Raw genomic sequence first — 60,948 nt, forward strand, 5'->3', positions numbered from 1 at the left:
AATAACAAAAATCATTATAGAATCTTCGGAAGAGACAGTTGCTGCTGTGGTTGAACGAGTAAGCAAACTTTCAAAGGAAACGTTGGATCTTATGAAACTGCGTAGGAGTACGAAAAGCGAGCAACAAGTTGCAAATGATCTCGAGTACTCCACGCTGTGCAAAACTCTACGTAAAACGTACGAGAAGATCTTCGTAAGTTCAATATGAACCTTTTAGAATCAATTGTTGCGTCAGGAAGGAGCTTACATAAGAACAAGCAGCATCTGTCAATAGGGAGACGACAAATCACGACACTAAAAGCGCAAGATGGAAGTATCGTGCGTAACTGGGATCATCTACTGGACACTGTTGTAGAGTTTTACAGCGCTCTATACAAAGATGACACTGACATCAATTCAGATCTTCCGGTGAACGGAGAATATGGAGATCCTCTTCCCGAGGTTATTACCACAGAGGTGGAATATGCTATAATGTGCATGAAGAGTGGGAAAGTCCCGGGAGAAGATGGGCTGACTATCGATGTTCTCAAACTGGCCGGGAGGACGGTGAGCGAAGTGCTCGCACGTCTGTTCACGTCTTGTCTGCACGAAGAGAACATCCCAGAGTCATGGAAAAATGCCTCCATTATTATTCTCCATAAGAAAGGAGACACTGAAGATCTGAAAAACTATCGACCTATTAGTCTACTGCCAATTCTGTATAAGGTTTTCACGAAAATACTCTCAAACCGTCTCGAAACAATTCTAGACGAGAACCAACCAAGAGAGCAAGCCGGATTCAGAAGAGGCTACAGTACTATGGATCATATACAGGTCGTCAGGGAAATCATAGAGCGCTACCAGGAATACAAACTGCCATTATATCTTGGTTTTATAGACTATGAAAAGGCGTTTGATTCCATCAAAAAATTCTCAATTATAGACGCCCTTAGCAACCAAGGAATTTCCAGACGCTACATAAATATATTGAACAGTATATACAGTGATGCCACAGCATGCGTGAAACTCCACAAACGGTCGTGTAAATTCCCCATTAACAAAGGTGTCCGGCAAGGTGATACCATTTCACCTAAACTATTCACCGCTACTCTTGAGGACTTATTTAGGAAACTTGATTGGGAGGAAAAAGGTGTTCCAATTAACGGAGAGCACCTCAGTCTCCTGCGCTTTGCAGATGATATTGTTATACTCTCACAAGACCCGAAAGACCTCCAAGGTAGAATGCAAGAACTCGCGGATGTCAGTCAAACGGTCAGTCTAAAGATAAATGTCTCAAAGACAAAAGTGATGAGGAACTGTTTTTCGGACCCTGCGATTATCTGTATTTCTGGGACCCAACTCGAGCAAGTCAGCAGCTACATCTATCTCGGACAGCAGGTGTCCATAGACGGAAGCATGCACGATGAAATTGCTCGAAGAACAAAGCTGGGATGGAGTGCTTTCGGATGTCTGAATAGTATCTTCAAGAGTGACCTACCATTATGTCTTAAGCGTAGGGTGTTCAACCAATGTGTGCTACCCGTGCTCACGTATTGCTGCGAGACGTGGACCCTCAACACGAGAGATGTCCAAAAGTTAAGAGTCACACAGCGAGGCATGGAGAGGTGCATGTTGGGCATCACGCGAAAGGACCGTAAGAGAAACGAATGGGTTAGGAAGCAGACAGAAGTACGCGATGTAATAGACGTAGCCAAACAGCTGAAATGGAGATCGCCGAAAGGACGGCCGCTGGACAAATGCCGTCATCCAATGGTACCCAAGGGGTACGAAACGGCCACAGGGTCGCCCTAAAAGCCGCTGGATTGACGAACTGGTAAAGTTCGGCGGAAATACGTGGCAGCGAACGACACAGGACCGAGAGAGTTGGACAAAGCTTGGGGAGGCCTTCATCCAGCAGTGGATTGACCCCGGCTGATGATGATGATGACTGTCAGATTTGATACTGGATCACAGCCGACTTGAAGTTGGCCATTCCTGGAATATACCAAAAAAAATCTATGTTTTAATATTAATATGACAATATTTGTTTCTGGTGGTTCCCTAAATAAGCAGAACACGATAAAAACAGAACATGAAGAAATAGAACGGTGACAAAACAGAATATTATGAAAAAACAGAACAATGACAAAACAGAACAGCGATAAATAGAGCTATGACCTTTCAAGAAAAATATTGAAATTATCGTATCTTTATTATGTTGTACTTATAGATTTTTAATAACACATTTTTTCAATACGACGTAAAAAATCAAATTATTATATAATTTCTGCGATATGAAAACCTCAATTAAACGGAACTCAACTCGGTGATGCCGGCAAGCTAGGTACCTAATATCTCGTCGTAATCAATCTAATATGTTAAAAATGCTTGGGTAAATAATGATTATCAAAATCAAGCAGATAAATTAAATATTTATATCGTTTATAAACTTTGTAACGTTTAAAAAGTTTACATAGATACGACAAAAATGAATGTTTTATTTTTCCCCTGGCTGTTCTGTTTTGTCACCGTTCTATTATAACATGTTCTGTTTTGTCCGGTTACTGTTTCTATTCTAGTAAATACAATAACATATATTATAATTGTTGGACTACTTGCTGTCAAATCCAAATGTATAATAAGTAATAATTCCAACTAATTAATATTTTATAAATTTACTATTATATGCATTTCGAGCTGTTTAGTTTTACAAGCATGCAAATTGACATGGGAGAATCCCCTATTACGCTGCAACCAGTTCGGTTAGCAAAGCCAACTCGACGCAGGTTGACTGAAGAGATTCAAATAAAAACAAAAACCCCACGAACAATATACAACGATTATGTTTAGCGAGTGGCGAGAGGGAACTCGTTTTGCATTCTGGAGACCGTATTACATGGCATCGAACAGGCTAAAGTTTTTATCAATATCATCATCAGCCGCTGTGCATATATTTCTGGATGAAAATTTCATAACATTTTAATACAGTTGGAATGGACCAAAACCAATTCAAACAAACTCAAAGAACAATTAAAGTCTTCATAGGATTTCAGTTTGTTGAGTGCGACACAAAATATTATGCATGCGAGTGCATCTCCTTGTCTGAGGCCATTAACAATACCACAACATTTATAATTCAAACTAGATTCTGACTTAACATTTAATTGTAAGTTCCATACGCCAACAATGAAGTAAACATATAGTAATTATTGAGAATAATAAAATTAATCGTACAATTAAAATGTATCAGTTATGAAGTATCCTTACTAGTCAATTATTTAGAGCCTACCCTATTAAAAATGATTCGTATATACTCAATACTGCTGATAATATGCGTTCAAAGCCTGTAATAATCCGTACATAAATATACATACATATGTGTTTAATATTAATACTATCCACCGAGGAGGGTACTTGGTGGAATTTTAATTTAAATTCTAATGGATTTAAGTTCTGTACTCCATTTGACTCGTTGAGCCGAACGACCAAACCCTGCTCACAAAAAACGACTCAAATGGAATAGTAATTTGTAGAGGTTTTATCCAACTCTACAACTGATATGTTATTTCTAATGCTCATTTTTAGAGCATACACAATACCGAGACGGAAACGAACACATTCAAAGAGCGCTTCCAAAATGTAGTTATAATACGTCCGTCCTTTCCTTAAAGTATTATTATAAACCTGTAATTGTCAATTTATTCATGGTTTAATAATACTTTTGTCTTATCCGGCTGTTTAATATCACCAGTGTAATTGTGCTTCATACAAAATACAAAACCGTCTGAATATAATATACTAATAGGGGTAAGGTTGACAGCTCCAAACACTTCCTAATAACTCTAATCAATTAAAATATAATGTTTTGTGTAGAATATCGTAACATCCACCAGAAAATTATCGTAATAAATCATCAAATTGTACCAGAGTTTAAGGTTTTTTTTTTTATAATTTAAGCTTCAAGCAAATAATTAAAAATTAAATCACTTCAAAAAAGTTTGTTCAACGCTGTTAAATCTTAAAAATTTTGATTTTATTAAAGAATTTAATTATTAAAATTTAAAACTTACTAAAACCTTATTTTTTTAATTACTTACACAATATTAGAATGTTCAATTCAATTTAATTCAATTCATTTATTTTACATATTGTGGACATTACAAATTATAAGATTAAGACGTTCACAACATGACATTTAGAAACAACGAAATATTAATAAAACAATATTAGGTACATAATAAAAGAGATAGATTCTACAGTATAAATGTGTAAATACAAAAAATTATATAGGTACAAGGAAGTACACCGGATGTGTTAAGCAGACCCTATTTTAAGAATTTATAAAATAACGTCCACCTATACTCATCCTCACGTAGATGGAATATATCAACATCCGAAGCGATTTGGTTGAACAGAGTTATTGCCCTCCCAATTGGCATCACCAATGGCAGGTTAGTTCTGGTCCTCGGGAGAACAAACAACTGATGCTTCCGATTTCTAAGATAGTTATCAGGGATACACAAGTCAATTCTACCAAGAATGGCAGAGTTCTCATTCACACCACGTATAAGTCGAAAAAAATACGTTGCCAAATATTGATATCTTCTAGCACTTAAACTACAATATTTAAGCGTACCTAAGAGAAATTAAGTTGGATAAAGCCACGGATAGTATCCATATAACCTCAAATAAAAGAGTCTCAAAAATTTCTTTTGAACTCGCTCCACCATAAGGTCATATTTCAACTGATGCGGAGCCCAAACAATCGACCCACTCTCAAGCCGGCTTCTCACTAAGGAATTATAAAGAATTTTTAATACAGTAACATCTGAAAAGACCCGTTTCTACCTAATTCATCAGTAGTAATATTATATTTTTATTATTAATACTGACGTCTTAATTATGCCCCATACGAATCACTGACAAGTACCTTCTTAGAATGGTAAGGTGACTCTTCACCACTGATGAACATTTGTTTTTGTCTGTGGAAAATTGTATGTAGCAGTAAATTTTTGGTTAATTGTCTGAAAGGGGAGAATAATGATTTAAAAACCTGAGAAATAAAAGGGAAACAACACAGTAATTTATTATAAACACTGAAGTAGCATTCAAATGAATTCACTTATGTGATACGGACTGGTCTCGATATTCCAGGGAGTTCTCGACCGTTCAGAATTGAACAAAACAACAGGTAAGAGTGTCAGATGGTAGTTTGCAGAATGGAGTGGTGATAAGTGGCCAGAGAATGATCGAGATGGGTTCGTTTCTCTTTGTTACCTTCTGATGTTGGTAAAAATCAAAATGGTATAAACTAGAACAAGATCATATTTTTTGATACATTATGGTACCTACGTAAAAATCAAATTATTCTCAATCCACTAAATGTTTATTTAAATTCTCGTAATACATTTTGGTTAATTGATATTAGGTATATTCACTATTACTATACTCGAAGAGAAAACTCGGAAACAACGTAGTGTTTAAATTAATCATATTTTTGAAGTTTCAAGTGATCCTAGTAGTAAGTACTGATTTAGTACTTTAGTAGTATTTACGGCTTTAAATGTGGGTTTCGTGATATAATAGAATGTACATAATATATAAAAATCAAAGTTTATTCTGTAGATTTATAATATAATTAAAAATAACCGATATATCAAAAGTTGCATGTTGTGCATAACGCGGCGATACAACAAATGAAAACAATTGATCACGAAGTAGACAAGAATACGTGGTGTGATAGATCGCTAAGTAAATTAAATGGCAATGGGCTGGATATGTCGCTCGGCGAGTGGACAATCGCTGGACAATAATAATTAATACTATCATATAGGCAATAAACGACCACAGAGGCAGGTATAACTAGGGACTGAAAAGAGTAGAGGGAGTAAGGGGAGGCCTTCATACAACAATAGATCTATCCCGGCCGATAACGATGGTGATATAAAATGAATAAATTCGATAATACAATTTATTCTCGAGTTTTGACGTTTAAAATATCTGTCCGTTATACAAAAAGAAAATAATGTACCTAAATAAAATGGGAACTACACCGAATGTAACTTGGATCTCTTTAGCAAATTGAAATTTGGGATATTTAGAACTAGTTCCTATTCATAACTCAAAATTCCTAAACAAGTTAATCGGGTCCTTTGTGTTTATCTCAATCCAAATATTATGTAGTATATCCACATTCACCATAGAATACACGCAGTAATCAATGAGGGGAGAATAGAGATGGAAAAGAGTATCAATATATTTCTCTGGATTTTTTTTATACTTTGGTGTCGACATGGTTACCACGAACCAATATTATAAAATTATTATAAATTTTATTTTTGGGAACACTTTTCATTATATTAATACTTTTATGTCAATACGTCGCCTGTATAAGTTATCGGCTAAGTGAGGGCGCCACATACTAACATTTGACATTACTATTAAATACTTTTTATACTGCCATGAGCTTAGTTCTAAATTCGAACACCGAACGATTTATGATGGTACATATTATATTTTTACCTAACCAATACTTGGTGTGAATACTGTGATAACGGAGAAACTTTGAAAATGATTTTGACAAATATGTCGTGTTTTTTGTAGATTTTTTTCAATCAATTAATATCGATTTATGTATATTACAGTGGTGAAAAACCTTGTGTTAATTTCTAATTAAACGATCAACGCTTCTTTCTCAATAAAATCGTCGACACGCTGTGAAAGGAATTAAATAAATAATTAGTTTCGGCCTCACTTTGTGGATCGCGGATTATTTTTTTAACAAGATGCACACCAACACACATACATACACATAAAGGCGGGAGATTGCACTTCGATGCATCAGACTGCGTCGTGTAAATATGCATCGGTCGGTAAATAATGGCACGCGAACGTTAATCCGAAAAAATATTTTTATTTAACCAAAATATCATTAAGACAATTGAGACATTTAATAAATGTTGTATTTGATGAATAGTCGTTGAAATTGAACCGTCTATAAAACCGTGAGTTATCTATGGACTGCAAGATGCCTTGAGTAAGCATCAGGTAGGAATAGATAAGAAACCCCGGTGGTTTTGCCAGTGACGTCTCGTGGGGGTAGGCAGCTTGAGCGTCGCTTGGGGGCGGTAGTCACTCGAAGGGCGGCAAATCGAGGAGAATCATTTGGTACCTATATTTAGAAATAGCTAACTAAACTTAGTAACAACGAGAATATCTTTCCATTAAAAATTTCAGCTCACTGGTTGGAAACAAAATGTATTAATTAGCATAAAAGGTTTAACGGGACTATGAGTTTTTTAACGGATTCGCGATATCTAGTTTACTTCCGTTGCTTTTCGGCGTCCTTGGTGACCGTAACCGACACGTGCATATTTGCGAGTAATTATTAGTCTGACTTATTAACCAGTGCTCACGGCAGTTGCGTTATCGAAGAGTCGCTCCGTCATTATGTCGATTATCGATTTAATATTGCCTAAACTTTTTAGATCTCAGGCTAAAAATATCATTACAAATATTGCCGAGAATGAAGAAAACAGCTACTGTATTACCAACAACGTCAAAAAATCCCTAGATTTGGGAAAAAAAGCATGTATAAATTTAATTTTGTATATTTTAGTGGTATATATTTTGTTAGTAATGTATCCATACAACACATTTCTTAGATATTGGAGTCATGAAAGGATGATTAAAATACTGTATAAAAAATGGGGCGCCATTTTGGCTCAGCCTAGGGGAGGCATTTTGTTTAGGGACGTCACTGGGTTTTGCAAATAATATGTTGATGATCTTATTGGAGAAAAGTCTTCACTCTGCCCTGAGAGAATCATGGGTTTCAGAATGGTCATGATTCTCAGTCAAGGTGGAACGACCGAGAAGAAAGACTTTATGTATTGATACCAAATCTACCTGAAATTATTCTTGACTTCGATATCGGAAAGCTAAGCATAATCAGAACCAAATTCAAAATACGTAGAATATTAAATCGTAATGTATAATATAACATGCCATTTCTCTCAAAGACCATTGCGTAGTTAGAGGGTAACTAACGGTTATTCTTTATCGAAGACGTTTGCGAACTTTCTAGAAATCTGCATCCTTCTGGCTCCGTGGCCCGAAAGCTTCAAGGAGCTGCATCTTATATGCAATAGAATGTGATTTTTTTTATTATGTATGTAGTATTCTTGTCATTAATTATTCTCACACCACACTTTTGACCCCATATGTAGCAGTACCGGACAACTTACTATTAAATTTATGGATACTTCATATGAATATCTTGTTACAATTATTAGGGCATGCACTGCATCCACAGCATCTATTATAGACCTCACGCCACTGGACTTAATACGTATATAAGTATTTTAGTAATCGTTGTAATAGTAACATAACTACCTACTTTGATTTAATAAACAAAAATCAATTGCCGAAGTAACATGATTTCGAAGAGCGCTGAGTGGTAGGTATTTAATAGCCAATAGCTTAAATATTGTCGTCATTAGTATGTCTTCCGTAGCATAATGGCTGAATGCGACGAGTTTGGGGCGTTTACCCGTTGGAGATGCCGGGTTCGATTCCCGACCGGTTGGCTTACTTTTTTAAAAAAAGTTTTTTCTATTGGTTGTGATATACTCTCTCAGTTAGTGTTTTTCTAAATTATATAACGTATACAAGTATTTTTATGTGTTACGGTGTGTCTTTTAAATCTAACATTACTTTGATATATTCTGACATTGGTTTTCTTCTTAGTCACAGCTCTTCTTGTTCAATATTAGGTACTATGGTGCAGAAGACGGTCCCGAATTGAGCTCTTATATATTTTTAGGAACAAATCAGAAATTTAATTTTTTAAATATTTTTTGCTTTCGCGCCTTAAGATATAATAGCATCTTAAATCTCTGATCAATGTAATATAATTCATCTTTCAGCAGTATCAGGGATTGCCAACCACTGTTTCGAGTGCACAAATGCGGCCTTGCGATATGCAGGCGTCGAGATCTCATTAGCAATTGATTTAGATGGCGACCATTGTCCATTGCAGTGATGCACTTTCATACTGCAATTTAAAACTTACCCTTTAAACACTCAAGCAGCGAAGGCCTATCTCGGCAGGTGTATTCAACAAACATGTATCTTCTTTTCAGCCAAAGTATATAAAATTACATTTATGATAAGAAATGTATTATTTAAAATACATACTTACCAGCGTCGGTTTTGTTTAACGCAGATGACGTAGTCAATTTGACGGAAGGTTGAAAAGGGAGACCTCAATAGTTCAAACTAAAATTGTTAAAGTACATAATAATATAATATCATTCTATATGAAATTATGTGAAAATCACTGATACTCTTTCGGTATTTTGTGGTTTATATATAAATGAAAGATACATAATTAGAAAACACCTCAGATACTCACTAGAAAATTAAATTTGAAAAAAATACGACGCCCGACGGGATTTGAACGCGTATATCCACTGGTATCGCGCCAATTTGCTTTAACCAATTAAGCTACGGGCATCCTACTTAATTACGATAATTTTAACTAGTAGGTTTTACATGGAATGCTTATCGGGTTATAACAACGTTTTTCTTAGGTCGTAATCTTATTTGTCCAGTGGTTGTTTTCCCGGTACAAATCTTGCAATCGATTTTTAACTAACTTCCCGACTAGTTAGACATTTGAACTTTTAGAATATATCAGAACACGATGCTAATGCATTTTTTTAAATACTTTTAGGCATCTTTAAGTAGAATTGAATTAATTTTTAGTTAATTCTGTTCTGTATGAAAAGTTATTACGATACCAATATTGTTTGCAAGAGTGCCTAGTAACTAAATTATTAAATACTTTATACGTGCGTTACTATGGAAATCAATATGAAATGACATTTCATTATTAAGTATTTCTATCAAGTATAATTTTTTTTAATCGTTTAAGCTAGTCAAGTCAAGTTTATATGATTCAACAGAAAATTTAAAAACGTTGTATATAAAAAGTTCTTTTTATCTTGTAATTATTTCTGACTATCGGTTCTGTGTTTTTTAATTAAGGTATCACTAATTGCCTTAATTACTAGCCGACGCCCGGCTCCCGCCAAATATTTAGTTATAACGTCTACTTGAACTTGCTAATATTGTTTTTGATACTCACGGATATTGCGTAGCTAATAAATGTCTTCATTATGATTATGTACTACTCATTATGGAAAATATGGCCGAAGTACACGGCTTTTTTGCGGCTTGAAATTAGAGCTTTAAGTTCTCTTGTCTTATTGGTTTGCCTTAAAACCTTATCATCAGTAATTGATCAGCCCACTCCCAGGATGTCTTCATGGTACCTACGTCAATATAGTCAAAACTCGAAAGCTTCCAATCTTCTTACACATACAATGATTTAGTACAGTATTATTAGTTGTAGAAGCTCTTTGTCGAGCTTTGCTTTAGAATTTTCAGATTTTATAGCGGACATTCATTCAATCGTTCAAATACTACCATGTATAAAGAAATATATACAAATAAAAATTGAAGGGTGCATTGTTTAAGCCACCCTGAAGCATATCAATGAATTATAACCACGGAGCTGGTTGGCTAACCTCATGAATAAACGAAGGCTTTAACGCAGTGACACCTGTAAATAACAAACTCGAATGAAAAATATAAATTACTGCTAACAAACAGGTAGAAGGAACGACTGCAAATTACTCACCACTATGAGAATATTGTATTTACATACTATGGATATAATATTTTAAATGCATAGATATTATTTTAAAATATTGTTCTTCATATTAAGTCTACAGTTTTTTTTAAATCTAACAGTGCTTGGCAAACTGTGTGCCGCGAAAGTTTCCAGGTGTGCCGCGAAAAAAAATCTACAAATTTGTCCATGTTGTGTATTACACAATTTATTTAAGAGACTCATCAGACGCATGATTATTATGTGATCTTAAGTATCTGGCCTATGATTGTAACCAGAGAACACAGAATTAATGGGAACTGAATTATCTGACGGGTGTGGAGTAACAGGCAACCGATCTCGAGTGTGGAAGAATATGGGATAAACTTAAACGCATGTCAAGAATAGCTTGTCCTTCGTTCTGGCGACTACTCTCGGCTTATGCACTGACGCCCATCCAATATTGGTTTATTTGAATATACGTCTATAATGTGTGTTTTCGTAGGACACTCACACATTCAAAACCCTGATTCAAAATGTAGTGTATTGAGGTATAGCCTATCTGAATTCCATTTATTAATCTGTTTTGTGCTTGTAACATAATATTATACTAATTTATAAATGATTCTGTGCACAAATGCTCATTTTCTGAGCTACAGTTGTCAGTATATTTGATTTTTGTTTAGAGTCAAAATCCTCGATTACTTGAACCTTTAAATCTTTGTTGCCGAATTAAGTTTCTCAGCGCTGCAATGAAATAAAAACGGGAACGATTAGAAATAGGAGATGAGGAGATAGGTACGTGTTTGTTTATCTAGTTTAGAGCCACGTTTTGATATAATAATTGTTTATCAAAGTCAATTGCATTCTTCTTACCCATCAAATTATTATATGTTTTACCCACATGTGTAAATTAATACCTAAATGTTGACAAAACAATACTATTGTATTGTGACATATACAAAGTTGTTTTTTTTTTATTCAAATTAATAAACTATATTTTTTGGGGGAGATTTGTATTTGGTGTGCCACGAAATAAATTGCCTTCCCGCAATCTGATCTGAGTACTGAGATACTGATCTGAGTACATAATACTAATAATAAGTACTAACCGTACATACATAACTATATTAACAATTACTTAATTTGACTAAAGTGTTCCTAATGCACTCTTAGCTTAGCAAACTTGATAATATGTAGTACTTATTTTTATGTGATTCACCATGCGTTTCTTTTTGACTTGACCACACGTGATTTTTTTAGTGTGAATTTTTAGGACTTTTCCTGAGAATTTTATTATTGACTATAAATTTCTTATTATACGCAGGAATATATTATAATAATATTATATTGAGTGGCGCAGTGCATCATTGGTGGATGAGCGCCCTGGGATACGATGAGTCAGGAGTGAAAAACCTGAGGTCATTGAAATGCGATTGAGCACTGCAAGTAGGGACTCTCACGCTCTTAGCGTCTGGCACTGTGGTTCCCAACCTGGTGATAGACCCTTAATTGAAATATTTTTATACAACTTAAAATTTCCACATCGTTACAATATTATAATATTAAGTCGACACCAATGAATACACAAATCAGTAATAATATTATTATCTTTGACAATTACGTTTTTACACTGAGTTTTCACTTGAATTAATATATCTTAATCTAAATTTTACATATCGTGAGATCGTTGATACGATCAACAAAGATATTATATTATATTAGATATTTGAATATCTGATTTAAGCGTTGATATACATAGATATGAAATATTTTTAATACATTGTCAAGTAAGAAGTTACGATTGGTAATAGCTTAATAAAAAAGACACTGATTTAACCTAAAATACATCATCACTGTTCTATCATGCATAGGTAGGTATATCATAATATATAAAAATAATAGTTATATTATTATGGTCAACTTTAGAATATTCGGTACAGTTCGGTTATGAGGAATACAGCGGCAAACACATTTTGAAAATAGCCGATATACTGGATTATTTGTTAGGTTAATCTAACCAAACCTAACCTAACCAATCCCAACGTAACTTAACCTAAACTAACCCAAACTAACAAATAATCCAGTATATCGGGTATTTTCAAAATGTGTGTTCCGATGTATTCCTCATAACCGAACTGTACCGAATATTCTTCATAACAATGGTTAGAAATGTATGTTATGTTTTATTTGTGTATTATATTATGTTATGTATCTACCAGTGGTGTGCGGACCACAGATTCTGTAAATATGAAGCATCCCCAAGAAAATCAAACAAAAACTATGAAAATGTGTATGTACGTATTTATTGTAGGTACATTACTGTATGGTAAATTTTACTTAACTCTTCGTCAACCAAAGGTTCTATGTTATGTCTACGTAAATAGTTTTGCAGTACCATACCATACTATATACTACACCTGTCAAGATTCATTTTTTGTACTCAAATTCAGAACTAAATAAATTCAAGATAAAAAGAAATTTTTATATACCACGTTTTTAAATTTTCTGTTGAATCATATTATAAACTTGGTAATTCTATGTATTAATAATTTAGGACAAATAAGACAATTGTGAACAAATCATTTTTTTGCTATTTTGCAACAAACAAACAAATATAGAATACAGAAATGTTATTTTGATTTCCATAGTAACGCACGTATATATTAATAATTAAGTTGCCAGGACTACCTTCTTAGCAACCAATAATAGTAGATTGGATTACGGATTTCTTCCGAAATAACTTTTCATACAAAACAGAATTAACTGAAAATGAATTCAATTCTACTTAAAGATGGTTAAAAGTATTAAAAGAATGCATTGGCATCGTGTTCTGATATAATCTAAAAGTTTTAAATATCTAGAGCTAGTTGGGAAGTTAGTTAAAAATTGATTGCAAGATTTGTACTGGATAAACAACCACCGGGCAAACAAGAATACAAGCTGAGAAAAACGTGGTAAAATGCACATAATTTAATAATGTTAGATTCATTAGTTAATTATAGCATCCCTACAAGCAAAAGTTACCGCACGCTACTAGTATCTATATATCAATTATTTATACGAAGAAGAATCCTCGAAGCATGATTTTTTTTAAATTAACGAAGTATTGGTTTTTAAGGCGTATTTTAATAATTAAGTCATTCTTCCAACCTATTAATTGGACAATAGCGTTGGATCAAATTAATAAAACAAACAACGTCTGGTTTCTACCAGAAGTGGGAATCATATCAGCTCCTACCTTAGCTAAAGCATTGCTAAATGAAGCTGCGTGCCGTGCGTTTGGTTTGTGGGCGAGCGAACGCATTCGTACACAAATGTTTGAGACCATAGACCATTTCGCTAGTGCTCGCCCAAAGTGTTCCCACTATACGCTCAGAATTAAAATATAATTTTCTATTTTTTCACGTTATATAATATTTTTAAGCGGTCAAAATGCAACCATTAGGTAAAGATTTCCAATAATTTAAGTTATTTTAAAGAAACACTAGGTCACTGATATTAAAATATATAACAATACACAAATAAATTATCACGAACATATATCAACTTACCTATGAAACGTAATACCATCTTCTTGCTTATCAGTACGGCTACCATATTTTAATACAACACACAGAACCATCTTTTCTACTTAATTAACTAAAAATATTTACCACTGACTATATGTTTAACATAAAAAATAGCAATTTTAGCAACACGGTTATCGACGCTTAGTTATACAATAAGCTAAGATTTGCCGGCTACACCGTAGCAAACCATCTCCCACATCTGTAAACCTTTTATCTTACTCTAGCGCGTGTCGTAGAGATTATAAGGGTGCCGAATACTTTCTCACTCGCACTTATGCATCGTTTTTGTTCAGGCCTTGGGTCCTACGGTTACAGAGAAGAGTGTTCTGCCACTACTCTGCCGTGGAGTTAGTTTGATTATATTATACCTACATTAAAAAAACGTCTCTCGATGGTGCAAAAATAATATCTACTATTATTATATAGGTATTATTATCATTTTATCTGTTACTTACTCAAAATATGATAGCAGCATTTGAAAATGTTTGGGAAGCATCGTATTACTCATTGTCTATCAAATGAAAACGATGACAAGAGCCATAGTGTTATTATTTAAGAATTTATTCAAAGAAGATAATTTCAAGACAGTAATTCCACAAAATATGTGAGATATATTTTTTAAATGTGCCCAAAAATGTAAAATATTCTGATATGGATATGATAAGTAGGTAGTATCTAATATTATATTGTGTTGCATGAATTTCCTTAGGGGGATTAAATATTTGTATTGCGTGTCGTGTGGGTAGAAAATATCTCGATAACCATAGAATAATAAAATCATATCATTAAATTATGTGTGAATGTCACATGTGATATTATAACATGGTTTATATTATATTTGCACATTAAAAAAAAGTATGTACTAAAGATAGTACCTAGCCACTATATTGAAAATCCTTTTTTGAATATTTATTTATTTAAGAAAACAAAACATTATGGACATAACAAATCTAAATTCAAGACGTACACAACAAGAGATTTACCATAGTACAAATATTACCCTCACAAGAGAGAAGAAGAGAATATATAAAATAATAATAATAATAAAAAATAAAAATATACTTAAGTACAATTTTATACAAAAAAAAAATTTTTTGAAAACAAAAAACATACAATTTTATACAGAAAAATAAGATTTCCAATACAAAATACATTGCACGTCACCGAAAATATCTACGTCTTTGGGGAGCGCATTGAATAGTCTTGCACCCCTCGCTAAAAGTGCCTGATAGGCTTAACACAAGGAAACATGTAAATTCAAATTCATTATGACACCAGGATTGGAAACCATCCCTCGCGATATCAGGCAAAAGTGTTTCAAGAGCAGAAGAGACCTACGAGATTCAAGAGAGTGAAAAGTAAGCATGCCTTGCAGAAAGGCAGTCGGAAAATAATCATTTGACACATTATCGAAAGGAAAATAGTTATATGTCTTCAAGGAAAGACATCGAAGAAATTTCTTCTGGACGCGTTCTAAAATAAGCTTATAGGAAACCTTATAAGGACACCAGATAATCGACCCATATTCAAGAATGCTACGCACTAATGAGACGTATAGTATACGTAGACATTTGGATTCTTTAATGGTTTGGATTGTCGCATGATGAATCCTAAAAGCTTGCACGTAGAGCTGTAGAAGTTATATGCGAGTGAAAAGATAATGAAGAATCAAAAATTATCCCAAGATCTTTCGCCTCAGATTGACCCTTTAATGAACATTTTGTCATAATATAATTATATTATATTTAATCGGGGTTCTTGACCTAGAATATGCTAGCGGATCATCCCAACATATTTTATAAGTCGTACATAATATCATTATCAATAAATTTCATGAATAACATACTAATTTCTTATCTAAATGCCACGTTGCTGATTTTTAACACTTTGTCTTAAATTTGACAAACTTAAATAAAGCGTTTCATGTCGTGTTTTCAGATCTACCGAATTTGACGAGTTCGTCTATCTAGCGGGTTTTAGGGCACCCTTGTGGTCGTTAAGTGTCACTTCCAGTCGCCATGCAACATGTCCAGACCATTACCATTTCATCTGCTTAGCGATCGCATACACTTGTCACCCTTGTCAGCTTCCGTATCAATTTGAGGTCTCTCCGCATTATACTTAACATGCACCTTTCCATGCTACGTTGCGCCACTCGTACTTTTTATTTCTATTATTAGGTACGACTATGAGCGTATTGTAACGACTATATTTTGGAAGCTCTGTGTACGTTTCCGTTGCGTCATTGTCTATGCTCTAGAAATGAGCATCGACGATAACATGTCAGTTGTTTGTAGAGTTGCGTAAAACGTCTACCGAACCCATATTTTACACGCATACGTGAGCACTGGTAGCACACATTAATTTAACATTTGTCGTAAAAAAAACTATTATGAATCCTATTTAAAAGCCGGCAAAGATCCACATCGGATTGTTGTGCTAATGAGATTTAGATTTCATAATATGTACATACAATATAAACGTTATAAAAGTCTAATTGAATTAGATACGTACGAATTTATAAATATATATTATATGTATATTATGAAACTCAAGTGAAGTTAATAATAAACTAGATATTAGTAAACACAAACCTACGCGATAGTAAAACAATTTAATAGTATGGTAATTTTCTTGACTGAAAGTTTCCAGACGAAGGAATGGGAAGAATTTGTCTAACTTCTGAGAATGATTTCATTACCTACATATATATATGAAACTATTTATATATCTACTGTTATTAATAATAACATGTTCTAAATAGGTCTTACTAGGTTTAATGTGTTAGGGTTGCCACCCCGTTATTAATTAAGTGTCTATTTACCTTCACATTAAAATTTATTTATTTTACTTATAACGTATGCATGCGAAACATGGACTATTAATATAAGAGTGATTCAAAAATTACGATTAGCGCAACGTGGCATATAAAAGTGCATGTTTGGCAAAACGCATAAAGATCATAAAAGAAACCAACGCAATGTGATAGAGGTCACTGAGCAGATGAAATGGCAATGGGTCGGAGTGGAATACCACTGGGAAAATGACGTCATACAGTGGCAATAAACGCCTACAAGGATGAACTAAGACACGTTGGGTAGATGAGCACATAAACCTAGGTATATCTACGTGGCGGCGAAGAACTAGAGATCGAGAAGAGTGGATAGAGCTAAGGGAGGCCTTAATCCAGCAGTGGATCGATCCCGGCTGATAATGATGATAATGAACATGATAAATTATAAATTAAAAGCGAACACGAAATGACATAAAAGAAATAAAGGAAAATAAATGTAGGTATCAAATAAAAGACAGAGTAATTATTATGAATAGAAATAATTACAAGACAAAAAGAAATTTTTATATACAACGTTTTTAAATTTTCTGTTTATGAATGAAATTGAATTATTATGCTCAATATGCTCAAACTTGTACTTGATAGTAAATAAAAAACAAACAAATAAGTATAGAATACTGAAATGTCATTTTGGCATTACATTTTTATTCCCATAGTAACGCAGATATATATTAATAATTTAGTTGCTAGGACCACCTCCTTATCAACCAATAATAGTCTTTTACTTTTTACGGATTTTTCTGAAATAACTTTCCATACAAAACAGAATTAACTGAAAATTAATTCAATTCTACTTAAAGATGGCTAAAACTATTAAAAATGCATTGGCATCGTGTTCTGATATATTCTAAAAGTTTCAAATGTCTAGCTAGTCGGGAAGTTAGTTAAAAAACGATTGCAAGATTTGTACCGGACAAACAACCACCGGACAAACAACCACCGGACAAATAAGAATATGACCTAAGAAAAACGTTGTAAAATAAAGGAAAATAAATGTATCAAATAAAAGACAGAGTAATTATTATGAATAGTAAAATAGATTGAAGTGTACCGACTGACTGTATTAATTTTAAAAACTTATAAAACACCTAGGTCATAAATTATTCAGAATTTTTTTTTTGTTTTATAAATACATAATATATTATTAATTTATTATTATTTTGTAGAAAGCTACTTTAATGTTCTTTGTGAAGTGGATATACGTAAGTATTCGATAATTGCTTTTGTATTGTCTGTTTTGTTCTCAACTATTGTTATTTTATTTGTTTTCATTATAGACACTGTAGCAAGTAAATAAATACACGAGGGTGGTGTGGTGTGGCGTGGGAACAAACTCAAAACATTACGGAAGGTGTTCGACTGACCATATCACGGTTACCAATATAATCCAAACACAAGCAAAACAAATTAACTCCATAAAGGTTTCGTATTAAATATATTCTTTAAAATATTTTTTGTGCAATCATAATCTTCTGAAGATAACTAATTTGTATTCACTGAAAAATGCAGGCATATTCAGACTTTCACCCACCTAATTTACTCACTCCAGCGCGACGATATTCTTCCTCTACTTTGTATTGCTTAATAGGTATTCGAAACCATCGGTCTCTTCATGACGTGTAATAATATGTAAAAATCAGATATGTACACTGTATTCATTTTGGACATACATTTATAACAATCCACAATCTTTTCATTCCTTAGAGTATCTGAATAACTAATGATGGGTCTTTCTGTATTATTCCCAAGGAATTTGTCTTAGAAACACTGTCAAAAACATAGCTACGAATCGTTTGTTTCCAATATTAAAAAAATGAGTCAAAAAGTAAAGAAAATTAGTCAATAGTCAGTAAACAGACCACCATCTTTGCTCCTATGTGAAGTATATAGGCTTCCAAAGATTGAATGTTGTATTAACATTCTTACAACTATTCGACCAAACCATTGAATCCTTACACTCGATCAAACACACATTGAAAAGACAGGTGCATTTTTGCTAGGCGCAGAATCGGACTGGTCACCTACGGCTTCAGAGATGGCCACTCTACCAACTGGGCTACCCCAATTACATTATATCATACTCGATTATTATTATTATTAATATTGTATTTTGTCTAAATTAAAATAATATTTCGGCTGTACCTATCAGCTATCTTAGAGTCTAGCTAGACTATTGAATAAACTTTTCTACAACACTAACACTGATAATAATACTTACTCTACTTCTCCAAAATTATGAGCCAATTGCAAACTCGTAAATACTAGTTTCAACTAATCTACTAGTAAAACGTGTACTTAATATAATATTTTAGATAATATCTACATTAAATAAATTTACAATACGCATATTGATAAAATATAAATTATTTAAAAAGTGCTATAACCACGGGTATCTTATGAATAGCCACGACGCTTAAAATAATAGTATTTTATGATATAAAAATATAAAATATGTCCATTAAAATATTGATTAGTACAATGAGAAAAGATGGGACATCATAATGATAGTATCATACTATGTATAGACACAGATACATCCTAAATTCTTAATTTTCAGCCTTTCTACAGCACCTGGGACTTCAACAGACTCAACGAAATTGAAGTAAACAAATTACATCATTTGAAAACACCTCTGAGAAGTAGGTATATAAAAAATATTACACCTAGCGGGATAGGAACCTGCGCTCCTCGGAATTCGCGCCATGTGTACTGATACTGATCACTATGCTATACGAGATCTAATTACAACAAAGTTAACTAATTGTGCACTAACTCTGCGAAGCACTTTCAAAATTGTGTGTAATCTACCTATTGACAATCGGTTTTTGTATTTTAAATCAAAGTATTATATTACATTAATTAACCGGTGTCATAATCACTGCATTTTTTTTATAACGTACTTGCACTCGCTAATAATTTAGTAAAGTATTTTATTGTTCAATAAATAGTTTATTTAAATGAAGAAAATATAAACAAGTTACCGTTGTTTTACTCTAAAACACTGAGTTCACATTCCTGGCGCGCTATTTTGGACCCTAATTATTAAGATCCTAAATGATAGATTCATCCGGAACGAACCTGATGAATAGCTTTCTATCAATAAAGATAAAACTACTGAGAAATGTACTAATATCATAGAATGGCCTGAGAAACGTGAAAAGATTAGCTTTTGATATGGATTTTTGGCCACAGCACCTTGTATCAATATGCTCCACTTAGGGATTTACCAAGGTATACACATTACAGGTCCAAATTGGCAAGAGTCACCAGATTTACAAATGGAAACGGTATCTGAAGATAAAATGCCTTATTCCCAGACATCTAGATGTGCTCATACAAATTTAATTCTTTTGTCAACGGGTAAATATCGATGAATGGGTTAAAAAAATTAACTCTAACTATATTATTCACGTCCAAATCTTTACAACTTTGATATTATATTATACTGACGCATTTGTAGTATTCGGTTATTAATTGTGTATGGGGAATAATTATTAACTCTATCTTTATTGCAATACGATGATGTCTTTGACGTTAAGTATTGTGCTAACAAGTCCACTCTATTGAGATTTTTTATATGAGATGTCCTGGTGTAAGTCAACATGCTAAGATACATTGTAATTATAAAATTCCAAATTAACTCTCCTTGCATTACAATAATTAGTGTCCATTTGTCAAATTCTAGCAGATGTCTTTACAGCATTGCCGTTGTACTTTGTTAACGCATCTTCATATTGTACGAATGACCTATAAATCATATTCTATAATCTAGGTAAGTAGGTATATAGTTCAACTTCGAATAACACAATTTAAAAACATCTCAGATAATATTTTATTTTCTTTCTTCTTTTGACTATGTTCGATCCAAATAGGATCATATTATGGGCCTCCTCAGAGTGTAGGTTTTTAACAGATTTTTGTTTTTTTGTGTGTTATATTGTTTTTCAAATTGGGTTTGGAGTCATAACATGGGCCTAATAGGTCAGATATATACATACTGTAAAAAATCTTTGAAAAAAATATGACACCCAGTAGGACTTGAACCCGTATCCACTAGATTCGCGCCAATTTAATGTAGGTATTTTCAAAATAGGTGTATCTATTTTCAATATAAACAATGCTTAAAAATGTTTAAAACATTCTCAAAAATCTTGTGAATTATTCATTAAATAAAAAATAATAAAGTAATACTTCGATTCGAATTAAGATGGTTATTTTATCTACTGAGCTTTTAATTGATATTGGAGTTTTTATACAAGGGTATATGGAGAGCATATAATGCGAAGAGCCCTAGATCATTGGCAAGGCGGAATAACAATTGGTGGCCAGAAAATAAACAACTTAAGAATCGCAGATGATACCATACTAGTCGCTGCTGGTGAAAGAGAACTCACAGAGCTGCTACACCGGGTAGAGGAAGAGAGTCGCAAATACGGCCTCCTTATTAATTGGAATAAGACCAAGTTAATGGTTGTTGATCGGGCCAATCTTCTGCCAACACCAAGTACACTCCAAAACCTCGAAACAGTCGATGAGTTTGTATATCTGGGATCGACTATCAGTGAAAAGGGCGAATGCGAAGCGGAAATAAGAAGGCGCACACAGATTGCAAAAAATGCTATGACACGCATATATATGGAGGGATCGGGGAATTTCTATTGCCACAAAAATGATGCTTATGCTAACATTAGGATTCTCGAAATTTCTATACGGAATCGAGTCGTGGACCCTGAAGGCAAGGGAACGGAAAGCAATTGATGCCTTTGAGATGTGGTGTTGGCGCCGAATGCTTCGCATTTCTTGGACGGAGCACAGGACGAACCAGTCAATCATCCAGAGACTGAAGATAAAGGAACGTCTCTCGACGATATGTCTGAGACCAAGTGAAAGAGCTGACTGGGCGGGGCATCATCCATTCTGCCCTGAGAGACGCGGAAGATCGAGAAGGATGGAAAGTTTTGGTCGCTCAAAGGATGGCGAAATTTAAATGTGGTCACGATCCTCAACCATGAGTGCACGACCAAGAAGAGATACAAGGGTATCTCGCATTAATCAATGGTCCATAAAGATATGGTGTAAATACAAAGATTCCGTAAATAAAACTCAAAGAAATGTAAGAAACTAGAAAATCATCCATCAATCCAGTCTAATGATGATTATGAACGAAATTATTATATTTTTTATTATTTAGTGGTTATACACAATTTTCTCGTGTTATTATTTTTTCATGTAATCACTATTCATAGCATAACGTATTAAAGTACAAATTAAAATGTCTATTCCATTATTCTGAATAATTAATTTACGTGCTTAAGAATTGTACCACAAAGTGGGACAATGAACTTGAAGCATTTTATTTGAAAACTGACATTATTATATTAAAATGAGACTCCACGCGCTGTGGATATTCTTCAAAGGCAATTTAGAATAGCAATACTAAGCCGACCGTCAAATAAACGGTCCAAATCGTGTTCAACCCTGGCATGAGCATGCGTATTCTAAATTTAAATATTTTCAAAAATGGAATTCATAAACATTTGTATGTAGAAAATTAATACTATCGACTAAGGGTACTTGATTAAATTTGAATTTAAATTCTTATTGATTTTTTTTACATTATTTCATTGTATCGGATCATCAATAGTATCGTTCACGAATTTATTAAAGGCAACACCATTTTCATCAGCTTGTAGAAAAATAGGAGCCTCGATTGCGTTCCACTACGGTTTCTCAGTCTATTGAGTGATTTTCATATTCGGTACCCGGTAGTGGGGCATTAGTTAGTATTACACATTTTTGGAGACGTTTTAAGGCTATATTCGCTTCTTATATGGATGGTTAGTCATGGGAAATCAGTCACCGTCTGGCACATGACATGTCTCGTTCTTATTGATTGTGTCATTCGAGTCACGAATAACAAAAGACATGACATCTGAATCAGTCATGAGGCATGCGAGTAAAAGTTGGTGTACGACTGATTTACTGGTATCTTCTGACTAGTATGTCTCAATTCAGTCATCCATGAACGACGCATGTCTAGAGGCAGCCTTTTCTCTTTGAGTATGCGTATCAAATGTATAGTTGTGACTAACAACAGACAAATACATAAACGTAAAGGAGGCTGTCACAAAAAGTACGTTTGTTATCAACATTTACTTTGTAAATGACATGTTTTTGTGCATTTGCAGATTTTGCACAAAAAAAAGTTGCGACCTAATAAATAATCATACACGTATTTTGCAAATGATCTATTTGTATATTAACTATATCTTTATATTTGAACTCATACATAGTTACGTATTAGAATATTTCATAGTGACAGGTGGACTGAAGCAAGGTGACTTATTATCCCCTATTCTTTTCTAGATAAAACTGTAAATTAAGCTCTCAAATCAGAAAGCGGTGTCTTGAGGAGAATCTAGATGGTTTAAATTGAAGAAGATCATGTATTTAATAATGTTGAGGAAGAATAAATAGGTACCTACACCAGCGCTCGAAATGGAAAGTTTTACGAACCGGAGCGCTCGATAATTTTACGAAGATATCAACTATATTATAGATACTATACTACATTAATTGTAAATGTGATTTATAAAAATAAGTGTGTTATTTTATCTCAGACTGTCAAATTAATATTTCCACGAGACGGAGCGATAATTTTGTAGATTTTATGAACTGGAACGGCGCTCCGGTGCGTTCCGGTTCATTTCGAGCCCTGACCTACACTGGAAACAAAACAATGGTAGGTAACCCGACATGCCAAAAATACTGGAGAAACCATCTCCCAAAAGAACGAGATAAACCTAGAACTCACCAGTGACTGACAAGAGAAAATGCAGCGTTCTTCATACTGAATATCATGGCCGAGCTACCTTCCAATAAGACAAACTTACATAAATAAAAAAAAATACTATGAAATCAATAGTTCTATAGGGTCTAGGACGATTCGGGGCTGGGACAAATGGGCGCCACGCAATTGAATGGAATTCGAAAATAAATAGAATTATAGCTACTTTTAAAATAAGTACCTATTTAATATTATTGTTTATATTTAAATTATTATTTGGTGAGAATTTAAACATACACAGGTAAGTTATGATTTAACTGTGCATATGTTTAAGTTGCAATTAGAAGAGAGTTCTTTTATTTTTATATAAAGCCTCAGGCATGATAATTCACAATCCGCAATAAAAAACATTATGTTAAGACCAAAATGAATTAAAAATACTAAATACTAGTTAGAAACTGATTAAAATTCCAAGTCTACTTTCAGTCTACTACAGTTGTCTCATTACCGTTCTATATGAGTATGAAACCTGGGGTCTAATGAGGAAACAAGAGATTGTCTGTACGTATATTAAATAAAAAATAGTTTAATTGAAAAAAAAAATGAATATTCTCAAATGAGTTGTTATAGTTATATGATGGTTAAAACGTTCGGTGTATCAGTTACCGAACCTTATCCGTGACACTAGGCGAGTCGCATTGTATGAAACAAAACGCATACAAGTGAAAAGTAGGAATTACTTGTACTTCCAACTCTTTGTTAGATTATTTTCATAGTTGTAGGTACTGTTACCGTACGTTAAGTAGGGTTTGGCAAGACGCTACCAGTTATAAAATCAAACTTTAAGTAGGCTGTGATCTACTATCTACTACAACAGTGATGAATGGTAGAGGTAGGCTGTTGAGTTTTAACATAAATAGTGCACACTAAACTTTGTCAGTCATACGTTGTTGTTTTCATTGAACGAAGTCTACAATTTACAGATGGAGTTGCTTATTTTTTACAACATTTTTATTAGCTCGTATTCTTATTTGTCTGGTGGTTGTTTATCCAGTACAAATCTTGCAATCGATTTTTAACTATCTTCCCGACTAGATAGACATTTGAAACTCTTAGAATATATCAGAACACGATGCTAATGCATTTTTTAAATACCTTTAACCATCTTTCAGTAGAATTGAATTATTTTTTAGTTAATTCTGTTTTGTATGAAAAGTTATTTCGATACAAGTTTCGGAGCAGGTACCTAGTATAAAATGAAAAAAAGTTTGTTTGTGTGTATGATGTATGTGTGCGTGTGTGTTTATATGTGTGTATGTACTAAAATATTATTTATTGTATATTATCATCTTTTAAAACTAACTTTTTTGAAAATCGATAATTTTTTGGTTATAATTAAATTTTATATTATACTTCTTGAATAAAAATGTCACTCTTCCGATGACCAGAATGCCACAATCGGCTACGTACGCGCTTGCTAATCGAATCGTCCGTGGATCAAAACCACCCGTTGTATTAGATTTTTATTTCCTTTGTCGATTAAATCGTGAAAGATTTTAGTCACAAATCATAAAAAAAAACAACAATAAATAGGTAATGATTTATTATAGAAATAAGTTTTCGTTAAATTACGTTCTTAATATTTCTTTAAAGATTGTTATAAAAAGTTAACAATAATATCGTTATCAATTTCCTTCCACTTTACCATAATATACCTAAGCATATCACTTACAATATTGCTGATAATATTAATTAGATTACTATCAGATAAAGATACCGAGATAGTCAGTTGACTTTGAAATACATGAGTCCACCAACGGCGTGCGGTGACTTTCTCTTGTAGGGGTGCTCTTGTAAAACAAATATATAATATACCAACTAAATAACTGACTGACTAAACTAAAGACATTGTGGTACCGCTGTGATATTCAAAACATATTTTACTTAATAAATTATAATTGTGCAATAAGTACAAACTATTATTACGTGGTATGTTTTCGATTGTTTCTGGTGATGCTCTACGTACATAACACAGCATGTATAGAGCGCACAATACTCATGTGTACCTTCCTAATAATACTATCCAATAAAAAGTCCTATATCTATTATAATGTTATCTACAAATGAGCTTTGGAAAATCGAAAGTCACATAAAAATAAACAATACTTAAATTAATTATAAATAAAAAAATATTAGCAAGTGTTAAAAAGTGATCGCCCACCTTTTATTAATTACAAAAGATTGTCGCATATTTTAACCGAATTCAAAACAACACTTTAATTACATAAAATTAAGGTGACACCTAACTTGTATCATTTCCGTGTTATGTAAAAATGGCCCCACATCATAAAGCGGGCCCCCCTATCCATCGCAAAGGAGTGGGACACTCAACAGAATAATTTTCTAAATGTTGTTTCACGTAATATCAAGGGTGTTCGGGTATTTTTATTTGTTGAATAAATACACATGAATTATGAAGTCGCATTACACTAGATATTTTAAAATGTTAATATTCTCTAAGTAAAATAGCGCAGCAAGCGATTTTTTTTCCCCATCGGAGTAAATCTGTAATGTGTCTTTATCTCACTTATCAGGTCGACCCATCACCCCGAGGCCCCTAGACCCCGGGCCTCCAGGCTAGAGCCCTGTCAGTCCCCCCCTTGTGGGGGCCATGGCCTCTACATTTTAAAGCGACCCCTCGACCAGGATTTTCGGCGGGCCCCTCACCTATCCCTGGTTAAGGTCAGTGTAATGCTCTACAGTAGTGTTATTCTACTGTGAAATGTTCTACAGTGTGTCAAATGGTATTCCGCGTAACCCCATAGCAAAAATTAGGGGTAGAGTACCTATACGTTTTGCAACTTTTCACTTTTTTTTGCACTTTTTACTACATGGTAAGCTTCTTTGCCTGATTACCTCGCATTCAATTAAATCAAATGATATCCACTTGTATTGTAATAATTAGTAAATACTTAAATAGATAATATATGTTAAAAAAATATTTTTAGAATATATTACATCATTTTCATTCTAGAGCCGGAGTGCAAAGTTATGAAGCATATACTATATAGGGCAATAACCATGTTTAATGAAATCGCTTCGGATATTGATATATTCCACTTACGTGACGGTGAATTTAGGTGGACCTTTACTGCATAGTGTCGCAAATTTGCGACATTTGAAACTATTTCGATATAGCCAATGCCATCTGTGTAAATTATCAAATAATATCTTTTTTCAATGCCTAGAAAACTGTTTTACCATAAACATCCTACTTTACCGATTTTGTTTCGACATTTCAAGAAATAAAGCATTTCTGCATTATAGTCTCTGCATTTCTGCTTTGACAGTTGACGAATTCGTATTTACGCAAAAATCCGCATTTGTAAATAAATAAAAAAAAATATACAGAAAATTGAAATTGGTTGAATAAAAATATCTACACATCAAATAAGGTGTGTACATTAGTTTTTTATAATTGTTTTCATTTGGTTTTGTATTTTGACATACTGAAATGTAAGATTTCCAAATGTCGTAAATCTGCGACACCACGCAATAGCATACAAAATTTAATGAAATTTTCGAAAAATATTTTTTTTATTATTTTTCCTTCATTCACAAAGCATTTTGATACCAAGAAAAAATAAAAATTTTCAAAAAAAAAAAATCATGCAGTAAAGGGTTAAGATAGGGTCTATCAAAGTTCACTCTGTGTGCTTCCATCTACTTTTATTTTTTATTTTATTTCTTATTTTATAACTTATTGTATTATTAACTCATATTTCTCTGTATTTTTATTTAAAAAATTGTTAACACTTATTTAATGTCATGTCGTGAACGCTTTAGATTTATAATTTGTAATGTTGATTACATTTGAGTTTGAATTTGAAATACTCTAATCCAATGTTTCTTAACCTCTATACATCCGTTGACCACAAAACAATCTTTTGCGGACCATTAACATTGGAATAAAATAATACACACATGCTGTCTTTTCCTCTTTCTTGTCATATTAGTTGTTATTTGTAATTAAAATATTTTTATATATTTGTATGTATTATGTATTATGGCGCATTGGCCAAAAGCTGTAATGCCGTAATACTCTTTTTTATAAATAAATAAATAAATAAATAAATAAAATAAATGTGTATATTTACTTACACTTTTTTAAAAACAATTGTCGAAATATAATACAACCCCGCTTCAAGTGTTAGGTTTCTGGGTAACTATTTTTGAACTGCAGAAAAATTTTACGGACCATCGGCTAAGAAACTTTTAAGGTAGCCAAGTAACATGCAACACTTAGCCATAAATTGGATAAATAACTATTTTTATTAGTCGGAAAACACACTAAAAATAATTATAAAATAAAATTCTAAATGTGAATTAGTATTAAATTATATCAATCACCATTATCACATCAAACTACAACGTATTGCTATGTATTTTAAAATGTTAATATTTATCACGTAAAATAGCGCCGCAGGCGATTTAAAAAATACTGTCACAACAACAATGCTGTGTGTTTATCCTAATTCACTCCTCGACACGCCAGGCTGGTCCAATGTGGAGACAATTAATGTAGCATTCGCGGCGAGTTTGTTATGTTATATTATCATGGTGCAATTTCACGAATGCTCACTTTGAGCACTGTGTTCGATCGTGCTCCGTTTTCAGTCAAACGTAACGTACTAACATAATAATATAATCTAACATACAAAAGGATTCGCGTAAAAACCTGATGTAATGCTCAAGTTGTATCATGTTACATTACATGGGAATGATACTGGATAAAGTCAGTCACCATTTTAGAGCTAGGATAGCGATGGTTGTGAGCAGTGGCGGCTAGACGACTTTCTAAGTGGTGGGGTTTAGCCATTAAATATTAAATATACTGTCATACTGCCTACTCTCTCATATTACACATTATTCACCAAGCTACTTCATCATCAGCCTGAATCTATCCACTGCTGGATGCAGGCCTCTTCAAGCTGCTTCCACCTCTTTTGGTCCTGTGCATTGCGTTGCCACGTACTTCCGCAGAATTTTATCATTTCATCGATCCAGCGGCCTCTAGGTCTACCTTGCGGACGTTTTGTACTTCTTGGATACCACTGGATGACTAGATTTGTCTAACGATTGTGCCTTCTTCGAGCTATGTGTCCAGCCTATCTCCATTTAAGGCTTTTAATAAACTCCATTATATCGCAAACCCTTGTCTGCTTCCTTATCCACTCATTCCTCTTCTTGTCCTTTCGCGTTATGCCCAGCATGCACCTCTCTATACCACGTTGTGCTACTCTAAGTTTCTGGATCTCTCTTTTACTTAGGGTCCATGTTTCACACGCATATGTGATCACAGGAAGCATACACTGGTTAAACACTTTAAGCTTTAGGCACTTATATTATATAATTATTATAATAATATGATTTTATTAATGAGAAAAAGAGTATTTTTTCAGAATAAATAATATGATAATCCGAGTCGTTACTTAATCCCATATAAAAAGCATGCTTAAAAATATTAACTTAATTAATGATAATTATTATTATAGACTTACCATTATCGGTTTTGAACAACGACATACAGCGAGCGTTTTTACTCACCTAGGGGATATTTGATTCGCTCCCCATTATGCGTATACGAACCCTAATGCATTCACATTCTTTGTAGAACGAGATTTGTACCGCGGCGACGGGATGGGACTGAGCCGCCCCGGTCATCGAAAAATAGATGCCATATTTTTCTTAACTTGTACATATGTGTTACCATGGAATAAAGCGTATTTAATTTTATTAATTATTTTAATACCACGTACTCATTATAAGGTATGGTTTTACATAATTTACAGTCATTACTTTATTTATTTTTATAATAATAATAGATATCTATATAAAATTGCGACAGGTTTAGATGGATAAGATAAATTAAATAGTTCATTTAATTATGTAATTAAGTAGGTATATTATGACAATGATAAAAATATCGGACGTGTATTTTTGACATGATAACGATGTGGGGATAGTTCCAACGAACCCTTAAAGTAGAGCCGCCCCTGGTTGTGAGTGTCTTTAACTCCATAAAATAATAATTAATACTGTTATCAAAGAAATTTAATAAATAATAAATTGCATTTACTTAGTTGACATCGGAAGGAATGATTTTATTGACAGATAACATGTTAAGCCTTGAATAATTATACTTTAATACTCATTCTTATCGAAATTGCCAATTATATTGATTATACATCGATAAAAATCAATAAATACATGCGTTTTGTTGGAAGATAAACAATTCTGTTATAATTATTAGTCGCAATATTTCATCAAAATGGCAGTCTTTCTTTTATTTTGTGTTGTGACAGTTTTAAATCACGGTAAGCTAAACAATTAAAAACATTTTGCGACCCTAGTTCTAAACAACCTAAATGTGTAATACTATTAGTTTTGTATTAATTAATATACTTACGCGGTGTTGGTAAGTATTTACAGCAGTGTAAAATGCTGGATAGCCAAATCTCTAAGTTGATAGATCGAAATATGACAATGCATACGAAACAATGACTTGTGATGACATTAAAACCCCTAACGTCAAGTTAAAAATATAAAAACAAATCGACATAATTTTGTGTATTATGGAAAAGTGATTAAAATAATTTTTGTAGAAAGAAGTAGGTACTTCACATAGTAAGTAACGCACTGACGCAAGAAAATTTACAAGAGAAAGAGTTTGCGTTTTTGTTGCGCGGTCGCATAAATAAAACACCTGCGTTTTGTCCTATCATGCGTGCTGTATTTAATCGCCTAGTCGCATAATATATGAATTTCTCTCGCACGCTTCTTAGCCCATTGCATTCAAATCTGCGCGCTCTTTAGTTATTTTTATAAATAAAAAACTATTTTAAAACAATACCACTGAATCACACTGCAAAACACAGGCTTTATCAAAATAAACCATAAGTTACCTTACGTTAATTTGATTATGAAATAAAAAAAATCGGTGTGTGTACTTATGTACGCGCGTTAGAAGTTATACTTCTTTGGCGTAACAAAACTTGTGATAACCTAAATTCTTCGACTATCTCTTAATTATCTTGTTAAATTACACATGTAAGAAAACGGGCCGCTTATTGAAACGCCGTTGGTTTATTTCTATAAGTAAGTAAGTAACAACTGCCACTATGGCGTTTAATCGTTTGTTTACGTAAGGAATTGCAAATGGCCGACAATAATAAATTCGCTGCCTAGGCAACAGAACAATTCTAAACTATAACATTATACTGTATAATCGTCACGATTGCAGTATCATACTGTGGCGTAAAGGTAGTGCGTTCGGCTGATAACCGAACAATCGGTGGTACGAATCCAACGGAGTGCGTTTTTTTTCGTGTGAAAAAATAAATTATGTGTTACATGTCACACGCCAAAAATACACTCTGATCTGATTTCGCAAACGCGCTAAAAGAAGTAATAACTTCAAAATTACTATTATTGTAGAATAAGTAGGTACTGATAAAATATAACATTTTGAATTGTTTGTTGTGCCACCAAGAATTAACAGTGAACCAGCTCTGGAAGAGGTCCGACGTCATCTCTGCATCTAGCCAAATGACTGTTAACTTAATGTACTATTAGCTATTTTAAATTGTTTTACCATTACTCAGTCGCTCGATTAAATAGTCAGTTGTGCTTATTTCAAATTGGTTATTTTATACCATTAGTTGAAAATATTGTAATAGATACATGCTTAAAATAGAAAGCTTTGTTTACGTTGCGTCATATTTAATTGCATATTTACTACGGAGATACACGAATAGGAAATAAATATAACAGAGGCTCAAGTTAATCTTCGTAAGTCTTCTATGACAGAAAATTTATAATTTTCAATTTGCTTCTTTACCAAGTTGATAAAGAATATTTTCATCTGACAAGTATAGGTTAATCATTCTACAGTGGCACCATAGGCGATTCGCGAGTGTATCGAATTGCTTGCGGCAATGCCAGTTTCAATGCTAGCAAACAATACCACTACAACAGCAAACCGCGTTTGCCGTACCCATGGTGCCACTGTATAATGATTTACCTGTACTCTGTTAGAAACCGTAAACTTATTGACTGGTTCATTCAATTTGTGTTGATTAAAATGTTCAGACGAAAACTATAATTTTACACCTATGTCCCAATTCTAACTACATATTAACATACTGAACTAATCGGAATTACTTTTATATAAAAAAAAATATTAATATAAAAATTGTGTCTTTTCTAGTCTCCGCAATTCACCTGGACGATGTTGAGCCAAGAATCATTGGTGGTAATCAAACATCAATTGAAGATACTCCATACCTGGTATCCTTGCACAAAGATAAGAAGATGGATGGTATATTTTCCCCAGAATGCAGTGGATCCATTATCAATGAAACCGTTATAATTACATCTGCAGATTGTGTTAACAAGTAATAAACATTTTTTTAAATTAATACTCAATGCAGTTAGTAATTATATTCAATAAATATATGATTTTTTCTGTAATAGGTATCGTTCCTAGGAACCACAGAAAAGACTAATAAATATAAATCCGATATTCTATGTTCAATACACTACATTTTGATGCAGGGTTTTGAATGTGTGAATGTCCTATGACAATAAAACACGCATTATGCACGTGTAACAGTGTGTGTAATACACCAATATTAAATGAGCATCAATGCATAAGCCGAGAGCAATTGTCAGTATTCGATGTATGACGTACTCTTGACACGTGTTTAAGTTTATCCCGGATTCTTTCTTACTCGAGATCGGTTGCCTTCTACTCGTTACCCGTTATGTATTTTTTTCCTGCTAGGAACCCTTTTCCAAAGAATGATCTTTCAGATAGCTGCAGATTATCGACATACTGCTCTAGAACGCTTCCATACATTTTGACGATTATTTTGTGTATGGGAAGGGCTAAATGATATTGTGTAAAAATAATTGGTCTGGATCATGGAATCATTAAGCCTGGAGATAGAAGTCAAGACAAATAAGTCAAAATGCAATAATGCAGTCCAATATCAGGAGTAGGAGAAAGAATGCTAATTCACAAATATAAACCCAAAGCTTACAAGGTAAAAGCCAAATGACATTGTGCGAAATACATTATCGATCAACATTGGCGCTTGAAAGGTGGTGCAGAGACATAATCCAAAATACATTATTCAAGAGACAATCGTCAGAAAACATCACACATAGCAATACTAACCCAAAGACAATGACCATAGCTCAGCTCATTAGGCAACGAACAAATATTATTTTGGATTAGATTTCATCCTGAAAAAATATGCAACAGTGATTGAGAAACAAATGATGAAATATATTAACAAATGGATAATGGCCAACAAAATATGATCACAAAACATCGTCCAAGAGACATAACTCATAAAGTAAAAGATATTGTGCAAAAGATATTGTCAATAATAATAATATATGTGCCGTCGTCTCGACTCTTGACTCTAGATATATATAAGTAGAAATACATTTCCAATGGACAATGTCCAAATTACCTAAGTGAAACCATCCGAAATACATTGACCAACAAATATAGCTAATGAGAAAAAGAACTCTGAAAGAAAAAAATATATGACTGGTCAAGAAATAAAAGACGAAATATAGAAACTAAAATGGAAAATGGCCAAGAGGCAATAGTCAGAAAACAACACTTAAGGTACACTAATCAAAATGTCAATGATCATAAGGCATGGTTAAAAATATAATACACACAAGAAATTGTCGAGAAGATATAGGCCTGAGTACAGAGGTTAAGACACATAAACCAAAATACATTAATTAAAGGACGATTGTAAATAAGAGTGAATAATCAGAAGACGTTGACTAAGGGATGCTAAACAAAATATATATGCCATAAAATTGGTAGCAAATAATATTGGGAAAAAGACAGTGGTCAAGGGACGTGTTTAGATTATTATGTTTTGTGTTGTACCTGATTAGGCTTAGGTACAACATACTATCATTTTATTCTGCTTGTTTTTAAAAGTCTGTTAAATTTTGTTTTAGCACAAAACCGTCACAGTGGAAAGTGCGCGCTGGTTCAAAGTTTTCAGAGGTTGGAGGCAAATTAATTAATGTCACTGGGATAATCATGCATCCCAACTTCACAGAAGATTTTGACTACGACGTGGCTTTGGTGGTCCTAGATTCTCCGCTGGAATTGAATGGGAACGACACGGAAATTATTCCACTTCTGGATGAAAGTGTGAAAATTGCTGATGGCGAAGAAATAGCTGTGACAGGCTTCGGAAGAGTTACAGTAATACCCTTTTATTATACTTGTAGTATTATTTAATATTAATATTAGGTATTATAAGTATTGAAATATGCCCAATCATGCTTAATGGACATCAGTAATACATACTCTACGCTGGATGGTGACTGACAAATTATAACAAACGTCAAGAATAATACTATGTACAAAAGAAAGATCACTACTTTTCAGGATAATCAAAATAAGATTGATTTTTGGACCATTTTGTATGGAAACTTCGATATTTCAGTGTGGAGTTTAGTAATTTAGATGCGTTGATTCAACTCATCCCTTTTCCCGTGGTATATATTGCATATTTAACTCACTTTTTGATTTTAAAACTTAACACCTTTTTGCTTTCGCTCACAGAATAATGCATACTGAGACAGTGATATATATCTGATAATACACCTACAGTATAATACACTACAGTGGCGAAAAGTGGAAGTAGGCTGTGGATATTTGACATTAATAGCACACACTAAACTTTATCAGTCATAGTTATTTGTTTTCATAGAACTTAAAATACAAATTGCAGATGGTTTTTTAGAATTCAACCCTGCCTAAACCAAACCATAATAGTGGAGATAGGCTGAGGCTAAAACATTTGCGAACTTTAAAAACAGTTCCTAGTCGTGCTGTTTATTCATTTCATTCATTCATTTATTCTTATTCCGTTTTGACATCTCATAATAGAAGTGATTGAAGTGAAGTTAGTCATAATATAACTGTATGTATTGCTACCAAATGGAAATGTTTACTGGGAATACACAATCATTTCGTACAGTAGAATTATAAAATAAATGTGATAAAATAACTGATAAATTATTTAAAGTTCTTAATAATTATTCATTTATAATTATTAAATATAATTATATGGTACCGTTTGCACACTTTCAGACACATTTACAATTTCAAAATTTAAAATTAATGATCGGGGAATTAAATTTTATAAGTTTGCTATTATATGGACGCCATGCCACATTATGACGTCACATCGTGACGTCGCTATACAACGAATTACATTTGCACTCATGCATACAAATGAGCAGTATTTAGCCTATAAAGTATTTGGGAATCTCATGCATACGGCCCTATAAATATTTGCACACGCCTTCAATTTTTCTCTTTAATATAATTTACTTAAATATGACGATGGTCTAGTTAAAACACATATTATTTATATATTAAAATTTAATTATCAATTTCAAATAGTTACGTGTTGTAAAAATTGGACCATTTATAGAACTGTAGTATAATTATTGTTATTCAGTTGAGTATCTGACGAATATTTTTTACCGTAAATGCTATTCGTAAAAATGCTGTTCTCCCGAAGTACCTACTATGGCTAATACATTAACCATAATCATAATTCACTTTATACTTCCATCCAAGTATTTTTAAGCATAGAATTTTTAATTTAAAAACATACTTATTCTAGGAGACATCAAATACTTATCTGCTGAAAACATTGGTGACAACCGTAATGAATCAAGAAGTCTGCAAGAAGGCGTACTTAACCCTCAGAGCAGTCACAGAACGAATGATCTGCTCAGGAAACATGGATGACACAGGAGTGGGAGTATGCTATCGAGACTTCGGTGGACCTATGATCCTGGATGGCGAACTGGCGGGCATAATATCCTGGAGTTTTCGATGTGGAGTCCATGGGTTTCCACCAGTCTATACCAGAGTGTCAAGCGTTAAGTCATGGATTAATGAGCAACTATTATTATTGAAATAATCGTTTATGATATAAGTATTTTAATAACGACAAGATTGGTGTGAGTAATTCTAAAAAATATAATTAAGTTCTTTATACTTCAACGGTAATAATTATGATAAATATAGTTGTAAATGTTAGTCAATAATTTAATTAGTAATCCTAATAAGTTTTTAATGTCTACTAGTAGTATGTAGATGATAATCTTGAGTTGTCTGTATAGAAAATGAAATAACTTTTTCATGCACTAGAGAAGAAAAAATGAGAAAATTAACTAGTTAAGGCAGGTATCTAGAACCTTTTCCTATAAGGGTGTCAAATAACATCGACTTTGTTTAGAAAAAAGGGCGTAACCCTCCATTTTTCGAAAAGTGCTTTTATTAGATATTAACAATGTATACAACTAAATAAACGTTCTGTAAAAAGGAAGTAAGCCGCAAATGCCAAATTATTATCCAAATTCAGGTTTTAATTGAGCTTTAACTAAGTTTTAATTTAAGGAAAAAAGCATTTATCCTCAATTTTAATGATTTTTCCATAATAACTTCTTTAATTATTGTTAGATCGAAAAGATATTACACCAAATCATCGATTATCATGCACCCAATGTATGTTCCTATTTTTTTTAAATATTGAATCAAAATCATTCAAAAAATGTTTATTCCCCTCCTGTAAAATTTTTCTGTGAGGGTTATGCCATTTTTTCTAAACAAGGTCGACATGCAAAAAATTTAAAAAAAAAATAGTCGCGTTTCGTATAAATGAAATAAAATAAAACATAAAAAACTATACTTGTGCATAATGGTTTATTTTGAGTTTACTTAAAAAATGAATATCATACATTTTCTAAGGTTACTCATTTATACTTACACATTTTTGTCGGATATAATAAGTGTTGTCTTTTTTTCTTATTTATTTATTCGTGGCTTATAATAATTGGAGACTTTTAGAAGATACTTGAAGGTGAAATTAATAAAAACGTTCTCATGTTTCAGCGATGCTACTACCAAGCGAATTAATTGATCGAAAAAATTATATCGAATTCGTCACCCGGTGGCACTAGTGTCGTAGGTTCATAATCCTTGAGCTCGGGTACCTACGATCCTATCACGTTACTTTGTTTTCTGTCAGATTGTTTACGTTAATTTTAAAATCCATCTCATACGATAGGTCATATATTATATTATTGTATCCCATCTATAATTTAAAAGGTCAGATATTTTATAATGCGGGTGTTGTTGTCACGATTTACATGTTGCTAAATATAAATATTTGCGAAATTTCGTCATGCCCGGCTCACATCTTAAAACGACATCGAAAGTGTCAGTACTAAATGCAGCTACTCTATCTACTTACTACGCAGAACGCAAAAAAATAAAAATGTCCAGATAATACGAACCAGCCCAAAATACATCTGGGTTTTCTCGAACCAATTTGATTATTTTTCGAACAGATAAATACAGATAAATATGATTGAGAAATGAACGGTTCGTATAATATAATTAAGGTCATAAATGCAATTTTTTTTCACATACGTACATCATTATTGTCTTATTCTGCCAAATGTAGCTGTATGTGTATATTTAAATATTTCCACAAACATATTTATAATGCTTTTATGTGTAGTTGGAAAATGAACTAGGTCAGCATTGTAATAAGACCAAAAATTGAAAATTCAGCATTCTTATCTCTGAATAATATTATTGTATCTCATAATACAAAGTAAATATAGTATGACAGTTTTTTCAAAGAAATTCCGTCAACAAGTAGTGACACAGAAATACTCGCCTTATTTATTTACTTTTCATTATTTTTTTTTTAAATGTGTATCCATTTATTATTAAGCAAAAAGTATTATTTATTTTTAGTTAAAAATATAACTAAGTATATCATTTTTGTCTATTGGTTGAATTATTGCTATTCATTCATTTTCTTCGTCGAGGCTTCATGTCTGACGATCGTCATCCGGATGATTTGGCCACCCGATCTGATCGGACGAGTCTTCTCCGCCCCACTCGATGGTCAGAAACATTCAGGTCCTATGCAGTAGAATGCATTCTTGATTTGGTCAATATATCGGGAAGGAATTGTGCATCACTATTAATTATAATGAACGTATTTTTAGTGCACCAATTAAAACTATTATTATATTGTTTAGTTTAGAATCATTTGTGATAATTATTAAACATCTTATAACATAATATACTATTGTTTTTATTTAAATCCATTTGGTCATAGTAAAATAACTTAAAATAATTATTTATATATTTAAATAATTAAGCATATTATAAATGTCTTATTATAGGTGGAAGGCTATTTATATGGACATGTCAACTCAATTGACCAATTTTCCCTTTCTAATTGGAAGAGCCCAGTTGAGATCATTGTTAAATTATGGGGATTATTTAAGTTTTTCCATATTAATTTAACATAGCAAGTACCATGAACATTACATTTTTTTAGATACAAATTTTAATGTAAAGAACACAACAATTACAACAGTTAAACATACAAAGAAAACTATGAAGTAGGTATCTACAAGTAGTAGTTTTAAATAGGTAAAATACCAAGTATGAAGGTATTATGCTATGAAAACTAATTCATTTTTAGTGAGTCAGTTTGTGTATTACCTACTACGTTATTAATTCAGTAAAGAGATGGAAAAACATGATATGTCCGGTTTTTTTGGCATATTGAGTTATGTACATCTTCAGACTAATCTCAGTTTGATATACAAGATATCAAAATATAGTATGTCTAGGTTTTATAGGTTGAGAGAAATAAGCTATGTCAATATTATGTGATAGTTTTAAAATTCTCCTGAACAATTTATAAAAACTGACATTATAGTATTCTTATGTAATGCGGATTACTCCATTATAAATTGGAAAAGCACACAGGTGCGAATCCAGAAGATACAGGTTAGTCTCGTCTTGTGTCGTATTTTTTTCTACAAGATGATTTTTTCTAGTGTGTATATATAATTCTGGCATGAGATGTTTTCAAATTATGAATATTATTGAAATTAAAAATGTATTATTGATTGTAGAAAATTCTCGAAAATATTGTAAAACAATCAAACGACCCAATTATTGGAAATGAATAACAAAAAGATGATAATTTAATAATATTATCTCCTTTCGTGGAAATCACTTAATTAAGTAATTATCTACATGTTTTACTTATAATAATATTGACTAGGAAAATTTATCAGTTATACAATTCTTTAGAAATCAGTGGATCTTTTAAAAAACATATTTTTATGATTACAGAATTATAATTAAAGAAATACAACATACGTATTATTAGAAACTGTCAGTATAATATTATTATATACGCTTTTAAAGGTGGCGTAGAGTGGAGATCGGCTGTAAAGTCCGACATAAATAGTGCTCACTAAAATTTGTCAGTCAAACGTATTGGTTTTTATTGAACTAATACTATAATGGGTAGATAGTGTTTGTTAGATTTTAAATTTCACAGCAGATAATAATAGTCTAAAATATTCATTTATCTATAAAATATTTATAAAAATATGTTATTATCTTTACATATTTTAATATATTTTATAGACAGATGAATATTGTTTTATATCGATTATGGTTTGGCTAGGCACTATGTATGAGTTTTAAAAAACTAACCAACACCATCTGTAATAATATGTATTTTCAATTCAACGAAAACAAATAAGTATGACTGAAAAATGTGCACTATTTTTGTCGGATCGCCCATTGCATACCAAAACTATTATGATTTGGTTTAGACAGGGTTTAATATAATTTTAAAAATTAACCAGCACCATCTGAAAAATATATTCATAGTTCAGTGAAAACAAGTAAGGCTCACAAAGTTTAGTGTGCACTTTTTTATGTCGAATCTTAACAGCTTACCTCCACTCCTCACCACTGGTAGATAATTAGGTTAAGTTATATATTATGTAGATATTTATTATCATTAATTAAAAGATTGATTTTGATAATAATAATATTTAAGATAGTTTACACCTATGAACTGTATGATTTATAGCTACTTTCATGTTATAATAATAATTAATCCACGAAAATAAATTAAAAATTTATAGTTGTCGGTTTTTTGTTGTTCTCCGATTTTCAGTTCTCTGGAAACTATTTTTATCATTTGATACTTTATTTACAATGATTCACAACCGGTGATTCGCGGAACTCTGGAATGCCTCAGGATTTCAATACTCATTATTTTCATAAAATAAATCATGTATGTATTGTAAATTTTATAAATGAATTATTAATCAAATGTATTGTGTTATTAAATATTGATTAATCATAAATATTTGTTTGGTGAAATATTAAAACATGTTATTGTCTGTTTTTGTTTTATGTTAATAATTTAGAATATTTGGTTTAGTGTCCCGAAAGATCTATTGAGAAATATTAATATCCAATATCATTAATTTAAATTTAATTGTTATTGACAAATTACTACTGATATTAAATTCAACGTATTTTTGTATTAGTTAATATGTGCTAATACGATAGTGGATATTTAAGAAAGTCGTTTGATTATCACATTTTGGCAGGTAAACCCTTATGTTAATCTTATTTGGCGACATTTTTATTAACTATCCTGCGACTTAAGTAGCATATTATGTTTCATACATACACCATAACATTATAATATGAAAACAAGACGTCAAATGCAACGATTATAGGCAAGAGTTTTTATTCGCTATCTGTGAAACTATGTGTACCAACTTACAGAATATTAATGTAGTTTATATAGATACCAGATACCATTCCACAAGAAAAATGTTATATTGCTCAATCACTCCTGAGATTTTAATAACATTTTAATTACCACATTTAAATAACTCGTTAATTATATCTAATGTCCTAGTACTCCAAACGTGGCAGTCGTGGTGTTAGCACTAAATAAGTTAAATGGTAAACGTCATTGATTTCATAATATGATACTTTCTAGTGTGAGTACAAACTCTTTGATCTGCTTGTCAATTTAATGAAATGCACAAAATAAGATACGTAATTTAAGAGTCTGGAAAAAGGGTCAAATGACGTGTTATAAGCCTCAATGACATTGAGCTACTTTACAAGCGGTTTGTTAGCGAATTTAAAAGCGGGCGAGTCAGCTAGTGTGATTGTGATGATGACACACAAAACTTTCTACTCGCTCAGAAGCCAACAAGCTAGCCAGTTGAAACCGTTATTTTTGGTACTATTTTGATAGGACGTATTGAGTAGTTCGTTTTTTTTATCGGGAGGTTGCTACCATCGCTCTACTGCGCAGAAACAGTAGGCCCACACACCAGCGTGTAGCGCGTAAAGTTGACCGGCTTTCAACTTTTCTCGGTAGATTGTTTATAATCTGCTTGTTAGCTTGTTCGATGATGACACTGGGCAATTTATTCACGGCTTTACATGCATATTGTAAATTCGCCAACAAGCAGCGTCATTACAGGTCATACCAGCATCTCGTAACTTCGCCCTGTACACTCTTTAGATAGGAGGTATTTGACGGTCTTCCAGGACGGCAGAATCTCGTTACCTTGAATAACAAGGAACCCAGGTTGAAGTTCTCTTCTGGCATCCACAGCAGGTAGCTGAGCCAGGGTCAACATCGCCTCTTCACTCTCAGCGTGGTGAGACGCTGGTTAGTTCGTTCTCTCAAAACTTTACGATTCGATAAGTGAGCCGTGGCGTGAAAAGGTTAAGAAACGCTGCTGTATTATTTAATTTAAACTTTCGATACAGTTACTGTAGCGTTAGATGGTATCTACTATAATAATTACTTAGCAATACATTTATATGAATAAAGTTATTTTATTATTTAACAAGATAAAATGTAAGAGAAATTAAATGAATTATTGTAGGTATTTAATAATATACCAGCTGAAAGAAATTTAAGTGACATAGGTATTTTCAATATTAAATTTCATAATTCGAATTAATAGATTCAAAATAATTTAAATAAAAAAGCTTTAATGCTCTCAGATTAGAGAAGGTTCAATACATCGTTAATAATTTGTATGGTTGATTCTTAGCGACAAAATATTAAGTTATTTAATTTTAATAAAATAATATATATTATCAATAAAATCAGCACAGGTTTTGTTGACTTCGAGATGCATTCTCTACCGATAAATTTTAGATACTCTTCCAATCGTTATTAAATTATGAGTATAAAGATTTTTATTTTATTTAATACATATTATTATGGGTTAAGTAAACATGTCAAGCAAGTTATACTTTTTTTATCTTCGTTGCTATATCGTTATTTTTATAACCGTAAAAATTTAAGTATGTATGCATAAAGAAGAATGAAGTAATTTAAATATTATTTAATATATTATATTTATGTTATTTTCAATGAATACTAATTGTCAATAAATTAACCATAATTGATTTTTATTATCTACCCGATACTCAATAAAAGATATCGTTATAATATTATAGATGTCACTTTAAATAAAATATAAAAGCGCACAGTTTCAATAGAATAAATTTAAATTAACAAAAAAACGCCTAAAATTAAAATTTTAATGAATTTAACTATTTCTTTTATTTTGTTAACTGTCAATTCATGGTGGAACTGCATTGTATTGTTGTTTTTATTTAATAAAACGCAATTTTTTTATAGTACTTATTCCACTTTAATTAATATATTAGGACCGGTTTCGTCCGCCTCAGTGGGACATTTTCAACTGAACGGAAAATGTCCCACTGAGGCGGACGAAACCGGTCCTAATATATTAATTAAAGTGGAATAAGTACTATAAAAAAATTGCGTTTTATTAAATAAAAACAACAATAGAATTTAACTATATTAATATTACCTGGAATAGCCTCATACAAATTCTAGAAAAAAATCTTGGACCGAGTGGCTACATGTGAATTGCACGTAAGTAGGTATAACATTTCACCGTAGCACAGTTCACCGTGAGATTTCTTAACGGAAAGGGATGACCGTATAGTATATAGTGTACGGCATATATAGTATCGGTTGAAAAAAATACGCGTTGTTCTGTATTTCTAATTTAATTACATACCTATTTTCTACTGTCTTTCTCTTGTATTTCGGTAGTTTTTTAAGGAATTGTGTAAGTGCTTTAGGTAAAAGTCGGTTTACAGGAAGTCAGGCAGGAACCGCGCCAATTTTCATAGTTGATTTTGGCAAAATTCCAGAATTCAAGAATGTAAGCCTAACCTAACCTAACAAATAATTTAGTATATCGGCTATTTTTTAAATTTGTTTACCACTGGCTTCATGTAAACCGACAAGAACCGTGTTTTATTTATACATGTATATTATCTCAATATTATACGATCCGAAGAGGTTGGACGACGTTAATATACGACCATATTATATTTCCGATACAACATTTCACGGTGAAGTGTGATATGGCGAAATGCATACATAAAAATTTCCGGACACGGGACTGAGTTGGGTTCTAAACACAATCATTAACATACCGGATAAGTCCATCTAGTACGATTTGGACCCAAACACCATCCTTGCAAATCTGACGCGCATACAAGGGGAGGGATTTTGCACCCAAACCTCCCCCACATAGAAAAAACAAATAATTTTGGTAAATGTTACTTCTTATACTTTGTCAGGTCCACATGACTGAAGATCGTGATTGGTTGTCGAACAGTCTATGAATGGGTTGACTCCACTACTCTCGTCATTCTACAACACGCAAGACCTGCGGCCACTGGAAGGTCTTTTTGAGATTTGGTGCAACTATATTGGGGTATCATTGTTTGCTTTAATATTCCGACACGGTATGTCGAAAAGACAAGACAATGTGGCCGACACAAATGGACACTATCGATCATAATAATTAAGTTACCGTTAAGCCACCCGCATTCGATAACCACTTTTGTATGTAACGGCTCACAATAAGGTAGACTCAAAGTGGAGTGTCTGGGTATGGGTAATGTATCTGTAAAGCGCGGAATTCCGCAGTTGCAACGATGAAAAACTATAAGTAGTAGGCGGAGTAAATGTGTATGTCAGTGGCACCTGCTACATTTCCTTAACCCCACTCCTACCTAGCCCCTTAAAAATCAATACTTAAAAAAAATATTATGGATATTTTTTCAAAAAGATGTTTCTGTGTGCGCGCCTGTCACAGATAGTTCTCAATAATCAAGTACGCTAACTGATGTGTTTAATATAAATAAACACTTGTCTCTTGTATCAGTAAAACTTAGATCAAGATAATTACACACATAACTTTGATTCATATATGGCGACAGGTATGCTCCAATTTTTACGTCTCCGTAGGTATCTGTTAATTATTATATTACTGCTTACGATGGTTGAGCATATCGTGGCTCCGGGTTCGAATCCCGGGTGTAGAAAATTCACAATATGTCGTTTTTGAACTGTTTTAAAAATTTATTGAGATGATGAGATCTTTTTTTATTAACTCTTTCTATGGAAAAAAATTTAAATCGGAAATTTAATAAATTTCGTTCAGAATCAAAACTGAGAATTTTGTTTAACTGTTTTATTAATGCCTCAATTTTTTTAATTAAGACTGCAGTTGGTAGTTTTTTTACTATTTCAACTTATCCTTATATTATTTTTGCCTAGTAACAATTTCTCGAATTTTAAAGTATCTCATTGATGATTTGTCTAGAAATGGCATTTCTCGAAATTAAAATTTTGACTAAACGGGAAATTGAACATACAAATCTAACAAAACCGATTTGACGAAATCATTAAATCGTTTAACTTTAAGGACTGGAAGGGATAAAAATGAACTAGTACAACCTTTATAAGGCAGTGAATCGACTTCCATCGACAATAATTATGTTATAATATTTTGTTATATACAAATACTTTACCATAATACCTTACAGTTGTTGATATTTATAATCAACAAAAAAATCATGAGTGTCCTCTTATCCTTTGTTTCTTATCTTCAGTGTTTTATCTTCTCGTATTCTGACGTTGTGTTCAATGCTCGAAACTGCTATTAATGTTTTATAGAATCAAAGTTGTAACATAAAAGAACATTATTATGATGATTACTAATTTATTTATAAACATAGACATATTTTGAGAAAAATTATGATGATAGGTATATTTTTATATTTTCCGTGTTAAAAAATGTTTTTACGCCTGTATGGCAAGGGGTAGTAAGTTACTTGGCTACTACAAAATGGGATCGTGATACAAAAAAGTATAGAAACCGATAGTAAACTGTAAGCGAAAGATTTGTAATGAAAATATAAAACCTCAGTAAAAGACTAGTATTGGCATAGAGTGCTTACTATGTAAGAACAAAATACGAAACACGTGGTTAAACGAACAAACAGGAGTATGTAATGTAATAGAGTTTGCTGGAACCTTAGATGAAAATGGGTGGGAAAGATAGCTCGAAAAAGAGAGAAACGCTCGCCAAATCTAATGTATCCAAGGTGTACGATTCTTCTGAAAGAACCTAAAGGCTAAAGGCTAAAAAGTAAACTGGAATCATACTGCAAATTCAGATTTTAAATTAAATTAATTTATTTTGATATATAGTAAACTTTACAGATCATAAGAGGATTTAAGACTTTCACAATATTGCACAGGGAGAAAAACAAACAGTGGTGTCTTGGGTGATTAGTATAAGTACTTATTTGTATTGTTTGCTATAATGCTAATGCCTTGCAATACCTATTTAAATGCTATCAAATGGCTTGAGCCGTACTCATGGTCCCACTGTATGATGATTCCAGTATATAAAGGGATTACAATACCAAACGAACATACCAATATCGGTATTTCGGTATTTTTTATTAAAAACTGGTATTCGTAAAATATATTATGGAAAAAACAGATGTATCGTATCTACCAATAAATAGGTATATATAAATCTCTGATACATCTAAAAAAATACACATGACAACTTCTAAAACCCGCAAGCGACTGGTGAAAATATTTGGATAAATTTAAAATTAAGGAAGTATTTACAATAATATATTTAGAAAATCTGCACGTGTCATTAGTCACTAAAGATGTCAGAGAGTAACGGAAGTTAACCAGACAACGTGTTACCCGACAAAAAATGTACAGTCCAATAAAAGATTGTATGTTAATTATTAATAGATACATTTTTTTCCATGTTCAATACCGAATATATCGGTATCGTCTGATTTTTAATAATGAAGTGTAATTGAGGCCGCTTGTATTGAAATGGTGACACAAGACACTCATCTTGAATAAAATACAATTGAAGATACAGTTTATCATATAAGTACAACACATAATAAAGTAATAATTGCGTAACTGATTACGGGAACAACGATAGCTATAATCGTATGATAAGATATCAATTACTTTACCTTATGTTAAAAATTTTGACCACCTGTAATAATTAGTATTCTCAATTTAATAAATAATAAGGTAATCATTTTATTATCGAAATTAACTAAATAGATTACATAGAAACTATTTAATCTTTTTATTCCCAAATAATCTGATTGTCAATATAAAAGATCAATATTAAAAATGTTAAATGAAATAAATTAATCGATTAATTATTATCTTAATCTACATTAGCCATAACATTGATCCATATAAATTAACAACATTAAATAATAACTACTTGACATTAAATTTACTTAAGTACTTACCAAACTAACAAATTTTCAGAGTAAATATAATTATTTTACAACACACCATATTTGCTCTCATGGAGAGTAGTACTGGGCAGCTAGTAAGGAATTAAATTAATATAATATGGATAAAGAGCACGGCTTTAGTAGGTAGTCTAATCGAAAATAACGATCATTATGGAACTGATTTTGTATTGAAGTTTCTCTTTGGTTAGGTGGCAGAAGGGTCAATCTCCATTTTTCAAAATCCATTTACAAAAGTTGTTAACTACATTAATTTTTAATTTGGCAAAAGGACATTATTATCTTTCAGTGTATTACAAACCAAATTTAGTGATTCACATAAGGGTCCGCCAAAAGACGCGGCCATTTTTATACCGAGGCATAATTTGGTAAAAACTATATCTTTAAAAATATCTTTATTTAAATACCCATTCTCACAATATAGAGAAAATTAAATATTTTTACTATCAATCGGAACAAGAATAATTATAAGATAAAAAGAACTTTTTATGTACAACGTTTTTAAATTCTCTGTTGAATCATATAAACTTGACTTGACTAGCGTAAACGATCAAAAAATTTGTACTTGACATGTCATATTGATTTCCATAGTAACGCACGTATATATTAATAATTTCCTAGCAACCAATAATAGTGGATTGGATTACGGATAACTTTTCATAAAAAAAAGAATTAACTGAAAATGAATTTCATTCTACTTAAAGATGGCTAAAAGTATTTTAAAAATGCATTGGCATCGTGTTCTGATATATTCTAACCAGTCGGGAAGTAATTAAAAATCAAATGCAAGGTTTGTACCGGACAAACAACCAACGGACAAATAAGAATACGTCCTAATAAAAACTTTGTAAAAAATGAGATATTTGAAACAATTTCAAAGACATTTCGAAAACAAAATAACCCATTTGCCTAAGAATACAACTTTCTAATAGATTAAATAATATAACTCAAATATTTTGTTTGCTAGACTAAATTGAGATCTTATTAATAATTGCTCTCAACAATTTCGAAATTGACAGATCTTCTGCCGATTGGCTACCGATCTAAAAAATGAGACATAAACTTAATTATAACTTAGTATTATTGAATTTTTTAATATGTATACTTAAATGTATAACATAAGATTTAATATAATACAAATAATAATATTGCACTATTTTTAATTAACATACTCTACGTTAAAACGTAGACCCTGCGTAGATAACGGTGTAGGCCATACTCTACTGGTTAATATAAACTATAATCAACATTGAAAAATATCGGTAAGTAGCTGTAATAAAGATAATAATATAAAAGCTCAGTTATCAAGTAATTATTTAATATTACTAATGCTTCCATAACCATTAATAAAATATTAAAAACAAAAATTATCTACCTGCATATTATGTGTTTTGTTTAATAATTTTATTTATTTTTAAATATTAATTTTTAGGGTTTTTACACTATTTTTTAATGATATCTAGATAACCATTTCAATCCAATGTGTCAGGTTTTCAAACGAAGATAAAGCTTGTACTAACAGATATATTCAATTAGTTATTTTTAGCTAGACAAGATTAGCAATCAATCAATCTAACTGTTGTTATTGAACGATTTGTCTTTGAAAAAACAAGATGGACTTTTGATAATACCGCTAGTATCAAGATCGTTCTTTGACCTTAAAATACAATGTTGATAAGATACTCAAAGTGAGTATAATAAAAAATTTAAATCCGTTCTACAAGACATTTAACAATAATTATATTATTTAGAATAAAATATATTGGATAAACTATTTCTTTTATTCAACAAATAATTCACAATACTTAGATATGTAATATACGAGTATTATATTGAAAGTTCACTTTCAATCAGCATATTCTTGATATCAGTACAAGATCTAGTAAAATGCTTGGTTTTGTAATGAGGGTTTCAAAATCATTCGAAAACGTCCGAGTGCTACGTATCATTATACGTATCATTTGTGTTGAGTATTCTTGAATATGCCAGCATTATTTGGAGTCCAAATAGGTCCACCCACACAATTAAGTTGGATCGAGTCCACAATAGATTTCTTAGATTTCTCTACTTAAGAACATACGAATTCTTTCCTTATGATAATGACAATAAAATGAATTTCCCGACTCGTTTTCTTCTGGGTATGCTATCAATGCAATCCCTGTCTACCCGAAGAGTGATTGTTCTTTTAAAGCATTTCTTTTTACTTCTTCGTGGGTTCATTTACAATCCGTATGTACTGGCAAATATTAATTTTCATGTTCCCACCAATATCACTCGTAGCTCCACGGTCTTCAAGATACCTCGTCGCAGGACAGATGTTATGTTTTATGATGCTGTGTATCGTGCAATTAGCTTATTTGATGGCACCATAAAGGTTGATTTGTTTTTTATTAACTATATAATGTTTGTGGACGTATTAAATAGGCTAAATTTATAATTGTATAAATTATCATATTTCATTAATATTTATACAAGCTGTCTTTTTATTGTTATTTGTAATTAAGATATTTTTATACATTTGTATTTATAAAGTATTATGGCGCATTAGCCAATAGCTGTAATGCCGTAATACTCTTTTTATAAATAAATAAATAATCATACATACTTTGAAAACATCTTATGAATATACTCACTAGAAAAATCTTTTTTTTTTAAATTATGACACCCGACGGGAATTGAAACTATAACCGCTGTTTTTAAATTATGTATGTTCAATATATAAAATGTTATATTCCCAAATCTTGTGATTTATTCGTGGAATAAAAGAAATAGTTTATGAAATTATTAGCAAGTACTACTAAACATTTGGAGTAAATAAATGTCGGTTAGTAAGTAATTAAGGCATTTAATTAATACATACCTTGATATTAATATATGCAAAAACCAAGATCGTGTGAGAACAATATACCCGTTAAATTCTTCGTAATTAAGTAGGATGCCCGTAGTTTAGTTGGAAAAGCACACTGGCGCAAATCCAGCAGTTACAAGCTCAAGATCCGTGAGATGTCGTATTTTTTTCTAAAATAAGATTGTTTCTAGTGGGTTATATTCATGAAATGTTTTCAAATCATATATAAAATATATTGATTGAAACTTGAAATAATATAATAAAAAAACAACACCGATTGCGTCTCTTTAGAAAGATATAATTAAGTCAAATTTCATCAGATGTCAGTGAATACAATTAGATTTCCACCAACAAAATTGAAAGTGAACACCAATAAAACGTTTACATATAATATTACATATATACGTTTATGGATAAATAAAATGGAAAATATTGTATTAATTGATACGCAAAACATATTTTATTTTCATCAAATAATAGTGTATTGTAAAAAACTGCTACCGTTCGTTACTTATTAAAAAATTCAAATATACATTTTGTTCTTTTAAAAAAATAATATATTGTTTTGTTTAAATTTTACCGCCTATATAAAATTGACTACCATATATTATTATATTCTTCTCGGTCATTCCCCCATGACTGAAGATCGTGACCACCTTGAAATTCTGTTTTTTTTTTTTTTAAAGATATTCCACCCTTCTCGATCTTCTGTGTCTCACTGGTGAAGGCTACCCGCACTCAGCTCCTTCACTTGGTCGTTCCACCATGCCGACTATGTTCCTCTTCTTCGCCATCCCTGGAGGTTACCCAAAACCACCAGTCTATCCAGATTATCCTTTATCTGTCTCTGGATGATTGGCTGTTTCATCCTGTGTCCTGTCCAATAAATATGAAGCATTCGGCGCCAGTACCACATTTTGAATTCATCAATTGCCTTCATTTAGTAAATCGGCTACTTTAAATTTATTAGTAAAGTTGAATCAGCATTTAATTAGGGTTTAAATTTTCATCATAATCATTTTCAATACAAATCATTTCGCTATGATGAGTTCTACTACGTTAATTCCAATTCAATTAATATAGTATGTTCATATTATAAATATATATTTTATATAAAAATAATTAATAAATTTATATTCCACTTTTAATTCAAACAAAATATTATTGTACGGAATGTAAAATACGAACTTTACGTTCAACTTGTTGTTATAATTAGTTATTATGAATAAAAATGGTTAAGTTAAAAATAAAATAAAATTATAAAATAATTAAGATTAAGATAAATACGGAAAACTGATTGTTGTATTGGATAATCATTGAGTGTGAATATATTTTGAAAACTGATTTCAACACAATAGTGGTGATTAAAAATTAAATATTTATAGAATCTGATCATAATTTTATCATAATTTTCATCTATTTCTGAAGCAATGATCCAATGTTCTCAGAAATTATGTTATCTCGACCTACTAAAATTGTTATTTTATAAACTTTTCTTTTTGTATCCTGTTTAAATAAATGTAGATTATCTGGCATAGATTTGTTGAATACACAAAAACCATACCAGTTAGCGTGAACATCAAAATTAATTGTTATTATTCACTTAACTGGTCGATATTATTTATTTAAAAATTGTTTAATTAAATAACATTTATCTATTTTTAATCAATACAAAATTATAATTTAACTCTGAAATATTAGCCATAAAAAAGTTTTCCAATATTACAACAATTACATTATTTTTTAATAATATTTTTGAGTGGTATAAATTATAATATTTTACTGTATTTATAATGAAAATTTGGCAATTTAACCATTGGCGAGTCTTGAAAATTCCATTGTATCAATCAGTTAATGGTGAGCGTTCACATTCAACACTTCAAAACATTGTTGACTTACTCATCTCGCGTTAAATTCGAACCAATATATTATAAATATAAATATTAAAAATGTATTCTGCATATAAAAGAATAACTTATTGTCGACATTATCGACATATCCATTCAGAATTTTTGTATTCTGACTAAAAGGTTAAACAGAGATCTGGAAATAGAACAAAATGGAATTAAAAAGTAATTTTGTGCTTTCATGTTTCAAATACTCGGATTAATATTTCTCTAAAAAGCTTACTATGCATACAATTCATAACTATCACGTTGTAGATTTAAAAAAAATGATTTATGTAAACTTGTTTAATTAAACCAAAGACATAATAATTAAAAAAATTAAATAAATACTACTTAACCATCATTTTTAAACAACAAACCAGAGATAACAAAAATAATATGGAAATAATCCATTTTTAAATGATTAACTACTTACTGTATTATCTTACAAAATTCACTGTTTTTTTCAAAAAAAATTAATTAGAAATGACAACACTACGATATATTATTTAATAATACAGCTTCACTCGTTATGTGATAAAAATAAACTTAAACAAATACGTGTCAAAAGCAGGTAACGGATAAGATAAGTAAGTAAACTTATATTTGCATTTCTTTTAAAATACCTAGTTGATAATATCATAGTCTTTCAAACTTATGTTTGAACGTGTTTATACACGTAAGAAATAATCAATAAAATCAGCTGATGATCATTAATCAAATGATAAAAGATTTATAGAGTTGAATTAGGAATTAATTGCCTACGAATTACATTAAAATAAAAGATTTTTGGGTTATACGATTCATACGTTGTGATGAAAAATAATTCGTCGTTGAGAAACACCTAAGACGTATAAATAAAATGGTAACTATACTGATTAAGAGATAGTTTCTAATACTGGAAACCTACTTGACTTTCTAGAGAAGTAGTTGTAGGTAAAGCGATTAGGTATTAACAGATAACCGACACATCTCGACGACTCTAATTTTGTGTATATTTTATAAAAATTTTAAATGTCTGTTTTTTATTGTAATTTCTCCAGGAGACGGAGCGATAATCTTGGGGATTTCATGATCCGAAGGCACGCTCCGGTGCGCTTCGGTCTATTTCGAGCTCTGCAGTGAGATAACTAACATGTCTAGTAAAAAAAATATTATACTATTATTAGAAGAGGTTACATACAGAGGGTGGTTTAAATCAAATGTTTGTTCACTAGGTTTCTTTTAAATATCACTTTTAATACGAAAAGGCTTTTATTAGACAATAATTGTTAATTGATAATAGGTTGGTGGCGCCTATTAGGCAGTGGACTGTAATTTGAAATTTCTTGTGGATTACAAATCTAGGGGGGGATAAACAGAATGTTTAAACCCTTTCCTTTACAACGAGACCGTCAACTATATATTATTGTTTGCTTTAGGTAGGGTATAATTGAATTATAAAAACTAACCAATACCATGTCCAAGTTGTATTCTTAGTTCAATGGAAATAAATAAATTTGACGACTGACAGAGTGTGCATTATTTTTTTCAGATCTCAATAGCCTACTTCCATCCTTTGCCACTGTTATGAGTATATTATAAGTACTTATAATAACGTAACTGAAATATAGAGTGAATCATCAGTTCACTTGTGAATACCACCGAATTAAGGTTTGAGCGGTGCACGGATAGCAGGTATAAGTTTGAATGGATAGCCTCTTGCGCGGTAACCCTGATACACTCCAAGGTTATACAGTCTTCTGCTGCCTTAACATTTCCAGATATGCATAAAAAGCAACTACCCTTAGCCTTTTGGGGTTTTAGTCAAATATTTATTTGCACATCTCACAGATAATTATTCATGCGATGCACGTGTCCGGCCCATGAACCCTTCGTCACTGGTATACCGGCAAGCAACAGACGAATTTAATACGTATGTACCATTATTTTTCAGCTTGAATCTATCCACTGCTGGATGGAGGCCTTTCCAAGCTGATTCCACTTCTCTCGGTCCTGTGCCTTACGTTGCCACGTATTTCCGCAGAAGTTTATCATTTCATCGATCCAGCGGCCTCTAGGTCTACCTTGCGAACGTACCTCTTGGATACCACTGGATGACTAAATTTGGCCAACGATTGTCCCTTCTTCGAGCTATGTGTTCAGCCCATTTCCATTTGAGGTTTTTTACGAACTCTATTAGATCGCAAACCCTTGTCTGTCTCCTTATCCGCTTATTCCTCTTTTTGTCCTTATGAGTTATGCCCAGCATGTACCTCTCCGTGCATGTATCTCTCTTTTACTTACGGTCACACGCATATGTGATTACGGGAAGCACACGCTGGTTGAACACTTTGCGCTTTAGGGACAGTGGGAGGTCACTTTTGAAGACATTATTCAGACGGCCAAAAGCACTCCAGCCTAGCTTTACTCTGCGAACAATCTCATCAAATATACATCCATCTATAGACACTTGTTGTTCCAGATAGATATAGTTTTTCACCTGTTTGAGCTGAGTGCCATTGATGCGGATCTCTTTTTGGCCCGCAAAACATTTGAACATGACTCGTTTTCGTTTTTTCGTAAAACATAACATTTCGTAAAAAAATCATCAATACCCGTATTTAAATCCTATCAAGATTTTGTGCAATTATTAACATATACATACAAAATATTATTACATTGTCATTAATAAACGTCGATGGGTTATTCCATGATTTATTTGTAGCGTTATCCTCATTAATAATTTAAGTAGGTAGATTTACTAAAATAATCTTAGTTTTCATATCTTCAAGATATTTAAATAATCTTGAACTGCTTCCAATGCGATTAAATGAGATAATATTTTGAATAAATGCTGCAACGACAAATGAAAATGTATCAGTCTATTTGTTTGATAATGATGAAGTTTATCCTGCTCGCTTGTTTCCTTGTTGGTGCTTCGGGTAAGTAATCATTAAAATCTTATAATTGTTTTGTTTAATAATAATGCTTAAAACTTTTTTCCAAGCACCATAATTTGACGAAATACAAACTAAACAAATAGTTACATATATATTTATATATAAAATCATTATAATCAAATATTTTGAGATATTTTATATACCTGTGGGTGCTACACGGATCCTTAGACAGAGTGTACTTTTAAGTTAGCATCTTAAGTTTGTTCTAATACCCTACCATCCAGCATGAATTGACAGGAAACCATTAATTTAAAACTACAATGTATCTTGCAACATAATATTGTTAAAATTACAAAACAAGCGATTTATGTGAGTCAATAGAATTTCAACAGAAAGCTAATTTAGCAAAATAATGTAATAATTTATTGAATAAATAGTATCGCAAATTAATAAATAATGCTATGTACGTTTACTATGATATGCACAAAAGTTGTTTGTATGAAAATCAATCTTACTCAATTATTGAAACTGCATAAATGTTTAAATGAAATTATGCTCAATATGCTCAAACTTGTACTTGATATGAAGTAAATAAAAAACAAATAAATAGAATACTGAAATGTCATTTTGACATTTCCTTTTGATTTCCATAGTAACGCACGTATATACTAAAATTTAGGTTGCTAGGACCACCATCTTAGCAACCAATAATGGTCATTTACCTTTTACGGATTTTTATGAAATAATTTTCCATACAAAACAGGATAATTAACTGAAAATGATTTCAATTCTGCTTAAATATGGCTAAAAGTATTAAAAAAATGCATTGGCATCGTGTTCTGATATATTCTAAAAGTTTTAAATGTCTAGCTAGTCGGAAAGTTAGTTAAAAATTGATTGCAAGATTTGTACTGGATAAACAACCACCGGACAAACAAGAATACGTTGTAATAATAAAAAACGTTGTAAAATAGAACGAAGTAAAATTACCTATGTTATGTTGATATACGAACTATGTTATTTTGTTTTATTATTTCGATACGAAATAAATGGGATAAATACCGTAAGACATTTTGCATATTATATAATATTACCTTTACTGTTGACAGCGATTCTAAATAATTATATTATATTATACGCTAATACGCAGTGTAATTGAGAGCTCAGCCATTTTTGGTAGTATTGACATGTGTGTCCCTGATAACTATCTTAGAAATTGGGAGCATCGGTTGTTTGTTTTCCCAAGGTGCAGAATCAACTTACTTTTGGTGATGGCAATTGAGAGGGGAGGGTAATTACACTGTCCAACCAAATCACTTTAAATGTTGATATAGGTATTACAACTACGTGAGATGAGTATAGGAGAGCGCTGTTTTATAAATTCTTAAAATTGCGCTTACTCAGCTCATTTGGTGTACTTTACTTTATATTATTTGTACTATTCTCTTTACTCTTTATTCTAATAATGCATAATAAATTTATTTGTTCTTTATAATGTTTTAATGCTATTTATTTGTATTCAAATAGCATATTGTGAAAGTCTGAAATTTATAATTTTTAAAGTTCACTATGTTTAAATATATATTAATTCAATTATGTTTGTACTCAACAGCTACCCCACCGATTGCACCCCTCCTCACCCTCACGCGTACTGACGGACGCATTGTAGGAGGAGATGCAGCTGAGATCTCAGATGCCCCATGGCAGGTGGCTGCCCTCTATGGTGGCTCCCTGAGGTGCGGAGGATCCATCGTCAGCGAGACTGTCGTCATCACAGCTGCTCATTGCGTTGAAGGGTAAAAGATTCTATAGATTTTGTTAAAATCTGTTAAAGCTCAAAGATTTATTTTAAGATTATTAAAATAACTTGTATTAGCAGTTTTTTCATGACGCCTGTACGGTGGTCTTAAGGCTATTTTAAAAATACCTATGTTATAAATATCGGCCCTTGTAGTTCAGGGCGTGAAGTAATGGCTTGTCATCCGACTGATCCGGGTTCGTTTCCTGATGAGGGTGTTTGTGTGATTGTTTCATTTCTACTACTCCAATACTGTTAACTACACTACTGTCATTGGACCACACGGCTTGTTTTGAAATATATTTATATATATATTTGAAGAACAAAATAAAAAAGAAGAACATAAAATCAAACCAGTGTTATGTGTGCATAATTTTTTTAGCAATTATTCGTAAATATTCTATTGCAACCTAACCTGGTGTATCTACTATATTTTTCCTAATAGAACATCCGCCAGTAACTGGAAAGTACGTGCCGGATCCAAGAACAACAATCAGGGAGGACAGGTCGTCCAGGTTGCCAGGTTAGTTGCAAACCCAGGCTACAACATCGCCATCGATTACGATCTTGCCATCTTCTGGTTGGAAAGTCCTCTGAACCTTGATGGAGTCAACGTTAAGGCCGTCGCTCTTCCCAAGCAAGGAGACACCGTCGCAGATGGTGCATCTGCTCTCATCTCAGGATGGGGCGCGACCACTGTAAGAAAATTTGATATACCTGTATTATGTTTAAAATGTCATGCCGTAAATTCTGTACCCTATATAAATAATTTATATATTTCGGAAATATTTTTCTATTATAAAGTACCCATGAAAATCATTTGGAGTAATTATTATTTTATTCATTATTGACAATGACAATATTGCCAAGTAAATTAAAACTATAATATTATAATATGTGTACCATAGATCCTGGAAACTTTGAATGACATTAAGTATAATTGATTTAACCCCTAAATCTCAAAATATATAAATGTATTTTTAAAGTATTATTAATAAAAAGGTACGAAACTATCCGCAAATAGTTTTTTTATGTAATGGTGCTAGCTTTCAATATATTTTATTGGTTAAAAATATTATATTCAATATTAAAAAAACACAATATTATGTAGTAGGTATAATATATAATTATAACACATAATTAATAATCGGATCTGGTTTTGTCCGCTGTAACCGGTGCTGTTTATAAATAATCTCTAAAAGAATAATTACTACCTATATATACGTTTTTTTATAAATATTATAATTTCACTTTTTGATATTGTGTACACTATATTATATAACAGATCTTTCAAAAATATATCCATACCTAAAAGCCAGACTACCTTATCTCCAAATAAAATATTTACGATTGTAATTTAATATTTTTTGTGTTAAATGTAATTACTTATTTTAATAATTTCGGGTTTCTGTTATGAATACGTTCAAAGTGGTGTGAATTAGGCATGAGATATGTATAAAATCTGTACTTAACTCATTTTAGATAAAATTGATTTTAAGATACTCTGGCTCTGAAGTTTATTAGTGTTATATTTTTATGCTGTCTTGATGTTTTTTGATATCTGCAGTTATTTGACAAATATGATTTAGTATTTAATTATTAATTAAAACGGCATCTACCTACATAACGTGTGGTGACATCATTGATATATAAAATTGATTTGTGGAATATTGGGTTTAATTAAATTTTCGAAATGAAAAAAGCTTTTTAGCGAAATAAAATGGTCAAACGAAACACACATCATTGGACCTCAATAAGTTCGAATTCAAGTTTCGAATATCTTCCATCCAGTTTTAAATCGGTAAATCATTTTGCTATCGTTAATGAACATAAATTACTGATTGACTACTTTATTATTTACAGCAAGGAGGCGGCGTTACCAACATCCTTCAGAAAGTGACCATCCCAATTGTCAACCAGAAGGTCTGCGTAACCGCCTACAGTGGATTCAATATTATTACCGACAGGATGATCTGCGCTGGATTAATCGAAACAGGAGGACAGGATGCTTGCCAGGGAGACTCCGGTGGCCCACTCGTCATTGATGGTGTCCTCGTAGGAGTCACCTCATGGGGTAGAGGTTGCGCCATGAAGGGATACCCAGGAGTATGGGCCCGCGTTGCATCTATGATGGATTGGGTCAACAAAGAACTCGCAAATTAAATTCCCTCTTTTTCTACGACACATTGTAAATAAATTATATTCAATAAATTTTAATACTATTTTTTTTAATGTCTAACTTTTATACGTGTGTATTATTAATAACAAAATAACTTGATATTTCACAAAGAACTAATAATATAAAATCCTATATCCGAAAAAAATGTTTTTTGATTTTATTTATTACATTTTTTAATAATTACAACATTATTCATACGACTATAATGTAGCCGACGATGTATTAGAGAAATGATTCTTGAAATGGTGGCAACTGGAGGGGAAATTACAAAAGGGTGACAGAAGAGTGCTAGGCTAATCAAAAGGGGCAAACAATATGTAAATTTTGTATTGGTTTAATATTATTTTTTCAAACAATATGTCTTATCAAAATAAAATTTAACATTATTTGCGTTACTACATCTCAACCCGTTATGTAATTTATGCAGCTGCGATTTGTGTAAGGTCGCCATCCGTGATTCTCTAAACGTGTCTGAACGAGAAGATTTTAGTGCCACACTTTCTTTTGCCAAAACCAAACTGCACGGGACTTATGTAGCAACTGATAGTCGAGGTGTGAGCACATCAATTTGTTTTGCAATGGCGTAGGACGAATATATTCTTAAATCGTGTAAAGATGACTAAAAAACGTTCCGCATGTAATTGTAAAAGAAAACATGTCAATGAATCTACTATTATTATTTCGAATATAATAACAAACATAATTTTATAATAATTTTAACATAAAACATAATAAACACATTTTTGACAAATTATATTTCGTTCGGCAGCAAATTATATTTGCACAATCCGGGCATCGCCTAGTCACGATCTTTTTAGACCATGCCTCAGCTGAAGTATATATAGCCTTAATAAAATAGTTTAGGAAATAAAAATAATCCTGATTTGCCCACCCGTTATTACATTATTTTTTTTAAATATTTTTGAGTGGTATAAATTATAATATATTACTGTATTTATAATGAAAATTTGGCAATTTAACCATTGGCGAGTCTTGAAAATTCCAATGTATCAATCAGTTCATTCGTTCGTTGCGTTCACATTCAATACTTATTAGTAGAAAAACATTGTTGACCTACTCATCTCGCGTTAAATTCGTTCCGAATTCGATGGACGACTGTACAAAATAATGTAATCCAGACATCTTGATGATGAGCCTTATCTCTTCAGCTTCCTGTTACTTCATAGACCCAGTGAAGAGATCTAAACAACGTAGCTCTTTTGAATCTTCGTATCATAAAACGTACCCTGAAAAATTAACAGTTTAGTAATAATCCGGATAACAACACTACGATATTATGTTATTTAATAATACAGCTTCACTCGTTATGTGATAAAAATAAAATTAAACAAATACATGTCGAAAGCAGGTAACGATAAGATAACTAAGTAAACTTATATTTGCATTTCTTTTAAAATACCTAGTCGATAATATCATAGTCTTTCAAACTTATGTTTGAACGTGTTTATACACGTAAGAAATAATCAATAAAATCAGCTGATGATCATTAATCAAATGATAAAAGATTTATAGAGTTGAATTAGGAATTAATTGCCTACGAATTACTTGAAATACCTTGACACGTCTGACCACAATAAGCTAATTCATCGAGGATTCTCGAGTAGTAACGACAAAAAAATGATTTTTGGGTTATTCGATTCATACGTTGTGATGAAAAATAATTCGTCATTGAGAAAATGAAAATAGAAAAACGATTGTCTACAGTGCAACTGAGACATATCAATCAAACGGGAACTATACTGATTAAGAGATAAGTTTCTAATACTGGAAACCTACTTGACTTTCTAGAGAAGTAGTTGTAGGTAAAACGATTAGGTATTACCAGATAACCGACACGTCTCGACGATTCTAATTTTGTGTATATTTTATGAAAAATATAAACTTGTCTTTTATTTTTTTTATATGGCATACCTACTAGCTCAGGCGGTCAAATTAATTTCTTCAGGAGACGGAGCGATAATCTGGGGGATTTCATGATCCGAAGGCATGCTCCGGTGAGCTTCGGTCCATTTCGAGCCCTATAAGTGATATAACTAACATGTCTAGTAAAAAAATATTATACTATTATTAGAAACGGTGACGTACAAGTGGGTGGTTTAAATAAAATATTTGTTGACAAGGTTTTTTTTTTAATATTACTTTTAACACGAAAAGGCTTTTATTAGACAATTGTTAATAATTGATAATATGTTGGTGGCGCTTTTTTACAGTGGACTGTAATTTGAAGATACTTGTGGATTACGAATCTAGGGGGGGGGGGGGTTTAAACAGGGTGCTTAAACCCTTTCATCTAGAACGAGATCGCCAACTATCTATTATGGTTTGCTATAGGCAGGGAATAATTGAATTATAAAAACTAACCAATACCATGTCCGATTTGTATTCTTAGTTCAATGGGAATAAATAAGTTTGACGACTGACAGAGTGAGCATTATTTTTGAAAGATCTCCACAGCCTACTTCGATCCTTTGCCACTGTTATATGTATACTATAAGTACTTATAATAACGTAACTGAAACAATGAGTTAATCATCGGTTAACTTGTGAATACTAACGAATTAAGGGTTGAGCGGTGCACGGATAGCAGGTATAAGTTTGTATAGATAGCCTCTTGCGCGGTACCCCTGATACACTCCATGGTCCGACAGTCTTCTGCTGCCGTAACATTTCCAGATATGCATAAAAAGCAACTACCCTTAGCCTTTTGGGGTCTTAGTCAAATATTTATTTGCACATCTCACAGATAATTATTCATGGGATGCACGTGTCCGGCAGACGAACCCTTCGTCACTGGTAACCCGGCAAGCATCAGA

At 32.0% G+C, this 60,948-nt stretch overlaps 3 protein-coding genes across 3 annotated transcripts in view; all 3 read left to right on the forward strand.

Annotated features, from left to right (window-relative positions):
• The window catches only part of LOC147078908 (protein CFDP2-like), a 1,215-nt gene extending 1,007 nt beyond the window's left edge, over positions 1–208 (forward strand). The window contains exon 1 of the mRNA XM_085955410.1: positions 1–208. This exon is cut by the window's left edge and continues 1,007 nt beyond it. Coding sequence (XP_085811536.1) covers positions 1–208 — 208 coding nt within the window.
• A 29,948-nt stretch (positions 209–30,156) lies between these two features.
• LOC147078909 (trypsin-3-like) lies at positions 30,157–36,614 on the forward strand. The gene is made up of 4 exons (XM_085948564.1): positions 30,157–30,244; positions 32,137–32,323; positions 33,921–34,173; positions 35,609–36,614. Exons 1-4 carry the CDS (start codon positions 30,199–30,201, stop codon positions 35,909–35,911), a joined length of 789 nt encoding a protein of 262 aa, XP_085804690.1. The 5' UTR covers positions 30,157–30,198; the 3' UTR covers positions 35,912–36,614.
• A 17,505-nt stretch (positions 36,615–54,119) lies between these two features.
• On the forward strand, positions 54,120–58,252 carry LOC147078910 (trypsin-1-like). The gene is made up of 4 exons (XM_085948571.1): positions 54,120–54,179; positions 55,750–55,933; positions 56,381–56,633; positions 57,799–58,252. The coding sequence occupies exons 1-4, from the start codon at positions 54,134–54,136 to the stop codon at positions 58,096–58,098; spliced, it is 783 nt and encodes a 260-aa protein (XP_085804697.1). The 5' UTR covers positions 54,120–54,133; the 3' UTR covers positions 58,099–58,252.
• Positions 58,253–60,948: the final 2,696 nt, after the last annotated feature.

Source organism: Rhyacophila brunnea, unplaced genomic scaffold, assembly GCF_057557595.1.
Source record: "Rhyacophila brunnea isolate RB1 unplaced genomic scaffold, BYU_Rbru_1.0 scaffold_10, whole genome shotgun sequence".
NCBI lineage: Eukaryota > Metazoa > Arthropoda > Insecta > Trichoptera > Rhyacophilidae > Rhyacophila > Rhyacophila brunnea.

Bases quoted from the DNA above. Each gene is read 5' to 3' on its own strand.
- LOC147078909 (XM_085948564.1), top strand. From the start codon at position 30,199: ATGGCAGTCTTTCTTTTATTTTGTGTTGTGACAGTTTTAAATCACG. The intron at 30,245-32,136 runs GTAAGCTAAACA...TGTCTTTTCTAG, and splicing joins TGTGACAGTTTTAAATCACG to TCTCCGCAATTCACCTGGAC. The intron at 32,324-33,920 runs GTAATAAACATT...ATTTTGTTTTAG, and splicing joins TCTGCAGATTGTGTTAACAA to CACAAAACCGTCACAGTGGA.
- LOC147078910 (XM_085948571.1), top strand. From the start codon at position 54,134: ATGATGAAGTTTATCCTGCTCGCTTGTTTCCTTGTTGGTGCTTCGG. The intron at 54,180-55,749 runs GTAAGTAATCAT...TGTACTCAACAG, and splicing joins TTTCCTTGTTGGTGCTTCGG to CTACCCCACCGATTGCACCC. The intron at 55,934-56,380 runs GTAAAAGATTCT...TTTTCCTAATAG, and splicing joins GCTGCTCATTGCGTTGAAGG to AACATCCGCCAGTAACTGGA.